General features: G+C 31.1%; 1 protein-coding gene across 1 annotated transcript; it reads right to left on the bottom strand.

The window, feature by feature from the left end:
- Window positions 1-17,112: 17,112 nt before the first annotated feature.
- Window positions 17,113-54,486, bottom strand: LOC142334289 (neuropeptide Y receptor type 2-like). Its single transcript, XM_075382210.1, has 5 exons — window positions 54,091-54,486; window positions 40,669-41,835; window positions 35,433-35,589; window positions 30,609-30,789; window positions 17,113-18,522 (listed from the first exon to the last, which is right to left on the bottom strand). Exons 2-5 carry the CDS (start codon window positions 41,205-41,207, stop codon window positions 18,056-18,058), a joined length of 1,344 nt encoding a protein of 447 aa, XP_075238325.1. The 5' UTR covers window positions 41,208-41,835; window positions 54,091-54,486; the 3' UTR covers window positions 17,113-18,055.
- Window positions 54,487-72,089: the final 17,603 nt, after the last annotated feature.

Here is a 72,089-nt window from a genome sequence, read left to right on the forward strand (position 1 = left end):
GGCTAACAGCGTCATTTCTACTCTTTACAGTTCATCTTACTATCCTTTTCTCCTAGTTCATCTTACCAACTCCAAACAATTTTTGCAAGAGCGGCCGCAAATAATTCTTTCATATGTTGCTACATTCTTTCCAAGAAGTAAGTTACACTATCGGAAATGTATACGACAGTAACGGAGAACCTTTTTGAGAAGTGGGTCAAATTTTGTTCATTATTTTTTTTATATTAGCCCATAGGTTACCAAGTTATTGGCCTCACTTGGAAAGTTATGGAGGGGAAGGGAACTGTAAAAAGGGTATCAATAATTTGGAAACACCGAAAATTTGTTAACAGAAAAACTTGACAGTTGACCTGTTTTTTTGTTTTCACTTTTAAAATCCTTTAAAAAGGTTTAAGTTTTCTTTTTATTTTAAAACTTTTACTTTTAGAAGTAGAGAGAAAAAATAAAGGTCGACGTCAAAAAATTGATATCAGTGGGTGATACCATGAATTACCGACTAGGTGACGACATCATGCCTAGTGGCGCCTCTACTCTGAGTATATGAATGATCAAGGAATAAAGAAAAACACGTATTTAATTATGAAATATTCCTTATTAATAAACCTAGTTACATATATGTGTACGTAAATAAAGTTGATTAAAACTATATTTAATGTAAAATCTGTTGTTGCTTATTTTCAGATAGTTTCTTAATATTAGGTTCATATTCCGTATTCATTTGTTTAATGCATTTCGCAAGCAATTCATTTCCAAGTTTATTTCTGTTGGTAGGTTTTGAAATATTCATTGAAGAAAACAATTTTTTACGCGAATATGTGGGCCCAAACATCGTTAAAAGAGCATTAGCAAGTTTCTTCATTGATATAAACTTGTTTGGTAAAGAATCTCATACGATTACAATATTTTCAATTTTTAGCGTGGGATCATTAGTATCTGTACAGCTTTCAAAAATATCTCCTTCTACTTTGGAGATCAAGTTTTCAAATTTATTTTTCCTCACTATGCTGCTTTGAAATTCAGCTAATTACATTTTTAAATCGTGGATACCTAGCCACATAAATTTGGTTAACTCCAACGTTTTGAATTCCGTTTTATATGGATATTGAAGAAAGTGAAATGTATTTTCCAAACTTTTAAATCGATTAAATCTCTCCTGAAAAGCTTGTTTTATTTCCTGTATAATGATTAAATATTTTTTAATTGCATTCTCTTGAATGTCAAGCATATTTTCAAAAATTATTGTGTTTTGAAAATATTTTTCTAATCGAGGAAAATATTTCATGATTTTCATTTCCTAATCTTTAGTGAAGATATTTAGTTACGTCATAAATATTTTAATATCTTCAACAACCATTTACAATTTGTCCATTTCCCCGAAGTTTTTTATTCAGCTCATTGAAATGCTGAGTGATGTCACATAAGAGCATTAAATCATTTAGCCGATCTATATTTGAAAATTCATCATTAACTATTGTTTTTTCATTCAAAAAGAGCGTAAATTCTTCTAATTGACAAACCGATTAAGAACTCGACCGCAACTGAGCCCTCGAACATTTTTGTATGTCAAAATCCCAAAATATTGGCACTCAATTTCCTCTAGTAATTGTGAAAATTCTTGTTTATTAAGACCTCTTGCTTTTACAAATCTGATGACTTTTATTACAACTGGCATTAGAAATTTTAAAACGTGATGAGGCAAATCAATGAAAAAAAGAAGCATTTGGAAAAATATAGTTAAAAGGACAGACTTATAGGCCACATATCAAGGTATCCTGGAATAGTCGCTTTGATATTGGGGGGACAGTTAGATGGGTAAAATTGTGCAGGCAGGCAACGTTTAGAATATGTAAAACAAATTGTTAGGGATGTAGGATGTAGGGGTACACCGAAATAAAACGAGTAGCACTAGATAGGGAATATTGGAGAGCTGCATTAAACCAGTCAAATGACTGAAGACAAAAAAAAATCTGCATTCCAAGTTATATTTGTGGTAACCATGTAAACTTTTACAGAATATGATCAAGTCAGCGATTCAAAATTTCATGAAATACTGTTATAAAATATCACGAAAAGTGATACCGCAAATGTGATCTCTGCTTAAGCCTTACAGCTCATTAGCAAATGAAAGTACATGAATATATTTACACCTGAATTCTTCGTCAAAATTCGATAAGTAGTAAAAGAATCGTTCAAATGATTAATGTGTTTTAAGTAAGTGTCAGTAACCTGCCGGGTTAGTCTAGTGGTTAAACTCTTCATCATAAAATCAGCCGATTTTCAAAGTCGATACTTCTAAGGTTCGACTTAGAAAAAAAGCAGTTGTTTTTACATGGATTTGAATGCTAGACTGTGAATACCAGTGTTCTTTGATGGTTGGGTTTCGATTAAACGCACGTCTCAGGAGTGGTCGACCTGAGTCTGTTGTAGACTGCACGTTTACCGGTACATTTACATTGCACTATATACCTGCAAGCTATGTCAGGCCTGGCAAGCCGATAGCAATAGTTTCATTTGCCTACACACACACGCGCGCACCCAGACCTAGCAGTAGCTGGAAAATTGGATGGAAAAAAAAAAATAAAAGTCAGTGCAAACTAAACCTCCGACATCATTGCGAAATTAAGTTTTATAAAGATAGATATATTTCTTTACTTCTGTCAGTAACTACATAATACAACCCAATCATAATAGATTGGAATGAATATCGTACCGTGTGAAAATGCTGACCTTACTGAAATTCAAACCCAGAACTTTCCGGATGAAAAGAAGATCGCAAGCTTTCCATAACAGAGATCATATGAGCAGAACAAAATACTTTATTTAATATTTTTCTCTTATATTATTTGTTATCTTACCATATACAGCTGAAAATGATAAAATAAGAAAAAATATAATTATATTTGGCTGGATTACATCTTTTCAGTCTAAAGCCTATTAATTCGTTTCATATAAACCTTAAAGAAATCAAGGTAGGTCTTATTTTATTCTACACACACTTTTGTGTTAACTTATTTAATTTCATTTTGCTAAATAAAATTCTCTTTAAAATATGAAGAAAAACTAAAGTTCCCTCTTTTCTACAATTTAACCTAACTCGAATTTACGCCCGTGAAAAATGCGTAAAAAATTGTAAAACATATCCTGTTATACGATCTTTTGTCGGTGTTTGGAATTTTTTAATCAACAATTTTCAGTTATCGGTAATTTTTTCAACAGATTTACTTCAGTCAAGAATGGTTAATTTTTAAAATTAGAATAATTAGCCCATTTGTTTTAATATGGTGAAAAGAAAATAAGAATAGTTGAACATAATCTTTTTAACCAAAGTGACATTTGTAAACAAAAATGTGATAAAATATTTCTTGCCAGTGTGAGCGGTGTACGACAAAGTTCATGAAAATGATTAGCAGGAGCCTTGTTTTACGAATATCAGTGACAGTTGCGTTTATAGATTATTTTATAAGCAGTTCAGTATTTTCTTCCTGGCAAAAGTTACTCGTACTCTAATTTAAAACAATTTGTTTTTAAATATTATATCATTCATATCGTATTATTATTTATTACTTTAATTACGTACTTATCTTCTTTTTTAGTTTATCAAAAAAGCAAAAAAAAGTCAATATTTTTTATTGTAAAAAAACCACTCCGGACTGAACAGTTATTTCTTGAATAAATTGGTCATAACTGAAAACCCGTTGATCGAAAAACTTCTATATCGTTAACGACAATCATAAAAGTTTAGATATCACGCAGTCAATGGGAAAAACATTTTTTTGAACGTTTACGTTTCTTCAATTTTCTATAGTGTTTTAAAGAAAATTGTAATAATGAAATGAAATGTCAAACCGTTCGCTAAAATGCACTGGCTGCGACATCGTAAAAGCTTGTTTATGAAATTCATTAAAATTGTACCTAATAAAGTAAGTATATTAACATTAGTAAAAGTATGTTTAAAAACCTCAAGTTAGTTCTGAAACATGCGTAAACTAACTGTATACACACTTTCATGAACGTATATGCACAAAAATATCTGCACAAAAGTGCAGATATTTTTAATGCACAAAAGTATCTGTAAATCACAAATTAAATTAACCTGAATATAAATTGTAATTGTCTTACGTTTAACAGACGAATTCAATGTTTTATATTTTATTACTTATTTTTTATTCAGTACACGTATCTGCCGGCTTCCGTGGTGCCAATGGTAGAGCGTCTCGGCCTTTCATCCGGAGGTACCCGGCTTCGAATCCCGGTCAGGCACGACATTTTCATACACAGCAAAGATTGTCATTCATCTCATCCTCTGAAGCAATAACCTTACGGTGGTCCCGGAGGTTAAAAAGAAAAAATAAATAAAAAAGTAAAAAAAGGTGGTATTCTCCTCAATGGAGTTTATATTTTATAAAAATGAACACTTTAAACACATCAGTTAACTGAGAGCCAATCGATATTTTCAACCGACTAGCATAACTCGATGCGCAGGTGTCTAAAAAAATAGTAAAATTATAACCATAAAATTATTAAAATAAATTATGAATTTGTACGACAACAATCGTAATACAAACCTTATATTAGAATAAAGTGTACCTGGTCCGTGGCTAATAACATGTTAGAAAAAATTTGATTTTTGCTTTATCATTTTAATTTCCCACTTTAATAATTAAACTTGGTTCTTAAAATAAAGTTACTCGCACTCTAGCGCAATCTCTGAAATATAGAATAGTGAAGACTGAATTATACACTCATTATAGGATACGTAACTGAGTGACTGTAAAATGAAGATATAGTTAATAACATTAACCCTGTGTGTTTAGTGCTCAAGATCAAATAACTAGAAATATGAGTTCCATATTATTTTCCTCCTATTTCATACTCCCATAATAGACAGTTTAATTTCCTTTTGTTAACTAAATGTGTTTTCTCTTGTGATTGCCTCCGTGGCGCGAGTGGTAGCGTATCGGCCTTTCATCCGGAGGTCCCAGGTTCGAATCCCGGTCAGGCATGGAATTTTAATACACGCCACATGTCAGGCATGGAATTTTAATACACGCCACATGTCAGGCATGGAATTTTAATACACGCCACATATCATTCATCTCATCCTCTGAAGCAATACCTAACGGTGGTCCCAGGGGTTAAACAAAAAAAAAAAAATTAAATGTATTTGAAAATCAGAATGTAACAATGTTTTAAAATCCGTGTAAAAAATTAAAATATTGTCCATAATATATATTTATTATCCCCAGTTTTTTTGATCTTTTTTATTTTGTTGGGTTTTTAAGTTCAAAAGAATTTCTAAACTATGTTATAGCAATTATACGTTAACGGAAAACTTCAACCACAGTGTTTCGGATCTTCACTAGGGGCTTAAGAGCCCTACGATTACAAGAGCTATCTAAATACCGAATTTATATATCTATATATATAAAAATCAATGTTTGTTTGTCTGTCTGTTCCAACTTAACTCGAGATCTACCGGACAGATTTGTCTAAACTTTTGCACACCTACACTTTGAAGCCCTGCGGTGAACATAGGCTAATTTTTTTTGACCTCCGACATAACAAAATTTAAAACACTTTATTTCTTCTTTCTTAAAGTTTATTTAATTTTCAAAATGACTTTGATTTTCAAGAAAAATTTAATTTCACATGCATATATAATTTTTACGATTCATTTATTTACAATTTTTTACAGCTGTTTAAAAACATAAATAATAGCTGCTTTTGTTTATCATGTGTGTGTTACTAATTTAAAGTTTGTAAAGTATTTAACTGCAATCTTTCAAATTCTGTGATATTTTTTCAAAACATCATACCATGCCTAAAAGACATTCTTCAATTGGGAGAAATACAAAAAAAGCACTATGATGAAAACTGTTCGTGCGGCAGTGACTGAAGACGAAAGCCAGTCAAGATTGGAAAGCGATCGAATACACACAGCCCAATCCCGTTCGATTGAAACAACTGAGCAACGGGAAATGCGATATGCCACTGTTACTGTATATGTGACTGACTGCACCTGCCGCTGGTTGCTTGACTAATAAATATAAAATAAAAAGATTGACCACCACGGGAAACGCAAGTAATCATATAGCGCGAGCGAAGCTGCGCCTGGGAGCTAGTATATATATCGCTCTCAAAATCACTTATTTGTATATTTAAAGTTGTTTAGAAAATATTTTTCAGACGATTCATCTTACTGGTGTAATTAATTATTTAAAGAATATCTAAATTATAAGAGATGTTTTTTATATTAAAAATATTTTTTTTATTCATAGTGTACTAGTGTGTTTGAGTTGTTGTTTTACTATTATCAGATTGCACAGTCTTTGACCCTGCTTGAAGCAGTACGATTTATATGATTGATTATTTATTTTAATAATTTTATGATTAATTTTTTTTTTTTTTTTAAATTTATAGTGCTTCATGAATAAGAGAAATCGGGCTATTTCTCAGGCGAGCGATTCATCCATTCTGTTACAGTGTCTTGATGATCGTTTGTTTTATATACATATCGTACGATATTTTTACATGCATTAAATTGGAAGAGACTACCCACGAAAGCCGGTTTACAAAAAAATTATTTAATCTAAAGATAGATATGCGTTTAGATTGTTAAATAATCGGATAGATAATACGGAAAATAATTTCCTTACTGTACGTTATTATACAATAACGAAAAACTTCAACTACAGTGTTTCGGATCTTCACTAGGGGCTTAAGAATCCTATGATTACAAGAGCTATCTAAATACCTAAAACTTAGCTAAAATTACGGAAAATAATTCCCGTACTATCTATGATAACAAACGACTAAAACAGTACTTACGAACATACTATAGAACAAGAAATTTTAGAATAAGAGTAAAAAAAGTACAAAAAACTATAATCGTTCTAAGCAATCCCAGTAGAAAGCGTAAATTTATATAAAGAAATAATTTAAAACTACAACTTCTACAAGTCGCCTATTTAGCGTAAACCGCTCTTGGCTGAGATATATGGATGGTATTTTTACTATTTTTGATACTGATATTAAAAACGTTGTTAAAAACTTACTGCAAATCAAAAAAACATTAGATTTATCTATGAAACTATAAGTAAACAGAGTTTATCATTTTTGAAAATAAAAAATTAATTTTTAAAGAGAATAATATCACTTTTGATATAAACAGAGAAAAATAGGCACACTGATAGGTACACCGAAGATTCTATTTATTCTATGCAAATTAGGATTCCAGCTTTAATGCGAAGGGTTTACAGTACAAATGAGCCCGCATGATTTGAAATCAGAGTTACTATCGTAAAGAAAAAAAGTTTGTTAAAGATAGAGTTGAATAGATTGGTTTTACTAGGAAGACCCTTTACAATTAGCAAAAATGTATCGAAAAATTTAACAAACGCAGAAAAACGTTACTTCAAACATGCTTTAGGAGAAACTTTGAATAAAAACCGCATATTAACAAGAAAAGGATAGTAAAGTAAAAGATATCTTAAAAATCATTACTATCGTATACACAATGCTAATGGCGCATGGAGCACAGAGAGGAGGTGGAATTGATGGCTGAGCAATTCGGCCGGGCCATAGAGACTGGCTGCGTTAGGGTCCTACTGCTGCCACGGCCAATGGACGGACCCTCAGGTAGTGGCCAGTCCGCTGATCGGAGAGTGCCTGGACCCGTCATAACCGCTGCTTCCGGGAAGCCGTCTGTTAAACGCAGACAGAAACCTGGGAAAAGTGGTGGTCCTCTGACCTTAGCGTGCTGCGCGCCAAAGTTACGTCCGCTAGGAAAAGATACCAACGTCGCCCCCTAACGGGGATTATCGCTGATGACGTGCTCGCTGACGGTCTGCGGATCTACTGGCGCGCCCGTAATCCTATGTTCATGTTCTATGTTCATATGTTCATGCCATCAAGGAAGCCAAACTCAAGTTTTGGCTAGACACCATTCCCGAGTTGCAGCGCAAACCCCTGCAGCTTGCGAAGTCATGATATCGGCCAAAGCATTTCATGTGCTGTCCAATGTTCGATGCGGGTTTGGTGGTCGTGACCACACTTTAAAATTTGTGGCGACTTAACAGGCGTTCCTGGATACTGTATTTCCAGATGCTCCGGAGGGTAAAGCAAAAATCGGAGTTATGGCGGGTGAGACCATTCGATGGCTTACGGGCTGTGGAACCCGTAGATATAGAACGAGTGGTTTCTCGAGTGGCACTGAGAAAAGCACCGGGGGTTGACCGACTTGACCCGGATATTTTCTATCATCTGCTGCCTGTCATAAGAGAGCCGCTTGGCAGGCTGTTCTCGGGGTGCCTAAGCTGGGGTTGCTTTCCAACTTGTTGAAAGGTGGCTTTAGTGAAGGTGCTCTTAAAATCAAAAAAAGGATCCGAGTGAGGTCAGCAGTTATCGACCCATCAGCCTCTTGCCGGTAATCGGCAAATTGCTTGAAAGACTGGTTGTGGAACGGCTCTGGGAAAAAATATCGATATGAACTCACTTCTAAATTCTAAAGGCCAGTATGGCTTCAGGAAAGGAATTGCACCGAGAATTGCATCTTAAACGCTCTTGCCGCGGTGGAAGGCGTCGACTGTAAATATGTTATGGCAATTTTTATTGTCATAGAGGCAACATTTCCTTCCTTGTGTTGGAGTTATATCCTCTATGAGTTGGAACGCCGCAAAGTTCCCGTAGCCCCGCAGGTCGTAGTACGTGACTACTTATCTGATCGCACGGCTCTGTTTAAGGATGCGCACCTAGTTGTGGAAAAATCCATCATCAGGGGAAGCACGCAGGGCTCCGTTCTCGGTCCCTTGCTGTGGAACCTAATATCAGCAGATTTTTGGGACTGGCATTCCCGGAAGGACTGACGGTCCAGGCTTTCGCCGATGACTGTCTCCTGTCAGTTCGTGGTAACTCACGACCGCAGCTAGAAGACCGGGCGCAAACGGCCTTGTCAACCGCAGAGGACTGGATGGATTCAAAATTTAAAAATTTCTGTGCCCAAGACAAAGTTTATGCTTCTCAAGGGTGTAAACAAATTATCATACAGTCTTAACCCCAGTATTAAGTATAAAGGCTGTGTGATCAGCCGAGTTAGAGTTCATAAGTACCTAGGTGTTTTGTTTGATGAGAAGTTGCTGTTTAGCAACCACATTAGGCAAGTAGCGGCGGACGCCGTCTCTGTGATACAAAAGCTTAGAAGGATTGCTCGTAAGGATTACGGGCTGTCAGGCCGTCATTTGTACATGGTGTACCAAGATGTCTTCGAAAGTATGGCCACTTATGCTGCGTCCGTTTAGGTGCATAGGTTGGACAGAAATAGAGCACTTGTTCAGAATTTATGGAGTGCCCAACGCAGAGCATTAATAGTATGCATTCGTGTTTTTAAAACAACCTTTTACGAGGATACCACTGTATTGGGAAAGGCTTTCCCAATCGATTTAGTGGTGAACGTTTGGGCGGCCATGTGGAAATTGCGAAGAGGAAGGGAGGCCGAGGTATGTGGGATTGGCTTGCTTGGCATTTCTCCCGCCACCACCCCACCCCATTCGGTCGCCCTAAAGCATACGACCAAATTTCTGTGCCCCAAACGGCTACTGAGCCTCAACGCAATTTAGCGACCAGTATCCTAAATAGCTCCTAGAGCGTACCTAACAGCGTGAGTGGACTAAGCGCGGTGCCATAACCAGCGGCTTACGTGTCCCAATCGCTCACTTGTCATATATTTGCTAAAATGGGTAGGCGCACCCTGTCAACTAGTAAAAATATATATGACATCCATAAATTAAAATTCATTTCGTTTAGATAGCAATTCGCTGCCCCGCCTAGGTCGCTGAATGCCAGTAAGTACCTGTCCACCATATTAAAGCGCTTAGAGCCTTTATTGGCTGGTGGTCGCCATATATATCTCTAGGTTAGCTTCCCACAGCAGTGCAGTAGAAGTCTTTTCTCCTTAGATAAACTATTGATGTCGGTTGAACAAAGCAACCGCATCAAGGAACTTCCACACCGTCCGACAATGCTGCTCTCACCACATTGACTCGGCGCTTGTGAGAGGCCAATTTTCCTCTTGACCTCTAAGTTCCAGGGTGGCCCGATCTCTGCCCCCCCCCCCTCACAAGAGCAGGGCAGTCAAACATCAGGTTTGAAGACTGGACCTTCATTTGACTGGACCTCCCCACAGATGCACAGCTCATCAACTGCCATCCGGAACCGAAACAGATATTGGTTGAAATTAACATGGTTGGTAAGCACTTGGGCATCCGTTGCCCTTAAAAACGAACTCGAGGAATACCATCCCCCCAGATTCCGTATAAAGTTTGAAGAAGTGCTCTATTCATATCCAACCTATGCGCCCAAACGGGCGCCGCGTAAGAGGTCATGCTTTCGAAGACACCTCGGTATACCATGTACATTTGACGGCCAGACAACCCATAGTCTTTCCTAGCAATTTTCCTAAGTTTGTGCATCACTGAGACGGCGTCCGCCGCTACTTGCCTAATATGGTTGCTAAACAGCAACTTCTTGTCAAACAAAACACCTAGGTACTTATGAATTCTCACTCAGCTGATTACACAGCCTTTATACTTAATGCGGGGGTTTCGACTGTACGATAATTTGTCTGCACACTTGAGAAGCATAAAGTTTGTTTATGCACTGGGCTCAGTAGGCTATTAAGGAGGGTGATTGAACCTCGTACTTCTAAGTGACGGCTTTGCGCCCATGTAGTGGCCTCGGTATGTGCAAGTTTTGATATGGTGCAAGACCATGGAGGTTAAGCATCACCGCTACTTACTTGAAGCGGTGCAACGACAAATTGCTCTGCAGGTGGCGGCGGCTTACAACTCTGTCTCGACCGATGCTGTGTTGGTAGTTGCTGGTGTGGTTCCTCTGCAGCAACTGGTGGGTCACACTCCCGAGCATGTGCTAATTCACTGTGTAAAGTGGACTGATAATCGCAGGGCGTGTGAGTTAGTGGTGGATGCACTGAGTGTGGAAAAGTCATCAGTAAGATGTTGGAGAGCGAGTTCCAGCAGTATAACGCAACTTTTCGTACTGCTAATGAAACGCTGGATATGTTACAGGAATGTTTTGACCATCGTCTGATATCAAAAAGGTTGTGGCCTGCAAGATCCCCAGATGTTACACCAGCAGACATTTTCCTTTGGGGGTATTTAAAAAGTGTAGTTTTTAAAAACAATTCTCATACACTTGACGAATTGAAGGCTAACATTGGAAGTGAGATTTCAAACGTTACTGAGCAAATATTACGAAAAGTGGCTGCAAATTTTATGAAACGTGTACGAACCTGCATCGGGATCACAGAATATCAGTTTGAACATCTATTGTAAACACATTAAAGGTAATTAGAATGTTGATCTATAAGTATTTTATTAACATTAATATTTTTGTAATAAATTCACGTCATCAAACAAAGGGGTTGCGTGCTTTTTGAAACACTCGCTATAAGAAAGATTAACATATTACTTGTGAGGAGGATGTATTTATCAGAGGTAACTGAATTCTTCACGCATACTAAATCTTATGTTTAAAGCTTTCTTTTCAATAAGATATTAAATTAACCGTTCATTAAAAACCCCTAAATTAAACCAAATATAATTATTTTTATAGAAGTCATGAAGTTGAAGTAGGAAATGCTTAAGAAAACATACAACCATAATAATCATTCAACATTACAGGGTGAATGAAATTTCCTATATCCCATCATGTAATCAAATATTTTCCGAACATAAAAAAGTATCCGACTTACAGAAATAGTGAATAAGATATTTTCCTCATTAATTAACTATTTCTGTCAAAAATCCAACTCAGCGAGAAATATTAAGATTAATATTAAGATTAAGATTTATATAATATTAAGATTTACGTAAAAAATAATGGTCTTGTTTTTCAGAAACTTATTTCCAATAAAAATATCTGATCTGTTTCTTAAAATACTTTTCAAGCTAATGTTATTATACAATTATAAGTAAATAGTACAATATAATCCCATATAATACTTAATCTGCAAATAAAATTAGACCGAAGAAACAGAGAAAATCCTTTGTTTGTTCGTATAAAAACATTGATTAAGTGATAACCCTATAGTCAACATTAAATCTCAGTTTTAGTTAGTCATTGAAACTTTTGTTACTGCACAACGATTCAACTTACTCTCTAGTATATGGATTTACAACAAAGAGGGGATTGTTTAGAGATTTGTTGTAAAATTTTACCAATAAAATCTCATTCGTAGAATCTAATGAAATTATTTTCCACCCTACTTGAATAAAAAAGAATAGTTTTTGATCGGGGAAAGGGTTAGTATCATGGTTTTTAAATACACTTTTAAAATAATTTTCGTAAAATATAATATTTTCTTTTAACCGCTTAAAAATAACTACAAATTCAATTTTTTAAGCTTAAAAACAAATTAAGAATCATTGATTTGTTTTTTTAACACGTAAACCAAATTTAGGAGAAATTTGTTTAGAATTATATCAAAATTGTTACACAAGGTGGATCGAAGAATTCCTCATTTTAAACACCTTGTAAAACCTTAACGGAAAAATGTTGTGTTACACATTTTTTCGTTCACTAACGGTTCTTGATCGTCCTAAATCTTTTTTAAGGCAGCTTGTCACCGGACGTGAGAAATCAAAACAATTTTTCGTAATCCTTACTTCCACACGATTATAATATTACTTATTTATTTTGTTTTCTATTCATTTACGTTCTATTACCAGAGCCTTAAAAACAGACATTTGTCTACTCGTACAGAATTATTGGTCATAGATAATTTTATAGGCGTCATCCGAGAGGTATAAAAGCTTTTTCCAGTTAGTAAACATTATTGATCTAGCTGGTGGAAATAGAATACAGTATTTTACGACCCCTAATTTAATTTAGGAGGTATAAACATTTAATGGAGTTGGATGTGAAACTCGTCATCAGAAATAAATAAGAAAATAGAAGGATGTCTTTTTCACGGAAATAATAAGAAAATTTATGGAAATCTATCGTACTTTTTTCTTGCATCGAAGGAAAACGTGGAGCAAGTCTGTAAACTTTCTTTTAGTCTTCTTTTTATTGACTATTTTGCGATGTCTTTTCTTACCGAAAAGCACGTTCAAATTTATATAAAATTTTATTAAAATAAAATCGCTAGTTTTTTCTTATACTAGTAATACGAATAAAAACCTCTATTATATTATAAGAGATCAGATATTTTGCACAAGATGCCAGAAATGATATCAAGTATCAGCCGTATATCAGAAACACTAAGCGGGATGGTATGTTTGTCAGCGTAAATTACACGAAAGATATGACAATTTTCATTGCATGTGTTCAGTTATACTTTATTTCAAGTGAAAAAAGAAATCAGTCTTATTAAAATATGTTCCGTCGCTGTTTAAGTAGATAGTAAAATTGAATAAATAACTTAATAAATTTAAATATACTAGTGGTAGTAAATTTTTTTGAATATAATCATCTAAATCCTTAGCGCATCCTGCTTAATTAGTATTTTGTTAGATACAGAGAATCTTTACTTTATCATTTAATTAAAACGAGTCGAAATATCGTTATTGGAATCAGACAGTCTTATTATTATTATGTTCGTCGTGTCCATTAACCCTCCATGGTAAATTATTACCGATTTCACTTTAATAAGGTTATTAACATTGCAATTCTTAAGCTTATCTCACAAGAAAACTTGGACTTACTATTAATATTATTTTATAAACTGTTTTCAGAAAAATATGGAAAATTGTTCGTTATCAACCCTTTTACTTCTTATAGGCATTTAATTTTATAACGGCAAGAAATAACTCAGTCGATTCGAATCCTGTAATATAGATGCTGATGACTGGTAATACTTTAATGATAAGGTATATACGGATGGCTCTAGAAACGTTAATTCTATTGGCTGTGGCTTTACTGTTAGCAACAGAACATACGTGTTTGGCCTTCCCATCACCAGTATTTTCGGTGCAGAACTGTATGTTATTAACAAAGCCTTACCTATAATTACCCCAAAATATCGACATTTTCTTGTTTGTTCAGATTCCATGATTGCCCTAGAGGCGATTAATGACGTTACTCAAGACGTCCTGTTGTCTGTGAGATTCATTTTATCATTTCGCAAATGACTAGACGTAATAAAACACTGAGCTTCTGCTGGATCCCCAGCCATATAGGAATTTCAGGCAATGAACGCGCAGATATTGCGGCAAAGGAGGCTTGTTTCCAGACTCCTTTCACCGATTGTGTCGTTTCTAACGATCTTGTCTGCTTTCTGAAGAGGGTAGTTCATGATGAATGGCAAAGTGAATTGAGTGCTACCATCAACAATAAACTTCGCCCAATTAAGAACACTGTTTCACCGAGGAGCTCCTCATACAGAAATAACCGTCGAGAGGAGGTTAACCGTCGAATAGGGTACGGTAGGCTCACTGATGGATATCTGGTGACTCAAACAGATGCATGTGCTCGCTGCGATTGCCGACTGAGAGTGAATCCACATCCTTGTGGATTGTATCTGCTATGCGGCATTACGTCGCAAGTTTAGGCTGGAGACTAATATTCTAACTATTCTAGTGAATGATGAAATGTTTTACGGTTTCTTCCGTTTAAACGGTAAACGGCGTCCGTTTAAACACAATAATTTAAATTACTGTAGCGTGTATCAGCTATTCATGCCGATAGCTATATAGCAGTTTGAAATTTTTAATATTTTAATTGAGACATAAAATGCAATATATGTTTGTTTATTACAACAAACGTGTCGTGTCCGGGCGATAATAACGCAGAAGCGTTTTTTGCCCAGAAAAACAAAAAATAAAAAATAAGGTAGCCCTTTTTTATCTATGATTGCTTACTGTAGATTGTGGTTTTAAAACGTCGTTAAGGCAAGATATGATCTTTATTAAAGAAGGGATTGTAAGAGCATTTAAAAAGGAATTTGTAGTCGAATTTAAAGCAGAAAAGAGCCCATTATTCTAATGTGTATGATATAATCCTCTTCTGTGATGTAAAATCGATTTAACTACTAATCCTAACGCATAAGGTACTATTTAGTCAACTACTAATATTTTTTTCATACGGTCGCTACAAGTATTACTAGGTAATAAAGATAATTTGAATTATTCTAAATTATTTCACTCTTAACGGATCAGATGTAGAATAAACCAGTTGAAGTTTCGATTGGAGTATACGAGTACATCGCTTAAAAACAAAAATATTTGTGTACCTTTTTTTTACAGTTAACCTACTCTACAAATCATCATGATTTCATAAGACAAAGAATTCCATCCGCAATTCTGTCGAATATTTATTTACTTTCAACTTCTCCACTGCGAAGTTTAACTAATAGATACTAAATTCAATTAATAATATAGTGTTTTTTTCCTGCAGTAAGGAACCTATGATCGGTGTATTCTTAAGGGTAAGGAAGAAAAAAGAAATAGTTAGTAGATGATCGATATTTTACCAAGTTTTGATCTGTATATTGGGTATTACTGAGGTTGTTTGATCTGTAATTTGGGAACCCGAACCTATCTGTTGATTTTAAGAAAGGCCTGAAAAAGAAAGGGTGAATAATAGAAAAAAAAAAATAATAATATTAAACTCGGTCAAATTCTACCGGCAAAACCTTTATCGACAAGAGTTCTCAACTAATTTGCATCGACAGTATATTTTGAAATTTTAACAAAAATTTTGGGATAAAATGCAATCCGGTCAGAAAAAATTAAGAAAACATGGTTTTTACTTAAAATTTCTACAACTGAACACAACGTAGGTCGTACGACATTGCTAAAAATACTGTTTTTATAATTTTTAATGTAACTTTATATTTGTATTCGTAATTTTTCCCTTTTTATGAATTTTATTCTTGATAATATAAAGAATGATTTTCATAATTTAAGATTTCCCTACTATTTTAATTACTCTCTCTCTTTTTTCCTGTTTGGCCTCCGGTAACTACCGTTAAGATAATTCTTCAGAGGATGAATGAGGATGATATGTATGAGTGTAAATCAAGTGTAGTCTTGTACATTCTCAGTTCGACCATTCCTGAGATGTGTGGTTAATTGAAAACCCAACCACCAAAGAACACCGGTATCCAAGATCTAGTATTCAAATCCGTGTAAAAATATCTGGCTTTACTAGGACTTGAACGCTGGTCCAAATCAGCTGATTTGGAAAGACGCGTTCACCACTAGACCAATCCGGTGGGTACTATTTTAATACTGGAATAGGACAACATTGTTACAATGTAAGATAATTATGTAATCACGGGAAAGTAGCACGTCTGTTTTCTTCTTCATACACCGTACACGAACTCGGTTAAAACTGTGCGAATAGTTGTTTATATTTAATGAATAAATAATGTTTTAATAATAAAATAATGAGAAACTTGCTTGAGTAAAAAGTTACCCGTCAATTCATGAAATAAGAACTGAGATATCAGTTGTACACTTAATCGAAAGACTTGTATTCGAACTTTATCAGGAGTAAAGATTAATGAAATATTTCAACAACTATTTCTGTAAATTACTGTACGAAAATTATTTTTACAACGTATACCAGTAAAATAACCGCATCATAAAATCAGGAACGCTAGCCCAAAAGGATATTTTCATACATTGAGAAGTTTAATAAACAATATTGTTTATTTTTTGCATCATAAACTGTCGTAATTACAGTAACGTTTGCACTTATACATTGCCTTATATTTTGTAGTCATACTATTTTTCAATGGATTGAAGGATAATATGTATGTGTCTGAAACAAAGTTTTATGCGGTTTTGTTGTGATTTAAGACCCTCAGAGAATTACTGAAGCGAAAACTTAATCTATTTTAATTACTGTTCTTAGTGTTTTCCCTAGCGATCAGACTGAGAAAGGATAAAACGTACTTTACACATCAAAATCGTATTTCCCCAAAGTAGTCAGTCAGATGCATTTAGCTCTTTTATCGGAACATTTCCTACAACCTAATAAAATTTACTTTTAAAAAAACAATCGTAGATTACTTAGTCGCGCTGTTAATCTCTATTTTTAGAAATATATATTTTTAGAGTATAGGTAAAAGAGAAAAGTAAGCATTGATAATTTAATTCTTTTAAATTTATTTGCATCATATAGACATTTTAATTAATCGCTTAAGGTTAATAGGTTTTAAATATTACATCACAATTCAAATATATTACAGTTCCAAACTTTAAAATATACCACAATACCTTATAGATACTTAAAGCTTATACTTAGACTAAACACACTGCTTTTAGATACAACTCTTATTATACATCCTAATTTAATCATTTTTTTAATCCCTAGTTGTTCCCAAAATAAGTGCGTGTTGAAAAGGAAGGGTACATATTTTTCCTCGGCTGAGTTAGTTCCTGTATGAAGTCGCACACAGTACGTCCATACGATTAGTTAATTGACTCATACACAATCATTAACTCACATATATGAACGTAAAAAATTAATCGTTTGATTTATCACTACTACAATAGACTCCCTATAAGGAGATGGTCTAGTAAATTTCTCTCCATCACCCTGTCGATCAAGTTAAAAATCTCAAACGAAAAGATCGATAATTTGTGAATAACTTGAAGTTATTTGTTTCTCAGAGAATACTTTTCTTTCTTTCTAAAAGATATTATCTAGAATATAAAATTAAAAAGTACCATTGTTAAGTTTTGTAAGTTTTTTCATTACAAAATATACCCTACAATGATTAATTAATACTACAAGCTATTATTATACTGTACATGTATTCAATTAATTTTTCTCACCAGAATCCTGATGAAAAATAAAAATTTAAATGTAACTGTATTCGTTATAAAAATGGAGCCAAAGAATAAAATTTACTTTAAATAAAAATGCCACTTTAAACAAACAAAAATTTAATGTAAATTTTTTTATGTAAAACAGCATTTTCATTTAATTACATTTTTGTCCATTTATCATATTATTTTTTATAATCATTTCCTATATATTACAGTAACTTTTACTCTGAGTTTCAACAGTTTAGCCGCTATCGTAAATATTAAAGATTAACTCTGGCTAGTGCCGATTGCGGATTAATGGTTGGATTAGTGTGGCTAGAAGAAGTAGTTCTGTTAGAAGTTAGGGTAGTAAAAAATGTGAGGCTTATACGTCTATCCCCTTGCTTCATGCAAACGGAATTTCGATTCGTATGTCGAAAATCCTTATCGTGATTAGGTTGTTGAGGATCTTCCGTATTGCGTCTCGACCGAAAAATTCCGCTTATTTCTCGACGAAAATTCGTATTAAGCCAGCCGTATAACAATGGATTTGTACAAGCAGAAGACATCGCCATAATATGACATACGGCAAACACAAGATAAAGAGTACTAGGTTTTGAAATGAAACTGCAGTCTAACTCCATCGCTAGATTGAAAGCGGTCATCGGTAGCCAACTAACGGCAAACACAATTGCAATGCACGACAATATTATCATGGTTCTTCTGTTACGTCTCCATTCTCTCTTTGCTGAAAAAAATAAATCTAATTGTGAATTTTATTAACAAATGCATACATAAATATTTTATATTTATATTTCAAAGAACTCATGTGAAGGTTAAACTTAAAATTAATGGTATGAAAAAAATGACAGATCTGGACAGGAATTGAAACCGACAATCTTTTGAATCAAAAGTCAGTAACTATTTCAAACTATAAATTTCATTTTGTTGTGAAAATTATTCTGATCTGATATAAATTAATACATATATGTAATATTATACATGATAATTATAGATAAGATATAAGAGAAATAATACTACTTATATAAGTTTTTCGAATCGTATTGAACTCATCGGTTTTAATTTTAATTTTTCACAATATTTTATATTTCCGCTAGGATTATCATAATTGATTCGAGTGTTATTTTCTCAGACTGTTTTGTAGCTCAGGGCAAAAATTAATTTTGAAAATGGAGGAACTCCGAAACGCGTCAACTACGAATGTTAGAGTGACAATGCGAGGAAGGGCACAAAATAACACTCGAATCAATCATTGTCTTTACTTACGTAATTTATTAAAACCACCTAGACATTATAACAATAAAACTTTTCCAGACAACATATTCGTTACTCATGACTCTTACAGTCTAGTATTTAGAAAAATACACGCAAGTATGTTAAAATAATTCGATAAAAATCTGATCGAAAATAAAACTAATTTTGATGGTTTGCAATTTTGATGATCAGGTGTAGCTAACGGTGTTATCTATATAGGTGACTTTTATCGTTTTAGTGTTTTTGTGTTTAAACAATTAATATTAATAAATATATATAACGCAATAATTATAGATACAAAATAATATTAATATATACATTACAGTGCTCTGCAAATAATTGCATCGCATATTACATACATTCAACAACCCCTGAATTTGGCAATTTTGAAATCTCAGGATTCACTAGCAGAGTAACGTTACAAAAAAACATCTTTTACCATTTAATTCTTTATTTAAAAAAGTACATCATATCATGATAAGACGTTCATTTATTAACTTTTAACATTAGTTTAGCGTATATATTAATTAATTAATTAAATTTGTAATATTCTAATATTACAGATAATAATTAATTTCAATTATCACTAAATAATAATAAAAAATAATTAATAACTTTTCACTAATAATTTATAATTAACAATCGTGTTAAAAAATAATAAAAATGTCATTCTAATACATTCACATCAAAAACAATATCAGCTGTTAGCAAAATTAAATAATGTAAATGTTTTTGTTAATATTAGAAAAAGAAAAAAGCAAGATTTACACAATCTATTATTGATTAGACTCGGTTAATATCGGTAATATACCTAAGAAGTTCAAAAATCGTTAAACATTTGTGTATACGAGTATATATATGTGTGTGTGGGTGTGTGGGTGAGTGCGCGCGGTTATGTTATTTATATTTTAGAATTTTTGGCACTTCTTTGGAATCCGTTTCATAATAACTTCAGAAATTGAAATATCCCTTCTTTGTTGGATTTAACAATTTTAACAGAAGTTAAAGTCATGAAAGTTCATTGAGAAATGAAGTTTCTCTCTTTAACCCTATCTGAAATTATAAATCTCTCCTTTTATTGTCTTATGTTTTTTCATGTTTATTAATGCCGTGTTGGCATGAGCCTGTACAAGACTACACCTCATTTACATGTTATACATATCATCCACATCTCACTAGGCCGTGAGGGGGTTTCTTATTATTCCTAGTCGTACAGATTGCAACGTACACGTTAGGAAAATAAAAAAATTAATGCCGTGTCAAAAAGAGATCCTATATTACATAAAATAAGAAATTCGTTTTGATTTCAAAATATAACAAACCGATTTGAATATTGTATGTAATTAAGTTAACTAAGTAAATTAAGTTTAAGTTGCTGTAAGCGGTTGAAGATTAATTGGCGTGAAACATTCCAAGAACAAGATATCGTGACGGTTATGAGGGAAAGCGAGAAATGAAAATATTCCCTGTTATGTCGGATCCTTCGCCGAGTTGAATGCGGTTTTTTACGATACCGTGCCAAACTCCCCGGAATGCAGATGAGGCAAATAATACTTGTGGTTTTTCATCCTGATCCCTAGGTGCAGGCTATGTACGAATAACATAAACGGTATCATTACTGTTTGAGAAATTAATCCGGATTTGTGACATTTATACCTTAAATTGTTTTCATGAGTTATAGACGTAAAAAACAATAAAGATAGAATTAATAATACAAAAATACATTTATAATTCAAAAATTATTAAGATTCTAATTTTTATTAGAAATTATTATTGACAGAACCAGAAAAATAGTTAAATCTTTCAATTAATTTGCTCCTTTTTATAGGAGTTAATACGTTAATGATAACGTTTCAAGTTAATAGCAAATCTATAAAAGATATTGAATGACTATAAATATTCCCTTCCACTTGAGGAACTGTTAATAAGTAGATAATAAAGGCAAAGGAAAGTGGAAAAGCCGATCGACCCAAAATTACACGAATCTGGAAGTATGGGATCAAAATAAACTGCCTCTCTATTAGAAAAAAATGAAAAAATCTATTAAAAAATGTCATTTTTTCACCTTGAAGATACAAATGTACTTAAAATTCTCATTCTATCCTACAGAAAGGATAATAGAAAAACAGAGGATAAAACTTAATGTAAAACAAAGAAAATAAGGTCATAAATTATAACAACAAACTTGTAGCACAAACGACCGGGAATCATAAATCACAGATACAAAAGAAAAGGTCAGAACAAAAAACAAAACTTGATAGCATAAATACATAAAATATTGATAATGCGCAATTGAACCGACAGTTTTGAATAAATAACAAAAAAACTCAGTGATATTAAAAATAACTACTGTCCTTACTTGAAATCGTTTTGAGAGATAAAAATTTACCTTTACAAAATAAATTATGTAAAATAACAGGAAAAATAAAAATTTATTTTTCATTCCGAATATAATAATTTCGGAAATAACAAACTGAATTAAACAACAGAGACCGTAACCAAGATTACAACCTATGACGGAATTCGTTGTCAGTAGTTAATGGCGTGATATTATGAAATACAAATTACAATTCGTTAATAATAAAATGTAAAAAAAAAATAAATAACATGACCAATGTTAAATTGCAATGTTACCCATCAAAATAAAATCTCTCGTAATTAAAGTTTACATGTCGCCCTGATCTAGTATTCATTACTGCACACCGACATCTAGCTGAATAATTACATCTAGTTGTAGTTATTCGGTCTCTTCTCAGTAATATAACCGGAATTTCTGTACGGTTCCCTTCCTTAAATATGCATTTGAAAATTACTCTTGAACTCATATAAACTTCCTCCCGGTCCGATGGTAATTAACACCCTACAAGGTATAGCACAAAGAGCGCAAAGGCAAACAAGACAGTGTTTACCCACTGTCGATTAAAATTATGAATTTTGTGGGTATAGATTTGAGAGGTACTCATAAATAAATACGCTGTTTATTTCCGTAACGGTCGGCGATGAAAATTTTAAAATAAAACTTTTAAAATGAAAAACCGAACCGAATATATAATTAATGTGGGGAATGTTTGCTACAGAAAAGTTAAATTTATTTCATAAGATTCTTTGTTTTCTTTAAATATTTTTTTTTTTTAATAATTTATTAAAATTACTCAATGTAAATGTCACCAGATCCTTTTGTTGATGGCCGAAAATTATAAAATAAATTTGGTGAACGAAATTATGAAAAATAATTTCTCTAAACTGACAGCGTTTCAATTTAACCTCAAAAAATAAAAAACTGTAGTAAAACCTATAAAATAATAGCTGAAAAATAAATCCCATTATGTTTTCACCAATTCATATAGCGTTTCGGTACGGTAGGCTGAAAGATGTTAGTAATCGGACTAATGTCTCGACGAGATTTAAAAAAATATATCGGCACATTACTCGCATTTTGACGCAGGGACTGAAAGCCTATGTACTAGCATTTTGCATACATTGGCCTCTGTTGCAGCAAATTAAAAGCATTGTCATTTTATATATGTCTTTGGCGGTATGGTAATAAATAAGAAACAGGATTCATAAATTTGCTGCAGTGTATGTAATCGTTGAGTTTTATTCTAAATTATATATTGATATTGTGATCTAGGCCTACTTCCTGTTGTATAGCAACTAATAATAGCATTGATAAAAGTAATTTTTGTTTCCTATCATGCGATGCTTGATTTTAATTTGTTTTATGATGCTGAAAACGAATATGAAATCAGAATTATTTTATCACCTACCATTTTTTTAAAAGTTTAAAATTTTAATTTAAAGGATTTTTTTTCATTTTTCAACGTACAGTTAGCTTTAAGATCCTATATTGTAATTTGTTAGCTCATTTTTTATTGTTTACTTTGTTAACATAATTTTGTAAGCTATAAATAAGCAATACTAGACAAAGAATTAAATCATATCGTAGTATTATGACATCATTGCTAATACTAAAGAGTGGCCTTCAAGACAAGATTAATCACGTCTGTGCAGGTCAAAACATGCAGCTGAAAACACAGCTGTGTTGTTGTATTAAGCACTGGATTTAGGAATGAATTAATTTTGATCAGTTTTACTGTTGTCTTAAGTTTGTTAACAGTGCAGTGTCATAACGCCTCGAAATTGTGTAAATGATGTGGATGCCTTTTGTTATGTATGTGGTGAGTTTACCATAAATCAAATAGAAAAAAACATTACACCTTTAATTGAAAAAGCATATCGTTTGTACTTACAGTGTAGAATTGGTGATCAGGATAAGACGTGGGCTCCTCATTTAGTATGCACTAATTGTTCTGTATATTTAAGAGGGTGGCTGAAAGGTACAAGGAAGGCTTTGCTATTTGGTGTACCTATGGTTTGGCGTGAACCAAAGGATCATGTAGCCGATTCTTACTTTATTACAAGTGTATCTGGAATTTCTAAAAAATCTAAACATATTGTAAAATATCCTTCATTGCAATCTGCAATCAGGCCTGTACCTCACAGTAAAATTATTCCAGTTCCTGAGTCACTTGATGTTTCGAAAGCAGCGATGAAGAATCAGTCAGTACTGAAGAAGACAATAATGATTTTGATTTTGAATTATCTACCAAGAAGCCACATCTTGTATCACAAGATGTATTAAATGACTAGGTTAGGGATTTAAATTTATCAAAAAATTAAGCTGAACTGTTAGGATCAAGACTGCAATGTTGGAATTTATTTCAAAAAATACAAAAACTTCGGCCTTTCGAGGCTGACAAAAAGAACTTTCTCAGTACTTTATTGATGAAAATTATTTGGTTTATTCCACAAATATTGATGAGCTTATGTTACACTTAGGACAAGTTCATAAATCTGAGGACTGGCACCTTTTCATAGATTCCTCAAAGTGTAGTTTAAAAGCGGTTCTACTACACAACTGTAACAAATATCCTTCGATACCAATTGCTTATGGTATTAAATTTAAAGAGACATACAGTGTGATGAAAGACGTTCTTGAAAATGTAAATTATAAAAACATAGTTGGAACATATGTGGTGATTTGAAAGTTATAGCTATTTTGTTAGGCATGCAGTTCGGCTACACTAAGTACAAGTTTTTTCTTTGCGAATGGGACAGCCGAGCTAGAGATAAACATTATGTTACCAAAGAGTGGAAGAAACGAGACAATTTAACTCCAAATGGGAAAAATACTAATCATGAAACCTTAGTTAAGCCCAAAAATATATTTTTACCCCCCTTTCCATATCACGCTAGAGCTAATGAAAAGTTTTGTAAAAGCAATGAAGAAGGATAGACCCGGATTTTTGTATATCAGGCAGAAATTTCCGAATGTAAGTGAAGGAAAAATTAAAGAAAGAATATTTATTTGGTCCTCACATAAGAGAGTTGATCAAAGATGATGTATTTAACTCGATTTTAAATAATGTAAAAAGTGCAGCTTGGGCTTTATTTAAAGACGTTTGCAAAACTTTTCTCGGCAAAAAAAAATCCGACAATTACAACGATATTGTTAATCAACTTCATACTTCAGACAGAGTTATGGGATGTTATATGTCTTTGAAAATTCATTTCCTCCAGTCACATCTGGATTTTTCCCGGACAACCACGGAGACGTAAGTGGCGAACACGGTGAACGTTTCCAGCAAGACATTTCGGTGATGGAAAGTCGCTATAAAGGGAAATGGAATACTAACATGCTAGCCGATTATTGTTGGACATTAATTCGGTATGTGCCTGAGGCTATTTATAAAAGAAAAGCATCAGCGAAATCATTCTAACACAGGTATGACCATGCATCATCCAATCATCCATAACTAATGTGCTATTTATGAACTGTTGTAAACACAACACACAATTCTAAGAATTTCATTTACTTACTGACACAACGCTTGAAATTATGTTCTAGAAGTGATTATTATAGAAATATTTATTGTGGTGTATATTTTACTTAATGAGTGATTAGCTGTTAGTGATTTATTTTTACTATTTGTTGTGTTGTTTTCATTTAAGGCTTTGTCATAATTCAGTCATTTAAATTTTTAATATTTCAACACAGTTATTTTCTTTTAAAATTCCCAAGTTACGAAGAAAAGGTCAGTAGTTCATAGTCAGACGAAGGAAATTGTATTCAATATTTACAACTTCTTTTTACAAAACAATGCCGGAACTGGAATATTAAGCAAAACTGAAGTGCCTGAATACGGTTGTTCAAGCGACAAAATTATCAAAACGAATGTTCTAAAAAGTTATAGCAGAAGGGAAATTAAAATGAAACTGAGAAGCCATCCGTGTTCGTTTCGCCGAAAAAACCTGTAAATCGCCCCAGTTCTGTGTGCAATTTAGATTCGTTTGAAACGGATGCTTTGAGGCGTTTAATAAATAGATTTTTTGTAACCGAAAAATGCATTCCTACTGTGAACAGAATTATACAAAAAGCCCGCGAAAGTGAGATTAATTTCAAAGGGAATGAAAGATCTTTAAGGAGAATATTACGTAAAATGGTTTTTAAATGGAAAAAAGCAGAAGACAACCCAAAAATATTGATAGAACAGCATGACATTAAAATGCAAAGAATGAAATTTCCCTGTTTCGTGAAGAAGGAAGATCGATTGTATACACAGATGAAACCGACATTCATAGTAGTCATGCGACACCAAAATCGTGGGTAGACACAACAAACCTTCATGAGGGACTGAAAACACCAGTATCCAAGGGCTCACAATTAAATTGTTCATTTCGGCTGTAATAAAGATTCATTAACAATGCTTTACTTATGTATGAGTCAAATAAGGAAGGAGATTACCACAAATCGATGGATTCCGAAAAGTACACGAAATGGTTACGGGAGAAATGTATTCCCAGCTTCCCACTTCGGTCGGTCATTGTACTAGATAATCCATCGTATCACAACCTTTTGCTACAAAAGTAGCAAAATTATAACCCTTTAAAAAGCGATATTATAAATATATTATAATATGATATTATAAAATTACACAAAGAAAATCAAAAGAAATTTCTAATAGATGACATCTTCAAAAATTATGGTCACACAGTTCTACGATTGCCACCTTATCACCCTGACTTAAATGCCATTGAATGCAAGTGAAAGGAAAAGTAGCTAAAAGAAATACAATTTTTAGCATGTCGGACGTTCTTAAGTTAGCTGAAGAGAAATTTCATAAAGTGTCTGAAGCTGAGTGGAGCAATGTCTGCGAGCATGTTGTCAACGTTTAGAAAAGACGCATTGAAGATGAACATTTATATATATGATGTGCAAACCGATAATTTTGTGATAAATGTGAATTCAGAATCGGACACGAGCTCTTCTAAAGAGCTCGTGTCCGATTCTGGTAGATTCTACCGATTCTCACGGTAGATTCTAAATCTACCGACGACAGCGACTTCGGAATTTGAGAGCTACAGCAATAAAGTGACTAGAAAAAATAATTATTTAAAGTACTTTAAAATAATAATATTAATCGGGATACTAAATTAGTTTTAATTAAATAGCGTCGTATGTATTTTTGTTTATAAATATCATCTATATTAAACTAACAATGTTTTTAGTCGGCCTAGTACCGTCCCAAATGTTTGCTGAATGCTAGTAGTTTTTTGTGCCAACTTATGTACCGATAGTTATACTAATAAACCTTCTATGCCCAATACCCTATAACCTGATAGTGCCTATAACTGATTATTTAGCTCGATTTAATGTTTTGATGCAGAAAATTCTTATTTTGGATTTTGAAATGTAAACTACCAAACTCACCGTTTATTATCATCAGAACTCTATGAATAATATAATTTCGCCTTATAAAAAATATATTTATCAAAAGATAAATTTTTACAGCAAATTAAAATGAGCAAAAATATTCAAAATCTTCAACATATAAAGAATCACAAAAAAATAATGGAAACCTTTCCCGTAATTTAACCGCGGGTAATGAAGCGAATTTATTAATCAAACGCGGGAGAAGAATACGGGTGTCCTGTTCACCTGAAAACTGTAACTCTAATAAGATATGACCTCAGTATTCTCTGCACTTCTGTTGCATTATCTCTCCGTCTCTGATAGGTTAGTCAAAATTATTTTGGTTATATTAGCATTTTGAAGTGTGGTAGAAATCTCCCGTTTTCTAAGTCTTACAAATTTTATATTTAACTTACCGCTTTGTATTTTAATGATTCATCTTTAATGGACTTCTTAGATTATTTCTATCTAATACTATGTATGTTTCCAATTGTTAGAGAGAAAGGGAAGTTTGAAGGGAGAAGAAAGTTTGATTAAATGAGTTTTGTCGAACTGAAAATAAGGAAAAAAAGAATATATATTAAATAAACAGAGTGATGAAAGTACTCGGATATCGAATTCACTGATGTAAACCCCCGCTGTTCGAACTGCGGCAGTGCACAGTGTGTAAGCAATGGACGTGTATCTCCTGTTAATAAACTAATAGAAAAAATATTGCAAAAATAAAGAAAATACGTAATATAATGTACAATCAGTTGTTAAATAAAATTCCAGCAGCAGCTATTGTACAAAAATAGAATTACAATGAAAATCAAATCCCTACCTCTCACCTTTTCTATCTCTTTCTCCCCCTTCTCCTTTCACTATTCTACAGGTGTATCTTCTTTAAAGTTGTTATTCGAAGTTTTCAAAATATTTAACGAATAACAAATTTACGAAAAATTAAAAATTCTGTGAGTAGTTTAATATGAAAGACATTTCAGTAAAATTAAAACAGGTAATATCTTCTTGTCTTCTTATCGTCTTGTTAACAAAGAATAGCACTGTGAGGGTTTGGATCGAAGACGAATTTATCTACTCCTTACTTTTTTAAATAAGTGACTAGATTTGTTCGTTGAAGATGAGGAATATAGCTAATATACAAGTAGCTCAGAAGTCGGTCGAGATTTATGATAAATGGAGGCTGCTAGTTAACAAAGTATGAATATACTTAGTTAGGTTTATTGAGTAGAGTTCTGATTTGTAAGCGAAGAGTTTAAAAACACGCATTTCAAAGGAAATCGTTATTTGGGAATTGTTTTATCAAGATGGGAGAGGTAAAAGAGATATCAAAAACAACGTAAATAAAAATAGAATCCTTAACAGAAAGTCGCAGGCTTTTCTGTAGAACTTGAACATTTCAAAATCAGCCTAGCATAACATTTTTAAGTCACTGGTGGAAAGCTGGTTAAGGTAGTGCAGAGGTTTTTTCAGTGATCAGGGGTTTGGTCAAAGGTGAAACAATGCCGAAGAAGTGGGATTCTGGGAACGTTGCCGTAAAAGTACTGTTAGATAGAATAAGAAATGAAAAAATATTAATTGTATGAAAGTCAAAAATACTACGATTTAAAAATCAAAATGAAGTGGTTACAGTACCGTGTAAAGCCCGCCTATAAGGTAATTTGTATGGTATATTTATTCTTGAGTTTAAAATTGGCTGTTTTGTTACTATTATTATAAACTTAGTTTTTCCTTTTTCAAAAATACTTAATTACTTCTTAAAGCTTTTTTTTTGTTCATCAATTATAATTTAATTTAATTTCATTACCACATTCATTATAACTATTATGTTAATATAAAATAATGTAATACAACGATTATTAATGATTTAATATATGTAAATTAATACAGTTAATTTCCATATTTTTTTCCTTTATTGCTTATAGATTTCAGGCTGCAGCAGACTGTAATAGCTGCAGGAAAAGTACAAGAACAGTGGTAATAATGGGCATAATACCATGTCAATACAATTCCCACAAAATAACTATACAATATAATGAAATCAGTTATATTTTTTTTTCTTATTGACATAGGTAACAAATTTCATCCTATCTTGAAGCAGGAAATCACGTATTACTGAAAAATAAATTTACACTTGTCAGCAAATAATTCACATAAAGATATTTCTGTTTAGTATAAAAAGAACCTACTACAAATCTCAATGCTCTTTTTCAAAGTTATCTACGTTACCGAAGAGGCTTTAGTTTTGAATTTAACGGTATGTAATTTAGAGGTACGTAATATAGTAAAATAATAGTGGTATTAGAACTGTAACACTTTTGTTACTTTAGAATTGTAACTGGGTAAAACCAGAATGTAAAAAGCTGAATGTCTTTATAGCGATTTGAAAAGATAGTAATTATTAGATTTTTAAGGAAAAAATAAAATGACAGTAATCTATATATTTAATTCACAACTATTTTATTACTTTTTTATGAAAGATCGTGAATCAACTAAGTTATTATCCGATGGAAATTGGTAGTGTATGAAAAGATACTAGCCTGACCGGGATTCGAACTCGGTTCCTCTGCACGAAATGCGAGACGCTACCTACTCAGAAATTTTAAATTGTGTCAAGCCCATCTAAAAACTGATTTTTCAGCTAATGAAAGATGTAAGGAAGTAGTTAATGAACAAAAACTGCGTTTGACTTCTTGGATTTAATTGAAAATGAGTTCAAAAAGACCATTCGAGAAGTGACAGGGAAATGAACCTCGTTGTTTCATTCCCTGATCAAAACAAAAAAAAAGAATATTAGGTTATGTAATTATTTCTTAAAGCTTTATTTTCGTTCATCAATTATAAATTAATTTAATTTCTACATGGTATGACACTACATAATGTTGCGCACGCACAACATAACAAAGGTTAATTTAAACTGTTCTACTGTGTTCATCCAGTTCTCCCCTTGTTTCTTTTGCTCCATGTTATCTTCAGTCCCATTCAGGGTAGTAAGGATTCACTGTTGGGGTGGAGGAGGTGAATTTAAAAAACTGTTGTTATTATACTGAATATTATTAATGAAAGTTAGAAAAAGTGTCATTATCACATTCATTATACCCATTATGTTAATATAAAATAATGTAATTCAAGGATTCTAATGTCTTATTAATGATTAATTATATATATTAATACAGTTAATTTCCAACTTTGTTTCCTGCAACAACCCTTTTACTATAATATTTCAGTTGTATTTAATTATTATTTTGTCAGCTATGTTCCTCAAAAATTAGACAGGAAATGAGGACAGATAACGGTTTTAAAACCGATCGTCCAAATAGAAGGATCAAGGTGCGAGTATTAGTCGTTCTAAAACCGCTGATCCGCAAACTCGAAATGAAACAGGGAGCGTATTTAGATTGATGGTTTTAAAATTAAAGAATTGCTGCAAAAAAAAACTGTAGGTGGAAGGCCTATCAGTTATGGATCAATCAGTTATGGATTGTACCTTTTAGGGAAATACATGGAAGTCTCTTCCTAGACCTCATAAATTTTTTTTTCTATTCCAAAATTTATAAAATACATATAAATACGTATTTATTATTTATTATTTAAATCTTTATATATATTAATCTTTATAAATATTTTATTGAAATATGAAATATATATAAATATGAATTTATAACCTCAACTCTTGTAGTACGTATAGCCTTTGAATAATTTTCTATATATGTATGTGCTTTTTGAAAAAATACACACACAGCGCGCGCGTAATTATAAATTACAGTACACACGTGATTAAAAATAATGAAAACTATATTACTTACCCCTTTTACAGGTATTATCTCTAGGAGTGCTGAGCCTGACAGATAGGTAAGCAGAAATCTTAGTGTGAATAACACTTAGTACAAGAAATGGAACTAGGAATTGTACTACCATTAGACATATTGTATATACGTACTGCCACGTCCGAGACGGCCATTTCTCCAAACACGCCTCGTACAGAACCTGTATTATTACATAATTTTTTGTCATATATTTTTGTAAACAATATTAAGAGAATTCACAATCGAATTCAGGAAATAATTAATCATAATGATATTCTTTATCAGTTATTTATATAATTTACAATAGACAATATTCATAGACTTTCGCTTTAATATGCTTTAACAATACATACCACACTAGAAAATTTTCTTACATCGTACTATTATTTACTAATATCCACAATCTGGACATCGTAGATTAATCTGTGGAAAATTTTTAAATTTTTACAGCATAGATTATACGCTGTTATGTAGCAAAATTCATTAACTTTTATTTCCTTCTGGAAAATTTTTCTCCAGTATAATTTATGAAATTCAAAAGAATTAAGCGAGCAAGTCGTGCGGGAACGTTTTATATTGTACGGAAAAATATGAAGGGAAAATATTGAAATAAGCCGATTATGAGGGCTTAAGCCGAGTTACTACTGCTGCATTTTAATTTATTTTAAGCGCTTTATTCTAAAACGATGACGACTTAGCAAAATTTGCACTTTCTTAATTTGTATTGTATGGAAATTAAATAACATTATTTAAAAATATTTTTTGTTTAGACACTTACCGTATTGATAACGACTGTCAAAGAATTTCAAGTAGGACTAAAACGGTAGCGTTAACTCCCACAGCCCGAGCAAACAACTCATGACGACTCATTATAACAGAGGATAAAATAACACGATCACAGAATTCATCTTTTTTCATCGTTCAAATTAAACATAATGTAAAATATTAGAGGTGCATATTCGGACAGTTTACGAAATACTGCTGTGTACAGTCACTTTCAATTGGAACTAGTAAAGTAATTGCGGATAGGGATGGACGATGATGAGACATGAGGTAGTGAAAACGAATTGGAAATTAATTACGATGGAAGTGAACAGAATCAAGTTCAGAAATCGAGGGTTGTTGGATTATTACAGAAAATAGTTCTACGGTAACTGCAGACGAAACTAATTGGACTGCATTAAGGTAGTATTGATCGTTTAATTATTCAATAAATTAATATAAAAATATTATTTTACTTTTTATTCCGCAGCTGTATCCAACTTGTTGCGATTCCGTAGGCCATATGTCCAAATTATTACTATCATTTTTGAATACCATGCTGTGAACTATGATACCGTTTTAGTAAAAACATTTACTTAATTAAATTATTGTAATTAATTGCAGGTTAAATTTATTTCATTTATGAATACGGTAATGTAAATTAATATTTTTAATCGTGTTATTACCTAATTAGAAAGAAATTACACGTTCCAAAAAATTCAGTAACCTATTTTAAATGGACAACATTTGTTATTTAGAACGGATTAATAAGCACGTCACTTTAATCAGTAGGACTAAGTCTAGACTGTACTGTTGTGTTATATCTCATTCTCTGTCTATAGCCAAAAAGTGATGTGGTCCTCCACGAATATGAACTTCGCCTTCCTGACTTGTAAACGAGGGTGTATTGTAAATAATCGGTGCAGCAAAATAAAATCTTCTCATCAGAATTTTTATATTGAGCGATTTTTATATATACGAGTATTCGTACATAATTTTTCAAACAAGTCATTTCGATTTTTAGTTGTCTGACTATCACTGTTATGCAAGTTCATACGCATTATATCAGTCGAGTTAAATAAGTAACAAATCAGAAAAATTCAAAATTTCTATTTAGTTATCTAAGAACAATAAAAAAAAAAACACAATTTGTGAAGAGATTTTTTTTCTTTCTTGTTAAAATATTTAATATAATTTTAGAAAACGACATTATAGCAAGACTTACAAATTTTCAGTATTACAAAGCTTCTTTAAAAATCAGTTACACTCATCTACAGAGAGATTTATTAGTCCTTAATTCATTTTTCTCTAACGCTATCGAAACTAATTTAGAAATAAAACCTATGATTTTTAATTTAACTAACTGCGAAATCTTATTAGAAAAAAGAGTAGGTTTTAGATTCTTCACTTAAAAATTGCATTCTTTAGAAACTTACCTGGAAAAATTCCTCAAAAGAAAAACAAATGAATACGTCATCGGTATCTTCTTTCATTCGTGGTGCCAGTTATTCCTTCTTAATAGTTTGACGTAGTGGCTTGTTCAAAGTTTACGATTCCTTTCCAGAGGTTATTTTCTAATAAATGAGTCTTTTCTTTATGATCGGCAATTCAGTATAAAAGAAATATGCAGAATAGAAAGTTTCAGTCGATTCTAATTGTTTTTGTTATAGCAGAATTGTCTCGGTTCAGTTTTATAAAAAACACATTTTGCGGCCTATTTTGATTACTCAGGTAAATATTACCGTACGTATGCACGTAAGCCTTCAGTTATAGCATACACTGTCGATGACGAAAAGCAGTACGGTTACAAATTAGTTGCTAGAAAAAGGGCGTTATGTATATAACGACTGTATATAATGAATATAACGATTAGGGTTTTCATAATCATGGATTTCATTCTTAAAATCATATTTTAAGCCTGACATGATTGATTACAGGTTTATAAGCAGGATCGATCCAACATCGTATAAATCTATTCGTTTAAAAATCATTGTACTGAATTTTTTCAATGAATGTTCAGATTTTCAAGTAAACGTTTTTATTTACAACCACCAAATTCATTGATTATTAGCAGAAAACAAACAGTTGTTGATATAATAAGATTAAGATAGTACAATCTGTAAATTAATTTTATTGAATTTAATACTGCCAAGTCATTAAATGAATAACTGAAATATCTCTCTATAAGACTTTGATATATTATATCAAACAGATTATCAAAAAAAAAAAAAAAGAGAGAGAAGCAGATATGATATCATTCTGTCATTAATTGCTTTAAATTCAAGTGATTCTATGTTTGGATAAGAAAAATGTAAATCGATGAAACTTTAAAGAAATCCTTCGACTTAAGGTAACTCTGTTATTCTTATAAACTCAAAAACTGATCTTAATGCTACAAATAGTATTCACTGAAATGCTGACCGACACGATCAGAAACAGTTATAGAGTTAGCAAATAATTATGCTTTAAATGTAATAATTTAACGCGAAGGATATCACTACATGGAGGGGGGATGAAAGGCGATAAAGATTCAGATAGTTCGACAAAAAAATATCTATATCGTAGAAAACATTAAGATTTGTTCCAATAGATGGAAACATGAACTCATTCAAACGTTCGGTTCAGCGTAAGTTTTTTTTCGTAACTAAGGAATACCTGACGGTATGTGAAAAGAAAGTAAATGAAAACTGACAATATATCAACAAGCTTTGATGGAAATCAATGTTCGCTAATTTCGTTCGGTTACAGAGACGGTTGATTAACTCAATACCTTTTGAAACGACAAATGTGTTCAACTCAAATTTATGAACAATGTGTGCCTAGCTGGGCTATAATTAAACGAAGCCTTTTACTGATGCAAAACGTTACAATTCCGTTTTCGCCACTGTTGTTTTCTATTACTTTATGTTTTTTAGTGAGCGATTCGTAATAAATATTTACCATTTTTTTAACTTTATTATGAACACGTATTTCAAAAGAAAGTCTCATTTTTAATAACTTTATTAAACACACAATATCATTTTAACGGGTTATAATTATGAGTAAATATACTATGTTAAAGTTACACACTTCACCTTTTATTTAATTTTCTTAATCCTTTTAATCGGATTTTACATATTTCATTTCAATTTTTACACCAAAGCATAATTTTTCAAAACTAAATAAGCTATTCTAATTAATAATTTTATCATTCATTCATTAATTTATTAACAAAAATGGATGTGTATCTCCGCTTTTTGAAGTATACTTCGTATGTCGTGTACCACTCGGAAGTATGTTCAAGAAATCCGCATTTTTTAAATTTAACCGAAAAAATTTGTTTCTCATTAAAATTAAACTGTTTTTAGAAGAAAGTACTTAAAGTTACTTGATTTTATTGTCTCTAGTAATAAAGAAAAAAATTACGAAAATGCTTTTTCGCTAGCACTTTCAATGAGTAGCCATCTAAAACCCAATCCAAATTAAAAAAAAATCCAATAAAGCAAAAACCAAAACATTTCATTACGACGGCTTCTGGGTCATGTATCGTGTCTCGTTACCTTCATTCCTTACTACACATTTTTCTTGCTGTATGGTACTGCTGAAACAAATATTTAGTAAAACTGAACGAATCTCTTATATACGAACGGTACGTCACAGTTATGGAGTTTTATAATGTCAGTTGATTTTAATTAGGTAGTTAATTTTCATAATAACTGGCCTTACGAAACAGAAAAATAACAACTGTTTGTGGGTTTTTAAAAGTAGTTCCTTTACCGAGGATTATAAAAGTTCAAGCAGATTTACCTTAATTTTAGGAATATGCAGAAGAAGTTATGATAAATGAAATGTTTTAATGAATGAAATAACATAACAACTTCAGGTGTTGCGAATAATAAAGATTTTCTTTATAATTCGATAAGAAAATTTTGTATTAATTTATACAGTCCATTCCGTTTTAAGTTTAGCAAAGTATAACGAATATTTCACAATAAGAAACTATCAGAAATATATACCACATAAGTACAGAATATTAAAATAAAAAAATATATGTAAGTATTTAATCAGATCTAAATTACGTACCAAATCTCCCAACTTAACTGTTTCTACCTCCTGATAGAATAACAGCGGAAGCATAGAAAGAAAGGAAACACCCCAAATTAAGCTTATCACTGACGCAACGCTGAAGGCAGCTCTATGAAATACTTGTGATCTACTTGGTCGTACAATAGTGAAATATCTGGAAAATACATATATACAGAATTGTTAAATAAGAACACAATATTTTTTAAATAACAAAAAAAAACCTAAATATTGCATTCATCGAAGGAACTTAACGTAGTATATGAAAGAAAACTAAAAAAATTAAATACGCTGATAATATTTAATCCTTACTTCACTTTTCGTATTTTTAATTTTTATTCTCAGTTTTTATGTCGAAATATCTGAAGACTGTCTTAATCAATAATTAGTTTTTGAAGTGATATTCAATCAATTTTCTGAATTTAAAAAAAATAAATTGTAATTTTTATTTCTTCAGTCTTTTAAATATTTAAACTTTTAGTAGTTTACCTTTTGTTCACCTTTGGGCACAACTTCTTTGGCATAATGGAATTAAATGATACCTTAGACAATATACGTACCGGAACTCCATATTTACGGTCATAATTAAATGGAAAGTCTAGATAAATAGAAAGTCTTAGATAATTGTTTATTAAAATTTATTATATTTTACGTTGAGACTAAGAATTTATAATTACTCAAAACAGTTTTTTTTTTAATTTGCACTAAGTTTAAAAAGTGCTCCCCAACAAAGATTGAGAAGTAATATCGATATCGGCCGTGTGTGAATTATAAAATTAATAATTTTAACAAATACATAATGGTGAATATGGGCTATTTCTTACTAAAAATATGAGAAATGTAGATAACATATGCTGAAAACCGACAATTTAACTCCAGAGGAAGAAAAGTTTCCTAAGATGCTACATAGCATAATCATTTACCGATGATAAAATTAAGAGGTGTTAAAAAAATCAAACAATATTGTTCTAATAGAATAGAAGATTCATCCCGGTAAATGAAAAACGTCTTTTTGAGGTCTTTATTTATTCAGATTACCGCTTAAACCAACAAATTTAACATAACTGGAATCAAGCTCAAGGAGATAAAAATAAAGTAGCACATGAAGTAAAAATTGCACTGACTTCTTAGAAAAAAAATTAAAAAAGAAAAAAAAACAGAATATTAAATTTTCTTAATTTTTTAAAATATAAGGAACCAACCTAAAACACAAATTTAGCAGGGTGGGTATAGCATTGCCCCTTGCGAGGTAGAAAGCAATCGTCAAGTTACCCAGCGCGGGACCAAAAATATTAGAAATTATTTTAGTTGTATAAATTTTAAGTAAACAGAAAATTACTTTTGACAATTATAAAAATAATGAGACCTGAAAGAGAGCCATAGTTTAATTTATAAGTTTGAACAATGTCACCGATTTACATTTCACAGAAAAATTATTTTTATATCGACACGTAAAGAACTTCAGCGGAAATTAAAAAGATTATTAAAATTTCTAAGTACGCAACATTTTTTACAATATTTAAGAGGGTGGACTTCTTACGTTACGGAGATGGTAAATGGATTTGCTTAGCATTTCCATTTTAATTTAATCAATGCTCAGGACGTAAAGTTAGGACGAAATACCGTACAGTAATCCTACAATTAAATTGTGATTCAAACGATGTCTGTCAGTTTCACCTGGCTTCAGTCTCATTCATTAAACCACTTTAAATTCTTACTCGGTACATTTATATTTTACATAAAGAGAAAATATTATTACCCTCTCAATTTTAAAAAAGCGAGTAGAACGCCAGTCATCAATTTCTTATTCTTCAACTTAGTATTCAGAAATTTAATTTCTGTTCTTGTTGTAAATCAAGTTCCATTTCTTTAAATAAAGAAATTTTATTTAACTAAGTAAATCATTTATTTACCTCCTTAGCTCGGTTATTCGAACAACCGACTTATTACACATAGCGAAGGTCCCCGATTCAATTTCCAGCTTTTTCATCACTTGTAATTGCATCTTTTTACCTACACTTGGAGAAAATTTCAATCGAGGACTGTCTGTTAAAAAGCACTTGACTGATATGATAAACACACACTATTCAACGTATAAAATTAATTTACATATGAATTGAGGCATTATGACTCTAAATTATTTTTCTATTCCTTTCTGAAACGAGTGATGATTTGTTTCAGGACAGTTTAGGTGCGTATCATTCAAAAGTTATATATTCAGTTAATTTAAAAAGAAAAACGATCGACAGTTAGTTTTCATTACATATAATAGTAATTATAATATTCGTGATATTTTTTAGTCTTTTTTTAACTGATGAAAAAAATAGTATTCATAAGCTAAAAAATATTAATTAATGTATTTATACATACATTGAACGGTATGAAAAATTATGATAACATTTAAAATTCGCTAAAATTGCAAACGACCAATTTTAAAATTAATGAATTTTGTTCTGTCAGTTCGGGGCCAATTGTCCACCTATTTCAAGGAAGGAATGCGGGCATAAAACTAATGGCACCCGAGTTTAAGGTTAAAAATTATGAAACCCTTCAAGTACGTCATCGAGTAAAATATTTGATGGATGTTAAGTATTTTGTTGAACACATTTTTTTTTTTTTGTAAATTTAGCGTGTTATATTTCACATTATTCAGTTTGAGATTTGGTTTATGTGCTCTGAATATATTTTACTTATTGATCTCTTGTATTTGCGTCCTGTTTCTCTGAGTCGGTTAGCAAAAGTCCTGTTTTATAAAGGTTAATTTTTTTTTCATCGATAGTGCCTCCAAGAGTTCCTTGTACCTTGGGTGAATGTGCGTCCGGTCAGTCTGACATATTATAAGTACAATTTAATTCGTATATTCATGAGTTGTTTAGTTTGTCAGCTTTAATTTTTTTAGCTTATTGTGGGATTTTAATAATTTCTCTTTACTGTTTTTAAAGCGATAAAAAAATATATTTCTTGATGATTTTGGCAATTATTTGATTTACGTCGTTAGCGCTTCCAATTTTGTCAAAGCAAAATCTTCTGTCTTCTGAAATCTGAATTTTGTGATCTAAAAAATCGTAATCTGCATAAAAAGTTCAAAAATTAGGCTTAGTTAATTTATAAAAATAATTTCAGTAAAGATAACAGAGATAAAGATTCCAGGTAGTCTTGAAAATAGATAACTAACGCTAATATTCAATTTGAGTATTAATTCAAACCGAGTCAAAAGTTCATTTGTTACCTGATTAGATTTGCTCGAAAATTAACATTAAAATGTCCACGTATGATATTAAATTTAATTCAGGTTAAAAAACTTTCAAAAAACAAGAAAGAGGTATAAATTAATATGAAAATCAATTTTAGGCCTTAGCACTGAACAGAATTGATTTTAAAATTTATTTCTTTAGAGAATACACAGTAACTTTCGCTTTATTAAGAAGGGAATTTATAATAAAACTTGAGAATCCATGTTTTTTTGTGCAGTACTATTAAAAGGTTCAGTAAGCTTGAGATTTTCTAGATCTAAACTGGCCTGAGTACGAGTCACCTAGTATTCTGAAAAATCAGGTGATTCGTTAAAAAATTTCTATCTTTCAGTTTTATTTCTTGTATATTGAATATTTATTCGATAAATCTTACTTTTTTTTATTTTTAGGGACAGAATTATTAATGCGTTTAATATGCTTAAAGTTAATCAAAATATTAGTAGTGGTTTCAAAGACAGGAATAGGATACCTGTCATTTATAAAAGTCCTTACTCAGAATTTTCAGTGACAAGGCTTCACTTAAAAATACTTTGCCACTTAAATTTAAAAACAATCGTAAGCGTGAGGGTCAGTCAGACGTGAAGGATGTCAGTACAAGGTATCCCTATGTAGTCCAACGTCCCGATATTCTCCGCAATACCGAAGAAATATGTCGGCAGCCTGTCGATGGCATTTATACTACAGATGATGACTAGGAAGGATAGAATCCTAAACTAGATGCGACTTACGAAATACAAAACCAGAGGACCTTCTGTCCTACGTAGACTGAAGCCACACACTAATGCAGTGAAAATAAATGGCGCAGAGCGAGTCTGTTGCATGGCTGTTGCCAAGATAAAAATTCGATCAAATAAAGACTTCGCCTCCTTGATTCAACACAATGAAGTCATCGTCACCTTCAAGAACAATTTATATTAATAGAACTATTTTATAATCCGCTCAAAATAAAGGAAATTAATAAGTAAGATTAAGTAAGATTATAATTATTAAGATTAGATCAAAAGACTACTTACGACTAAAATTAAAAGCAGTAAACTATTAAAAACACTAAAATAACCACAAAACGAGAATATTTAAAATTTAAAAAAAATTTCAGATATTTATAATAAACGAAAAATAAATACAGTTAAGGTGAAAAACTTGAATGAACATTAAATTAAAACTTTTATTGATTTACCGATTCGTTTACAGTTTGCACAAACCCAGATGTATACGAACGAGTTAATTGGCAACCGTCATAAAACAAACATATCTGCACCACACCGAATCCAAAGGTCGACATAGGACTTTACTAAAAAGTATACTCTTAAGGGGTTTCCCCAAACTTAAAGACGGGGTTTCTGAAACTTAACAACACTCTAACAAGAAATTCTACTGAAGAACGTACTGAAAATTAACTCCGAAAGGTCTTTGTAACAATTGTATTAATTTGAGAAGTAATCCTTTGTAATTTTTATAATTCGACAAAGATCGGATATTATTTCTACTACTTTACTAATAAAATCATTCTTTGGAAATAAATATCTTTTTTCATAAAAATAAATTATTATTTTATATCATAAAAATAAATATCATTTTTCCACTTTGTTACATTATGACTTAAGTGATTTGCTTATTAACTCCTCAATATTTGACTTAGGTCGATCCAAAATATTATCACCGGTCAATTTCACCTTCGCTTTCATTGTATCTTAACAATGAAGGATAAAAGCGAAATCGATTCTACCTGAAAAATGTGGCGTGGCAATCAAAGAAAATACTCACCTTTGTAGACATTATGTAATTTCACTATATTTTTAATTATTGGTAATTATTACACGTAATAAACCCAGATTGTTATCTGGGTGCCTGCAGTAGTTAGGCCCAAATGCCTAGCCGACGACTGCAATATTTAGTCGGTAATAAAAAATTAAACTCGATCTGAAAATTATAATTTCTACTTATTTCATTACTTTAAAATAATAATATTAGTCATATCTTACCTATCTAGAGCGATAGCGGTGATAGTCCCAGCGGAAACAGAAATATTTGCTCCCTGAAGTACTGGAACAAGCTTACAGAGAACTAATCCCAGAGTCCATCGGCGTCGAAGTAATGAAACTAGGGTGAAAGGCATACAGATGAGGCAGAGAGCCATGTCTGCGATAGCCAAATTAACTATATACAAATTCCGAGGTGTCGGGCCGGTGTTCGATAATCTTTTTCTTGCACATTGACGTCCCACAACGAAACAAACAAGGGCGTTAGAGACAACACCCGATGTCATTAATACAGAATAAACGAGTATAAGTGCCACTTCGGTTCCGGGCATAAGTAGTCGTTCCGACGACTGATGTTCACGAAGTATTTGATACGCTTCTTGCAAACTAAAATTAAAAAACTCTGTTCCTTCGTTTACTTTACTGCTTTGGAAAGAATGACTTCCAGTCGAGTTTTCTAGAATTGTAGAGACCATAGATAACAAACCGTTCGAAGCCGGAGGGAGAAGATTAAAATCTCGCTCCATATTATCATTTACCATCTTCGGATTAGATTACAGAAGAGATACATTTATGACGGAAAATCATAATCTTCTATTCATACATCTTTATCGCTTTCTCACACCCGATTAAGATTTGTTCACATTCTCTTTAAACAATTCCTCATCGTTTAACTGCAAAGAACGTTTATCAGAGTTTCTTGTATTAAGTTATAGTCCATAAAATGCTATAAAATTTCAGTAAATTGAAAAAACAGAATGACATAACGAACAAAAAAGAAATCGATAAAATTCTTTAAGAATTTTACTTTAAAAGTCTTTTATCATTTAAAATCTTCACTAATTTATAAAAAAGAAAGCTACATTTGTATCACGTAATAGCTTAAAGCTTCATATAAAACAAGCATCGTCGATGTTCAATAATTTTAATTTCATCTGATTATCTCTTTTTAAATATAAATACATTTTACATCTTAGAAAGTAAATAAAAATATATTTCCATCCGTTTAAAGAAAACTTTTTTTCCTCTACTTCATTTTCCATTTTTGTTACGCAATAATATTCACTTTATTTTACCAAAGGTAAGAAGTAATTTTCTGATAAAAAAAGGAAATTTAAGGTGATATTTTCATTTCCTTTGCAGAAAAAAATCAATAAAATCTTCTGAAACCTGAAAGAAAAAACATCACAGTTATAAAAATATACAAGCTAAACATATTTTTTTATTTTACTGCTTTTTTTAAAAACACGATATTATATTTATTTATTTATTTTTTATTATTTTTACTATTATGTGCAAAAAGAGATTTATTCAATAAATAATTTACTCTAAGGAAAATACGTATACGTAAAAATAAGAATTTAAAAAATACTATATCGTAATTTTTAAAGTTATTAGTTGTCCGGGTGATGCAAACGCGTGTTCTTATTTGTTTGTGTTTTTTTAAGCATAAGAACGTGACCTACAATAAATTTTAGATTTGATATTATCCACAAATATTTATTACACTAATACCTACTATTTGTAAATTCAATAGTTGATTGGACGTATCGCTAACCTGCTTCATCTACTTGCTTCACCGGCATCCTCTAACTCCCCTTTCGTTTCAGTAACATTTTAATCGTGCCGTACATTATTAATCAATGATTTTGAAGCTCAGTAAATCCCTTCATAATAAAGCAAAAAAATCGAGGATATTATAGTCTTTACAGATATTACAGTCTTTTTTTTCTTTAAGCTGGAAATTTCATTTCATTACTGAAATTTTTTCTTAAATACAAAAACAGACGTTTTTTACTACTTTTTAAGCCGACCCGAATTTACACTGTTATGTATGAATTTATACTCGTAGGCTTTTAAAATAATAACAGCCTAGTAATTAATTTTTTCCTATCACTTTGCGCAGTGCGGGTGATTTTGAAACAACGGTTAACCAGTAATCAGTTACTTTTTAACATATTAAAAAAATTCTAGTTCTGAAGAGTAAGAAAGTGTGTTTGATATCAGAAATACATCCATTACGTTGCTTATGAAGCGAAAATTGCAAATGAAATTGAGATTAAATATTCGTGCTAATATAGTCTCCGCGTGAAAATGATTACTATCGCCTCGTCTCATAAGCAGGAATCCAAAATAAAAATTGTGTAGTTATATATTTATGATCCTTACAATATTTCTTCTCTTCGTCAGTGAATGTAAAAATTGTTTTAAAATAAATTTGTTAATTTCCTCGTCCCGCTCGCAATCACAAAAATTTTCATTACTCTACGTTTTTTTGACTGAAATAAGTAATATTCGAAAAATTACACAACCGAATACCTTTTAATCCAGAAACGCTCGAATCGGTTGTAGACAATAAAAATATATTTTTAAAAAAAAGATAAATTATTTATTAGATTATCTGTTTTATATTAAATGATTACACTTACTTACACATGATAAAACGTATTATCATGTGTAAGTAAGATTATCGGGATAATTATCGGGATAGATTTTTAGAATTGTTTCTTTTCATATTACACACTTCCATAAAACCGAATTATAATATTACTTTTTCTTATATTTTTTGAAAATAAATTTCAGTGATGTAATGAAACTTTATAAATTAACCATGACTGGAGCAAAATTGTTGATTTTTTTTATTACGTTTTTATAAAGCCAATTATAAAAACGTAATAATTAGTTTAGAGACTTGCCGACAAGTCTCTAAACTTGTCGGCAAAAATAACACGACTGGTGAACTTACAGGATGCAATAAGAAAAATCAATTTACTGCTTTTCATTTTCGTATTTTCATAAATTAGTTCCAGCCAAAAATCTTAACAGCTTAATTTCTTGATTTTTACTTCCTTATACGAAGTAAATGAAGTATTGTGATCGCGAAAAATTTCGATTTTCAGATTTCAACGGAAATATCCATTTTGACCATCCCTGAATCCATTTTAACTAGTTTCGGCATGATGTCTGTACGTGCGTATGTATGTTTGTACGTATGTATCTCGCATAACTCAAAAACGATTAGCCATAGTATGTTGGAATTTTGGATATAGACCTATTTTGGTAACACCTAGTTCTGCAATGACTGAACTAAAAGTGTCTAAAAAAGCCCAAAATCCAAAAACATTCAATTTTTCGCTTGAAAGTACATAATCAATGGCTTGTAAATAATAATTTATTTTATTTTAACATTAAACAAGAAAAAAACGAATTGCATATCACAAATTATAACTCAGTTAATTAATTATAATAAAATTAGAATAATAGCAAATATATAAAGTTCATCCGTAAATTTGTTCTCTAATTAAATTAGAACTTTTAATTTATTAGGTTTTCGAATATCGTATTAATAAAAATAAACTAATAAAAAACAAAAAAATTACAAAAATATATTTGATTACATATAAAAAATTATTTTTTAAAAAGCTTTTATTTAACTTTATATATAGCTTCTATATTAACATTAATAAAAAAGGAAACAAATTAGAAAACCCCTCTAAAAAGTAAAAAATAAGAATTAAATCAAATTGAGAATTTTAAACAAAAAAATATAATATATTAACAAATATAAAAATGCACTGAAAAGTAAAAAATAAATTATATAAATATCAAATAAATAACCAATAAATAAATGTAATAATTATTAAATTTAAAAATTAAAAGAAATAAAATTTTTTGTTAAATAAAATCGTGGCGCAGTTTTTATAATTTATTTAAAACAACACAACATTTATTTTTACAACAATTAATCTTCATTTTCATTTTCAATAACGACGCGAGGAGGCGGAAAGGTCTGCTGGAACCTCTGCAGTTGAGACTGACTATCTGCAAGTAACAATCTGGGGAAATGCACCCACTCGCTCTTTCTTTGTACGTTTTCTCACATAGTTGAACTTCATCTTCGAATTCTGCTTGTAATCTAAGCCAAATTGAACGCACTCTTTCCGCTAAAAGTTTCATTCAATTTAATTATGAATTTTTATTTAATGAATTCATAATTACGATTACAATTATAATAATGATAATAATTAATAATTTTTTAGATTACCCTAAAATGTAATAACTTTGTGCAAGATTTCTAAATTTAATTTTTATTTTTAATATTATTAACCCTTAAAGGTCATCTCGGTGCAAATTTGAACCATCAGTTATTTTATTACAGATAAAGTATATTCATATACTAAACAACCTCATTAAACAAAAAATATATTTTAAAATACAGCAAATGTCTATAAATACTTATTCGAAAAGATTGTTATAAAAACTGCCCCACGCATTTATTTAACTAAATATTTTCATTACTTTTAATTTTAAAATTTAATAATTATTACATTTATTTATTTTTTATTTATTAGATATTTATATAATTTATTTTTTTACTTTTCAGTGGATTTTTATATTAGTTAATATATTATATTTTTTTGTTTAAAATTCTCAATTTAATTTAATTCTTATTTTTTTTACTTTTTAGAGGGTTTTTCTAATATGTTTCCTTTTTTTATTAATGTTAATATAGAAGCTATATATAAAGTTAAATAAAAGCTTTTTTAAAAAATAATTTTTTATATGTTATCAAATATATTTTTGTAATTTTTTTATATTTTTTATTTTTTTATTTTTAGTCTTAATGAACAATAAACTTGAACAAACTTTTTGCATCCAAAAAAATATTCTTAATATTTATATCTGAATATTATTGTTTGTTCAAGTTTTTTTGTTTATTAAAACTAAAAAGTAAAAATATTTATTTTTACACATCGAAGTTACATACGTGTACCAAATTTCAATCATTTTCATACGATAGTTCATGAGAAATGAAAATTTTCAACTAAATGCATGAATTGGTCTAGGAGAGCGCGAGGGGGGGGGGGGGGTGGAGGTGGATCATATCTAAATTCTAATACCATAGTATTGTATTGTCATCGAAGTTACATGCGTGTACCAAATTTCATTGATTTTCATACGATAGATCAAAAGATATAGCAGTTGCAAGATTTTATTATAATTAAAGCAAGTTAAATAAAAGCTTATAATTAAAAAAAAAGAATAAAATATATAGAATTTTATATGTTAAGTACACAAAAATTTCTGAGAATTTTTTTAGAAATAAAATGATTGTAGTGTCGCATACGTACGAGTAGTCAAACTAGTTACCATAACATTTGAAACATATTAAAATTTCAACAATAATGTTTAATAGTAATATAAAATAACTTTTAACATTTTTTTTCGAAATTTTTCACTAAACTTGTATCAATTTATTTAATATAATATTATTTGTATTTAGATTGCGCGATTCGTAACACTTCTAACTAACCGTTACATAGACGGGTAAATTTATTTCTAACAAAATACATACGACTGTTAGACAAAACTTGATCTAAATTAATCATTTGCTTTTCTTATCAACATTAACTTCTAACTTTAATGGATAAGCAAAATGGAAAAAAACAATTTCTCATCATATCAAAGGTATTTTTCAGTATCGATTTGCTAAAACAGGGAATTCATAAAACATCGATTAAACTACACGCTGTCATAATGCACTACCTGAACCTTATTTGAAGGTAATTTTACTATTTCATTTGTCAGTACGCTAACAAACATTTGTTACGTACGCTAATCAGTGTGGGCCTTGTATCTTCGTGATGTGTAGGCAAACGCATGTACTACGTCTTCACAGACCCGGTAAGAAATTTTCCGAGGATAAATCTTGTTTATTAAAACATTCAACTTTTCTGTACTAAACCTTACGTATAAACAAACGAAATTAGTAATTTGATAGACGTTTATTAGACGGCTAACGAAATAAGACCCAAAACGTTTAGCCACCTGCCGTAGATTATTATATATTCTACGAAGTTTCAATTAACACCCTCCCAAATAAAACTAGAAACGATAAAAAACTCTTTAGAAAATAAAATAAAAAAATAAAAATTAAATTACATTCGTAGAGTATCTAACGCATAGGTTTTCTTATATTTCTAAGAAAATATAAGAAAAAGAATTCTTACCAAACAGACGTATGTGTGTGTGTGTGTGAGAGAGATAGCGAAAGAGTCATATGAGAGACAGATAGCAGAGCTACATATAATACAACGGCACTCGCAGAGCAAACATCAATCCGACCTCACTTAAAGAAGGTTGCGTGTAGCTAGCTATTTAATCTGTATGGAAAATAGGACTAGCTATTTACAAGCTAACTTTTCTGAAAATAGGTACGACAGGCCCTAATTTTGGTAACGTTCACATGGACTGAATGACCAAGTTCGAATAATTATGCTAGTGGAGTCTTGGAATGTAGATTCCACTTATTATTCGTTTTTATTAATATATCTGTATTACCAACCTATTAGTTTAAAAGAAAAACACTCTCACAGGATGAAATATTTAGTTAATTATTGTTTTCTGCGATAGATTTTACTTCAACATTTTTATTAAAACGGCTATTTCAATAATTATTTTAAAATAAAAAAACAATTTGCGACCATTTTTGACTACGACCGTAGTCTAAATCGTCAGACAACATGCACTTTTGGGAAACAGAGTAAAGAAAAAATCGTGAAATAAAACACTTCTGTGGTATTTTTCATAAATTATCACTTCAAGCTAATTTTCCATCGCTTATTATTTTTTTTATCTTTACTTAAGTTAATTATGAATTTCTATAACTTAGTTGTTTAAATCGACTGGACGGTAACGATCGTTAAATATCATTTGTTATGTTTTCACAGGTGCTTGTTGTATTTAGGTAAAAAACAACTAATTCTTTTAAAAATACAACTAATACCTTTAACCTTTGTATATATATATATATATATATATATATTGTTTTTTTTTTTTTAAGGGATGAGTGTTGTTAATGTGAAAATTTTTTAATTTTTTATAAACTTAAATGTGATAAGTTTTGTTAACACTCATTAACTATGTAAGAGTATGTAATTCTCATTACTACAAGACGGTTTTGATTTCTTCATTAAGAAAAGATACTAATTAATAATTAATCAAAGCTCGGGTGTCTATTGCGCCAAGCGGTGAACTTATTTTATCGAATTTTTAGAAAAACAAAGGAAACACGGTCATTTCCTTTGTTTCTTCGCGTTTTAATATTTATTGCGAAATATATACACCGTAATCGAAATTTATAGAATAATGTTGATTGTATTTTCATTTTTATCTCGAAACTCACAGAATTAAAAAAAAAAAAATACATACAGCTGCAGTTTTTAAAAGCTGCATAACACGTTATCAATAGAGTTAAATACGTGAAGATGTTTATACTGTTTACAGCTTGAAACAAAAAATCCGTTAATCAGTGTGTGATGAATACAAGGAATATTTTGTGTGCCATTCGACGATCTTGTAATCTAACGTGTTTACATGTACATTATGATATAGGTAAAAATTAAGAGCGCTTTTATTTTTTTTTTTTAAAAGAGCACATTTTCTATTTATATTTTGTTATTTTTATTATATGTTTAATCTGAGATAACATTTTTGTTATTAATAATTAAATAGATATAGATGAATAAATCACTTTTAATCCGTAATAAATAATAATAATAACAAAAGTAGGTACGTTTTAATTTAGAAAAAAAAATTAAATATATAGATTTATTTTTTTTTTAAATCAGAGAAAAGATTGTTTTAGTAATATAAATCAGCATTTACGAACGAAAATTAATATTTTATTTGTTATTATTATTTTTTATGTATAATAGATATTTTCCCTTCATCATTTATTTTTCTGGAGACTTGCAGCCAGAATTTTTTTTTTTTTTTTTTCTATTCTGTTGGCCTAATGTACGGGAATTTTATAATACAGATTTGGCGAGATCAATAAAACGATCTGCATGAAAATATTCAAGGATTTCTATTCGACTGCAGCTCGTGTTTCTCACAAAATATACTATGTATTTTATTTAGGATAAAATTAATAATTTTCAAGTCGTTTGCGTAGATCGTTTTTATCCGTCCTAGTCGCTAACGTCGGCAAATAAAGCTAACGCGAATTTCTCATCTGGTATCCGATTAATTAAAGTATGAAGTCGAACTCAGTTTTACGACTGTAAGCACTGTAGAATATTCTTTTGAATTTCATCGAACGAGTGATTTAATCCGTTCTATTTTCTAAATTGAAAAAGTGAGCTAACTAAAACTGGTATGTCGGAGCGAAGCTGTTTAAGTCGATAGGCAGTTGATCTTATGACTATGTACATGTCATGAAGCATTGTAATACGAGAAGAATAGCCTCGTAATCCGTTAAGAATAGACTATCTTATTTTTTGTAATGTTACCATTTTTATAACTTAATATCAAGACTGCTATTTAACAAAATTGCATTTACTGTATATTCCAATGTATAAGTGAAAAATTGTATGGTTAACTAATTCTTACAGATAGTTTTATCGTCTTTGTCATAAGTCGTGCTTCTTGTAACTCATATCATATTTATTATTTATACATTATGTTTATAATAACTATAATTATTATTATTATTATTATTATTATTATTTTCCTACAAGTAAATAAACCGTTTAATATGTTTTTCATGATTGAATAAAAATAATTGGAATAGTAAAATAAAAACGATTCATTAGATTTAGAGACGCAAATATATATTTTCTGTACGTTACATCAGAACACTGTAAATTTAAAAAAATCTGATGAGGACTGCACATGACTTCCTTGTACGCCTATTAAATTACATATACAAATTTTTTACAAAATGAAAACTACGTAACATTTTATTTTATTAATAATTTCTGATATTTTTTTTTTTTTTTTATTGTTTTTATTGAATTATTATTTAGCGTAATTTTTTTTTAGAATCAAAGTTAATAATTATTAATAAATCAATATTTTAAAATTAAAAAAAAAGGAGATGAAGTCTGATTCGAACCGATATGCCTTCCCCTTCTAAGATCCAAATATTTCATTAATTAAAATTTCATTTGGCTATAACTCTGAAACCAATAAAAATAAGTACCAATGAAATAATTAAGATATGATATATCTTGAAAAGCTCTCAATGAGGGCATATTACTGCAGTTAAGAAAAAACCAAAAATAAAAAAAAAATTGGATTTTTTACTTTTTTTGTTAAAGTAAAATAATATAACATTTTATGTCGACTATTATTTTATATTACGTTATATAAACAAATTTACATGACGAAGAAGTTTTACTTTTATTAAAATTATAACATACATTTTTAAGTTCCTGATGATAGAATTCTATTCTGAAAGCTTTCGAACGTATACATAAAAGAATTGTTGGTAAGTGGTTTGTTAATTACTAATTAAAGTAAACAGTTTTATTATGTTTCCTCACTCGAGGTGGACTTAAAAGAAAATTTCTTGAGAATCATATCTTAAGCCTATAACGCTTGGAATAATATTTATATGAAACTTTATTTAAATAATTCTTGTTCGTTGCTCAATCATAAACGCATGTTGAAAAAATGCGTTTAAGAAAACCGACCGAGAATGAAAAGTAAAATTTTGAAGGTTTCATAGTAATACGCGGATGACTGTATGAACGTTCACCCACCTGATTGTCGGTCAGAATTAATTTTGTGAATTTCTTATATACCAAGGAAACCTAAAATAGGTTGGTGTTTCACAATATTTTGCTACTGAAATGTAACTATCTGAGTCTGACCGGCAAAAAATTAATGAAAATTTTAAAACCTTCACAGCAGGTAACCGTCCTGAAAATTTTAATTTACCCACGTTTTCTTTTTCTTATATTTCTATCTTCTACATGTAAACCTATGCGTTAGATACTCTACGAATGTAATTTAATTTTTTTTTTTTACTTTATTCTCTAAAGAGTTTTTTATCGTATTTAGTTTTATTTGGGAGGGGATTAATTGAAACTTCGTAGAATATATAATAACCTCACTTCATTATCACTTCAAGACGTCGTTAGACGTCTTGAAGTGATAATTTATGAAAAATACCACAGAAGTGTTTTATTTCACGATTTTTTCTTATCTCTGTTTCCCAAAAGCGCATGTTGTCTGACGATTTAGAGTACGGTCGTAGTCAAAAATGGTCGCAAATTATTTTTTTTATTTTAAAATAATTATTGAAATAGCCGTTTTAATAAAAATATTGAAGTAAAATCTATCGCAGAAAACAATAATTTACTAAATATTTCATCCTCTGAGAGTGTTTTTCTTTTAAACTAATAGGTTGGTAATACAGATATATTAATAAAAACGAATAATAAGTGGAATCTACATTCCAAGACTCCACTAGCATAATCATTCGAACTTTGTCATTCAGTCCATGTGAACGTTACCAAAATTAGGGCCTGTCGTACCTATTTTCAGAAAAGTTAGCTTGTAAATAGCTAGTCCTATTTCTCCATACAGATTAAATAGCTAGCTACACGCAACCTTCTTTAAGTGAGGTCGGATTGATGTTTGCTCTGCGAGTGCGGTTGTATTATATGTAGCGCTGCTATCTGTCTCTCATATGACTCTTTCGCTATCTCTCTCACACACACACACATACGTCTGTTTCGTAAGAATTCTTTTTCTTATATTTCTATCTTCTACATGTAAACCAATGCGTTAGATAATCTACGAATGTAATTTAATTTTTTTTTTACTTTATTCTCTAAAGAGTTTTTTATCGTTTTTAGTTTTATTTGGGAGGGTGTTAATTGAAACTTCGTAGAATATATAATAACCTACGGCAGGTGGCTAAACGTTTTGGATCTTATTTCGTTAGCCGTCTAATAGACGTCTATCAAATTACTAATTTCGTTTGTTTATACGTAAGGTTAGTACAGATAAGTTGAATGTTTTAATAAACAAGATTTATCCTCGGAAAATTATTTACTGGGTCTGTGAAGACGTAGTAGATGCGTTTGTCTACACATCACGAAGATACAAGGCCCACACTGATTAGCGTACGTAACAAAAGTTTGTTAGCGTACTGACAAATGAAATAGTAAAATTACCTTCAAATAAGGTTGAGGTAGTGCATTATGACAGCGTGTAGTTTAATCGATGTTTTATGAATTCCCTGTTTTAGCAAATCGATACTGAAAAAATACCTTTTTTATGATGAGAAATTCTTTATTTTTTCCATTTTGCTTCCCAGTTAGAAGTTAATGTTGATAATAAAAGCAAAAGATTAATTTAGATCAAGTTTTTTCTAACACCCATATCTATTTTGTTATGAATAAATTTACCTGGTCTATGTGACGGGGTGAGGAAGTGTTACGAATCGCGCGATCTAAATACAAATAATATTATATTAAATAAATTGAAAAAAGGTGTAGTGAAAAATTTCGAAAAAATTTTAAAAGTTATTTTATATTATTATTAAGCATTGCTGAGATTTTAATGTTTCAAATGTTATCAAGCCGGAAGGTAACTTGTTTGACTCGTACGTATGCGACACTACAATCATTTTATTTCTAAAAAAATATTCAGAAATTTTTGAGTACTTAATGAATAAAATTCTATATATTTTCTTTTTTTTTATTTATTAGTTTATTTTTATTAATAGGATACTCGAAAACCTTATAAATTAAAAGTACTAATTTAATTAGAGAACAAATTTATGAATGAACTTTATATATTTGCTATTATCCTAATTTTATTATAATTAATTAATTAACTGAGTTATCATTTACGATATTGCAATTCATTTTTTTTTTCTTGTTTAATATTAAAATAAAATAAATTATTATTGACAAGCCATTGATTATGTACTTTCAAGGGAAAAAATCGTTTTCCTATTTATAATTAAATCAAGATTGTTAAACCAAGTAAGAGATGGTTTATTATGCTAATTGACACTAATTTGCAAAGTTCAATCAAAACTAGTTGCTTTTTTTACTGGATTTTTGTTTTTTGGTATAAATCCAACAAAATTATTTTTTAATTAGTATAGGTGCGATGCTTCCATTCTGTAACTGCTGCTGAGTAAACAATTATGTGTTTTTAAATATAATTTAATTTACTGTTAAATATTCTTCGTTTAAAAGTATTAAACTTGTTAATTTATCAATATTTTTCTATAGAAAAGTTGATTACATATCGTCCGTTGAAAGAATATGTAAAACAAAAACTTAAGTTAAATAAAACAAAGATACAATGAATTATTACCCCGTAAGAATACTTTCAATATATATTCAACAATAAATCGATCGGTCGCTGACGTTCAACATAGAACGACTAAGTACCCTTTTCGATATTGTATTGATAATACTCATCCGACATAAATACGGATATCGCGTAACCCGAATAAGTTAGTTTCCGGTTTTAGAATTCATTGAATTTTACAGATTCACTAACGAACAACGATTATTTATTCAATGGATTATTTCCGGGTATGCTTTTAATATTGCTTGTTTTTCATCATATTTCTATTACCTTTTAATCTTATTTTCTAGTTTCTATTATAATAATTCTCCAACGAAAAATATTTAACGTTATTTGAAATAACATAATCGAAAAACGAAACGAAATTGAACGAAATAATATGACGAACGAAATTTAATTACCGGTGAAAATGTCGGAATGTTATACTTCTAGAGCTATTGTTAAAATTTTACTTTTTAAAACGAACTTTTCGGTCGTATAAAAGCTTTGTAAAGAGAATGAAGATAGAATTTTTTTAGCGACAGCAAAATTTTAATTAATTAGGCTTTAATTGAAATTTCTAACTACATAGGCCCTACTCCAAATCAGCAACCCCCAATTTAATAATTTTCTTTAAAAATTAAGACAAACCATTAATTTATAATTAAGTAGTTTGTTAGTTATTTCAAGACCGGAAAATATAAAACCAATACGAGGAAATGTTTTTGACAGATTAGTTAGCTAAATAATATTTTCGTTCACATATTAATTATACGCACTCCAGTTAAACTAAACGATAATTAATAAACGTGTCGCTACTTATCTAAAATAATAAAATTAATTAATATACCAAAGAAAAGAAATCGTAATTTAATGTAGCAATATATTACGATTTCTTTTCAAGTTATAAAATCATGGCCAAAAAATAAAATTGTTTAATTGTAATAAAAAGTTATAGGTAGAATAATGTAAATAAAACTAATACCCGAAATTACATCTTAAACAGAAACCGAAGAAAGATTAGGAAACTTAAACGTTTTAAAATCTAAATTAAACGTGTCCTATAATGTACGGAAAAAGTCAGTATGATGAAGTAGGAAACATTGAAACAAAACTCTCTAATTTCTGAAGATAGAAAATAAAGTCAAGTAAATGATTAAATTGTGAGTCGCATTTGGTTAACTAATATAATTTAAAAATTGGTATTTTAGAAAAATAATTTTATTACTTTCATTTTTTTTTTTTTGTATTATACTTATTACATTACAAAAAATATATAATAATTATTTTAAACTGAAATTATTTAACGATGGTATAACTCACCTAGACTTCAAGAAGTATTTGTCCAATGCACCTATTTTATTGTTAAAATAACACTAGTAACGTAACCATTTTTTATACAATTTACTTCCTCTAAAAATAAAATTTAAACTACGTTTTATCATTATCCTTACAAAAGTTACTATTATTTATCAATTTTGTTAATCGTAATTTTTTTATGAAAAGCTTTGTTAAAAATGTAAATTTTTTCGTGATCGATCGTAAAAGTAAAATAATGTAGAAAAAACTCTTCGGTCACAATCGGAAGAAAGTTTTTTTAACTACGACTAAGGCAAGCACTAACGCGAAAGACGTTTTGTAGTTTAATTTTCTCTCGCTTTGTAAATCAAATCTTATTGTTCAAAGAGATGTATCGTTCAAAGCTCTTGAAAAAAAATGCGAATCGGTACCCTGCTAGTGACGTGCGGTGCGTGCTCCTTGACATTTAACAAGATGATATCTTATCTTTCGCTATTGTTAACCGACGACCAGTAACTTTCATATTTTGATACCGCCACTGAAATGGTACAACCAGTTACTCTAATACAGTAAAGAAATTAATTAGATGAAATCGATTTTTTGTTTTGTTGTAGGAAAACGAAAAGAAAAATAAGTATTAGGCTACTTAAGAAATATTTTAGAATCTTATATCTTTCTTATCTACGTACTAAAATGAAAAAAGCATATTTTTTAACTGATATGGACATTTAAATTTCTTTCTTTATCTGAAAACTATCCATTAATTTATCAAAACCCTTAATTTATCGATTACTTAATTAAGAACAAATTCAACTGAAAGAATTTATCTTATAATATTCCAGGTTCCTAAGGCCACCGTGGCGCGAGTGACATGGCATTTTCACTCGCTACAAAATTGCCATTTCATCTCATCCTCTGAAGCAATACCTAACGGTGGTCTCGGAGGCTTAATAAAAAAGAAAGATTCCTAATCCGACCAAAAAAAAAAAATATATATATATATTATGAGTGGTATTTTTTTTATAAGAGAACAGTGAAGTGGTCGATTTAATTATTGTAACGTACGTACTATTTTGAAAGAATCTACACAGGCGTTTTTATATACTAAACCCTGACGCAAAATTTAAACAAAAATAAATTCTACCGCAACTAGAATCGAAAGAAGTATAGACTAGTAATTATTTATTATTCCTTTCTTCACAGCAAAGGAACTGCGCACTCAACTAAACTAGATGGCATAAGAAACTCCAAACAGACCTCATTCTGACCTCATTTCTTAAGGCGTCATCCTACCGTCGTATTCAAGGGAATACATTGGTAATCTTAGGAAAGTGAAGACCTTTTCTATCCAATCCTTACATTTCTCTCATTCTAGTACGGTTTTTCTATGTTAATATTCTTAAATACAGGTAATTAAAACAAATTGTAATGCATTTTTTTATAGATTTATAATATGAAGCATTTTATCAGGTCTTATCAACCGGTTAGGAAGCAAAGGAAAAGTTAAACATCTATATTTTATCTTTTACGAAATTGAGGTTTTGTAATAACATTTTTTGCAGTTTTAAAAAGTAATAAATCAACATCATGTGCAAATAGTAGGCCTAATATTATTACAATATAATTTATTTGTGTCTGCTAAGATACGTAGCCCAAGGTTCTTGCAATAAACTATTTACGAGGTCTGCAAAAAAAGTAATGAGACTAGTTATTTTAGCATCCAAAGTGGCAACATTGTAAAGTGACTAGTAAACATATGGTTATTTGAACAACTGATTTATATTAGGTATTAATATTTTTAGTTTACTGTAACCACGTGAGACGTAAACTTTTCGTGAAACGAATTTTTGTTGTGCGTTACAAAAATGAGTGATACAATTATGAGCAACGTTGTACAATCAAATTCTGTGTTAAACTCTGTGAGAATGCTACTGAAACTTTTTCAAAATTGAAAAGGGCGTATGGAGATGACGCTCTGTCACGAGCTCAAGTTTTTAGGTGGTTTAAACCACTTTCAGATGGTCGGGAATGGGTTGCGGACGATCCACGCTCTGGAAGACCATTAACGTCAAAAACTGACAACAGTATTGAGGGAATCAGAGACTAGATACGGTATGACTGGCGATTAACTATCAGAATGATTGCAGAACGATTGAATTTGAACCGTACCACAGTTCATCAAATTTTGACAAACAAATTGGACATGAAAAAAATTTGTGCAGAATTGGTTCCAAAAAACCTCACTATTGAACAGAAAAATAGGGTGTATGGTGCCGCAAATTGAAGGGCAAATTGAAACTGATCCTGATTTTCTAAAAAATGTTATTACTGGTAATGAGTCTCGGATATTTGAGTACGACCCAGAAACAAAACGCCAGAGCAAGCATACTTCAAACTCACCACGTCCCAAAAAAAGCAAAAATGAGCAAATAAAAAATCAAAACCATGCTACGCGTAATTTGTTTCTTCGATAGTAATGTCATCGTACATAAGGAGTTTTTCCTACAGAACAGACTGTAAATCAATATGTTTACCGAGAAATTCTTGAAAGACTGCGGAAAACAGTTGTCCGCGTGAGTCCAGCCATCAAAGACAACTGGATGCTGCATTATGACAATGCATCTTGTCACACTGCACTCTCAATTAATGAGTTTTTGGCAAAGAAAAACATTCCTGTAGGTCCTCAACCACCTTATTCACCTGACTTTTTCAGAGTTCCTTTGACTTTTTCCTGTTTCCGACTTTAAAAAAACCTCAAAGGACATCATTTTGGAACAGTAGAGAACATTAAAAAAAATATAACCGACCATCTGAAGGATATTCCGGTTTCTGAGTTCCAACACTGCTATGGAGAGTGGGAAAACCGTTTGAAGCGTTCCGTGACTTCCCAAGGGAATTATTTCGAAGGTGATAAGAGTCTATGCATAATTGAATTGTAAATAAAAAGTTTTTCTGAACCAGTCTTATTACTTTATTTACACACCTTGTATTTTTCCTACACTTTCTCATGTGTATTTCATTAAAAAAAATTATAAAATAAGTATCTAACCTAATTTTTCTATAATGAAGCCATGAATAGTGTAAGCAATTTTAATCCCGATATTTAAACTGGACTTTTTTTGGTACTCAGATCCCTTACCAAAACATTTGCCTGACATTATGATATCAGAAACCAAAGCGCGATTTATTTTCTGTACTATAATAAATTTTGCTTCTCTGATGCTCTTAACGTAGACACAGTTTCCAAGGATCTTTGAAACCGGGAGATCTTCATTGCGAGCAATATGTTCAGTTACGGATCTCAGATGATTCGAGTCAACATTTACGTCGTGACTCGGTTTTTTGACAAGCAAGAAACTACTACAAAAAAAAACTTCAGTACTAGTTGCATATATTGTCAAATTTTTTACCGTAAAGTAGAATATCTACCTTTCATAGAACTACGAGTACAACTCACAATCGTCTGCAATAAATCATCTATTTAGGCTTCTTAAATTTAATTTTTTTTTTTATTACTCTTCTTAATATTCTTCTGATGGAAACTGTACAAAAATTAAATTACGGAGTTTCTTAAAGAGAACAGGCGCATTAGATAATTTTAATGTTCTCTATACAGTTAAGTGACCAGTATTTTAACGCTATCAATAAATTCAAGTAATTTTCAGAGCAACTCATCTAACATTTTTGGATTAATTATTCCACTCAAAAAGTAACTATAGTCTTCTAACTATAATACATTATTTCGTTAAGTTTTTATTACAATTATCAATATTAGAAATGCGTTATAAACAATCTTACTTAGTTTTTAATATTTACACCGGTATTTTTATATCAGGGGAGAGCTTAAAAATTTCGGAACACAAACTAAAAGACATCTCGTAGTTATTAACAATACTTCTTTAGTTTCTGTCGAAGTAAATGTAAAAAAATGACGTGATTTTCTCGATTTGCTTTATTGGTAAGCGTGTATGCCTCGTTGTCATAAAAATAAGTATTAATATAATCCAGAAGTAACCTTGTTTACCTTCTAGGAGAAACCCCGATATTTCGGGCTGTCACTACGTAATATTTTTTCTTTTGAATTTCTCTTTTTCAATGAAAATTATTCAGAATACCTTATTAAACATATGGATGTTAAAATATTTAACATTACAATATTATTTTATCAATTATATTCATTAGTATTATTTGATGCCGATTGTTCTTTTAATTTTAATTGTTTTTTTTTAATTAATTTATTCGACGCATATTAATTAGGTTACGGTGGAATTGTCGTTTGATGATTTTCCGCTAATTTTTACTATGAAATGTAGTTACCTACTTCTAACGACATTAATTAGCTTACCCGCGGATCCTGTTACATTATTAACGAGTTATTATATCAACTGTCATATAGCTTATTTATACCGTGTTAATGAATAAAGCTGTTGTTATTTTTATGAAAGGTTAAAGGCGTTGTTTTTTCATTGTTTTATTCGAGATAAAAAATAATCATTAACCGTAACAAATAATTATTTATAATGCAGAACGTTTACTATGTTCTGTAAACAAGACTTTTTGTCAGAAGTTGTTCAGGTCTTTTTTTTCAAAATTAAAGCGAACGGGCTTTTCGATTCAAGAAATATTTTTGGAAAGTTTCCGAATTAAATTAGGCTATAAGACTTTTCGGACAGACAGAAATTCCTTTTCTGCCGATCTTTTTATCCTAAGAACACGAGATCACCGTCATAATGTAACGGCTTAATCGGACATAAGCGAGTATTTCATACGGAATGTATTCAACAGAAATTCAAAAACAGAATTTATGAAAAGAAGTAAAGCGGTTGTACTTCGCTCTTACCGAACTCATCCTATAATTAGATCTTTATCAAGTCAAATTGATTTTGTTGTTTAAAAGGACCACAACTTTTATGTAACCAATATGAAGAAAAACAATTTTTTAATCGAAAAAGACCTCAAAATGAATAAATAGCTACTATTACTGTTTTTTTTTTTTTTTTTCATTTTGTATCAAATATATTATCTATTATAATTTCATTTTTTTCGAAAGTGACTATGGTTTTCCATACACAACTATTCTTCAAAAATTGTTGTAATTTTAAGGGAAAATTTTATATATAGATTTTACTTTCAAGCAAAAAAAGGAGAAACGTTTTTAAATCTTTATTACTTACAATAGAATTACTTAGACAATAAATTTACTGTAAATTTATATTGCTTTATCAAGGAAACAATGTGCATGACTATAAATAGAACGTTACTTTATATTACACCAGTATAAATAAAAGCTTTACCCTTTAAATTTACTGTATAAATGTTATTGCTTCACAAGTAAAGACGTAATACTGTTATGTTATATGAAGCCTAATTTTGAATATTGATAAAATATTAAATGCATAACAAACAACACGTCAATTTATATCAAACAGCGCAATAAATATTCTAGCTAAATGTTATTAACAATTACTTATTCTTTTTATTATATAAAAAAAAACTTTGTCAAATTTTCATAGAATAAAATATTCTAGAACCTTAAAGAATCTTCTATTTAGATTTTCTCACGCTATTTTTAAACAGATAATAAAAATGTAATATTTCAATGATAAATGTTACTTATTTTAACATTTATTCAAATTACGTACGTATTTGTTCGTAATCATAACTTCATAACGATAATTATATTTAAGGCTATTTATTTTAAAATAAGCTCCTCTGCAAATATCTTCTTTTTTTTTAATGTTCTGCGTAAAATCGTAGTCTTTCTACAGAAATAAAATATTCTCTTACTTTATACGATGGTATTAAAAAATTATTTCATGTTTTTCTGTATATATAATGCTTAACGATAAAATTTCCGTCTGGTAATCTTATTTCCCTGCACACAATAATACATACTACCTTTTTTTTTTGATACTGAATAAAAAAATACCATAATTTATATATATTATATATAAAATATATTTATATTTCTATATGTTTGCATGTTATATATATATATATATATATATATATATAACAGATATATAAAAAAAAAATTTCTATACAGAGTGTTTCTAAACTGGTAGGCTGGTTATACTCGTACTATTCCAAATTCTACTTGTAAAACTAAACATAAAATATCCTTAGAAAAAATGGCAATCTCTCCTTTGTTCTCCACCTGTCCGCCATTGTTATTTTTATATAAAAATTTATATCTCAAGTTCGGATAGAGGAATTATATTTGGTAAGCGTCTTGCTAACAAAGTTTTAAAATTAGTAAAAAATCAGGACCTAAATACCTTCGCAAATTACAAAATGTTCATGTTTCAATCATAAACATGGCTATGGGGTCATGTTTATGTTGTAATCCGTTATATCTCCATAAATATAAGTTTTATCAAAATGTTCTTACTCGCCAAAATATTAATTCTTTTATTTTGAACAAAATGACATTTTATTTTTTTAAATCGATTAACAAATAACCGAGTTTTGGCAGAAAATTGATGTAATTTTGTGTCTGTTTTCATGTCCTTCACTTTATATTCAATTCAATTAAATATTAGTTGTTTTTATTTATCGTTAATTCTAGTATTGTAAATTAGTCACAAATTAAGGAATAATTTTTTTTACAATAATAAACATAATAATTAAAAAAATAAAACAACTAACTGTAAATAATCTTATGTTAATTGTTGTAGAATATTAGGTGTACTTTTTTTTAAATAAACAGTTAACAATTGTTAAAAGTTATAAGAGATATTCAAAGTGTCCACCATTAGAAATTACACAAGTCTCCAGCCTCTTTTTCTGAGAGATTTCTTAACCGTTCAAAAATCCCGGGAGAATTCCTAATTTCTTGAAATCCATTTTTGATCCTTTGCTGAAGATCCTCAATGCTGAGTATTGAAGTTGAATAAACAATATGTTTCAAATGGCCCCAGAGGTAGAAGTCAATAGGGTTTAAGTCAGGTGATTGGTCACTACCCTCCGCAGCCTAACCATTTTTCATGGAAAGTTTCATGCAGAAAATCTGATGCCAACTGACTGAGATATGCTGGAGCTCCAACGTGGTGAAACCACATATTTCCTCTTAATTGTAGAGGTAGGTCTTCCATACAATTAGGAAGATTTTCAGGTAAATGAGCAAAATAATTTTCTGCATTTAAATTATTTGGTAGAATGACAGGACCCATATGATAGTGATTAAAAATGCCTGCCCATATGTTCAGGGAAAATCTTTGTTGATGGCTACTTTGGAAGGTACGATGAGGATTCTTGTCGCTCCAGATACGCTGGTTGTGACAGTTTTGACCACTAATTCTGTTGAAAGAAGCTTCATTCTTACATTGTTAACATTGTTAGCAGTAATAGTCGCTAAAATTTCAAAACAGAAAAATTAATATCAGTGTTTTTTTTATTATTATTTAATATTAAATTTTATTGTGAGAAAATTATTACTTAATTTGATACTAATTTACAATACTAGAATTAACAATAAATAAAAACAATCAATATTTAATCGAATTGAACGTAAAGTGGAGGACATGAAAACAGACACAAAATTACAGCATCAGTTTTCTGCCATAACTCGGCTATTTGTTAACCGATTTTAAAAAATAATTGCCTATATGTTCAAAATAAAAGACTTAATATTTTAGCATAACATACATTTTGATAAAACTTATATTTATGGAGATATAACGGATTGAAGAATAAACATGGCCGCTATTTTGTAATTTGCAAAGGTATTTAAGTCCTGATTTTTTTCTAATTTTAAAACTTTATTACCAAGACGCTTACAAAATATTAATGTCATTCCTGTATCTAAACTTAAAATATAAATTTTTATATCAAAATAACAAAATGGCGGACATGAGAAGAACAAAGGAGAAATTGCCATTTTTCCTAAGGATATTTTATGTTTAGTTTTACAAGTAGAATTTGGAATAGTACGAGTATAACCAGCCTACCAGTTTAGTTTTACAAGTAGAATCCGAAATAGTATAGCCAGCCCAACATTTTAGAAACACTCTATATATATATATATATATACATACAAACTAATCGAAAAATATAGTGGATTAGTTGGTGGATGAATCTATATATATATATACTACTTCTGAATCATACGTTAAAAAAAGATAAATAATTTTTCAATCGTTTTTATTTTCAAATTCTTTCATTACAACACTGAAAAATAATCTATTTTTTACACTCTCTTAAAAAATTACATATGGAATATATAGTGACAGAAGTTGTTAGAATTTGATTAAAGTTTAGAATTAGTTATGCTTCGACCAACGAAAGTACGTCACCATTTTGAACCGATAAATAGGTTGAATGGACACTATTGAAGCCTAGGTTAGTCAAGAGAAGAGATAGGCAAGGTGACCTACGGCTTCGCAGTGAGGTCCCACCAAAGGAAGACAGGCGGACATGCTACCAAATTCCGCTCCCACTTCCATACCCTTCCGGCAGCACGACTGCCTTAACCCGTCACCCCCACATACCACGGTGATGAAAGAGCAATCTTTCTCACCCCTTCAATAGTTCAATCCGCTGTGCGCTTGGGCTTTTTCTTTTTCAGGTGAAACTCCAAGTACTCCAAGGACAGCTAGAAGAAAGCGTGTTTGGCCACACACCACCAGACCCCCCCAAACCTTCCGCGGACCATTATATTTTGTAGGGCTAGACAAGCATTTGCATCAAGCCCAAATTTATATATAATAGGGGGGCGTCTTATTCAAAATTGTCACCACCCCGGCGCACGGGCGCTCGAAAACAACCTGCGTTATGTATATCTCTCCTGCCTGCCCTTACGGCGGGCAGACATCTAACCCTTAATAGAGGTATATCGCGCTCAGACTAGTAAATCCCAATCTATTTTCTACTGACTGAGATAGCTCTGGGGCGCAACGCCCCAGAGCAATCCATCCAACCACATTTCCTTAATTCAAACCAAGTTAAATTGAAGTGAATTAAGTAAATGACAAAGTGTAAGCCCAAAAATCGCCTCCGACGTACTCTCCTAAAGAGAGGGCGCCCACCTAAATAAAGGATTTCAGCCCACTGTAGGCTGAAATGGAGTGCGTCATGGAAGATAAGCTTATTAGCACATCGTTCCATCGGGCCCCTACCGAAAAACCCTCCATTGGATCGGAACGCAATCCAAACTTCACAAAACGAATAAACGCCAACCATTATTAATAACCGCCAGTCCATTAGAATCACCCAGCAGCAAAGGACGTAAGTCCGCATACTGCGAAAAGTAGGAGGGTATTGCACCCTCCGACATCCTTGCGTTCCGTTCCATTGAAGCCTACATTACATCGGCTATAATCAGAGATTCGTTTGTTTTGTAGGTTTTTTTATTAAAATTATAGATTATTACTTAAAGGTATTTGACAGAAGGAAAATAACAGTAGATATAAATTAATTAGCAGCGTTATTCTAAAACGATCTGACTAAACCTTTTTCTTTGTTAACTTTACAAAAGGATCCGAGCATTTCCCGTTACTAGAACCAAACATTGTTACGGTTCAGTCATGTTTCTAAGAACTTATCTAAGTGGTTTTAATACTATTTTCCCAAAACTCTAAATGTTAATTAAACGTCTCAAAACACGACAACGCAAGGTATATAAGTGTAGCTCTTCGAGGAAAACTAGATTAATCAAATTAAGTGACCTATTCCTGCAACACTAAAATAACGGCTGTCAGAAATATCAGAACTTATCTTTCTTTTATAACTAATGCTCAGTAACTGCTCTTATTTATCAATACTTTATCACTTCCTGAAACGCATTATTCAGATAAGAATGTGTACACTCATTCTATCTCTCTCTCCCTGTTTCTTTTATCTTCATCACACACCCACACACACTCTCTCTCTCTCTTTATCTCCATCATACTCTCTCTCTCTTTCTCCCTCATTTATTCACTCAGTCAGTATTGAAATTAGTTAAAACCTGTAACAAATACTGCAATGAAAATTCAGCATATATAAACCGAGCTTTACATATTAAACCGAGCTTTAGACTGAATCAATAACCTATTAGTATCCAAAAGTATACTAATGCATGTTTTGTGTTTTAGGTCATAAACGACTTCAAACCAATTAAATACAAACTGAAACATAATCTGTCTCATTATACCACTGTATGCATGACAAAAAAACACACGTATTTTTGAAACTGCTATAAAATAGCTGTTTCATTTAGAGTCGGTATTTTCCGTGAAAGTGCCATTTTAACAATTCAATGAGGTAGCGATGAATATTTATCGTGCATTTCGTCAAAGAATATTTACTTTCAGGAGAAAAATTATTTTCAGTTTAGTTTTCCTGCTGTTATTATTCCATGCGCACAGAAATAAATTAATTGGTCTAATTACCCAAGAAAGTGGGTACTCTTTTTAGTAATTTTATTTGACTAATACGATCATTTTTTGGCCACTTCTACGAAATCTTTTAGTTTTCGTGTAAAAGGTAACTTGTCAGTTTATTTAATAAGAAAATTTGGTAAAAATACCGATGAGTTGGTATTTTATACTAAGTTTTAATGTAAAAATAATCGTACTTTCGGTAGCTAACCTGCCTAGTGTTTTCTTGATTGTTAATAAAATGAATAGGCGACTCAACAGATGAAGCATACTTTACTATGCTTGCTAACTATTACTTGGTATACTTAGTGTATATCTGCATTATCACTCCGCAGATGCTGACATCTGAACTTACAAAAAGCGGTTTCAGACATACTTTGTTAGAGAATTCACAAAAAAAAAAACACAGTAAATGATTGTTTAGTCTTTAATAATTGAATTAATTTAAGAATATAACCAATGAATACATTAATAATATTTATGTACTTATAGATGTTATTAACCCCAATTTTTACAGACTTTCGAAGAAAAAATATGGTATTACTTTCGGTCGCAAGGTGCGATTGGGGGTGGAGGTGAAAATGAATTTTCTTTACGTTTTAATGTATGAGGGTACGAAAATACCATTCATTTAAAATGTAATTTCCTTATATATATATATATAAACGCCTATGTATAAAATTTGTGGTCTCCACAACTACTAGATCAATTTCATTGAAATTAGAAATGCTGTACTAGTGTATCTGAAACTGTAAACATAAAAATTTAATGAAGATTGATTGAGTTGTTGGCAACAAACAACATAATCTCAATTTAAGATTATGTTGACTAAGTAGTGGTGTATTTTTCAAACATGCGCATGCAATGGGTTTCAGTGGTGAGTGAGTTGAAACTTGATGCTTGGTTGTAGAGTCTGCTCATTAATCGAACGTATACAGTGTGTTGGACTCAGAAAATCAGGGCATTTCTGGCTGCGAAATATTTAGGGGGGTGGAAACAAAAGGTCTGTTTCCTTGCGCAGAACTGCACAAGAGTATTTTTTAAAAAGAAATAAAAAATCTTATGTTGCATCAAGAAAAAAAGACGGGAGAAAAATTCAAGAGATGATAATTCGATGGTTGAGAAAAGAAAAACTTTTACAAGAAAATAAGGGAAGTATTAAGAACATTTGTGATGTTCTAAATTAAATCCATGAAAGGTTACAAAACTATTTCCTGCCAGTACTTTCTTAATTAATATTTTTATTTTGAAGTTTAACTGAAGATAAGGGATTTAAGCAAATTAAAAAGTCTTTTTTTTTAATTTTGAAATTATACATTTAAATTAGACTAATTTACATCCAATCACTCAATCATAATACACTTGATTTAAAATTTTAGTGTCCAATCATATATGATTAAAACTGACTGGTTGATGAAACAGCCATTTGACAAGGTTTAGTTAAGAAAACAAGATCTTTTTCAAGAAGTGACTCTCCCCTAAGCTACAGTTCTAGAGATCTGATTTTGGTACAATTTTAATTCCTTAGTTTTCCTTGGTTCTCAAGATTTCTCGGTCAAAATACTAAAACCCGTACTAAGATTTTGTTTGTAAACCCCGTCATTGCAGAATATATCTCATGAACTGAAACTGCTTCAAGCACAATTTGGACGACAAAATGGTAAAATTTCAGCCTTTCTGATGTTTTTGTATGGACATACGAGAAACAAGCATGTGTTAAGAATACAAATAACGACAGAAATTTTATTACAAAATCAGCAATAGACACTGAAGTCATAAATTAGACAGATTGTACAAATTTCTACCAGTTCAATGGAAATAATTCGTGTACAGCGTAAACATTTTAAAAAACATTCATTTGCGGGAATTTTTTATGTTTTCGTAAGTTTTATTTTTTGTAACTATTAAATATGGAAGATTAAATTACTGAATAACACTTAACATGTAGAATACAGAGGACAAAAAAAGATCTTGTTTTAAAACTTACCCATGCTACAGATTCCTCAATAATAAACCTAGATTCCTTTGATAATAAAAATAAAAGAACTTTTTTGTGAAACATATTCAAATTAGAGTGAGGACCATTTCACATTGGTTTTGATATGCGTGGAGCACTTATAAATATAATTAAAAAAATATGTTTTGAATTAAATGATAAAACAGTACTTGGGGTAGTGGTGAAATAAAATAGTCACGGTGAAACAAAAACTGCCCCTGCCTGGGATAGGCCCATCCAGGGTAGGTTTTAAGGGAGTAGTTGGGTGTTCCCACCATCATCCATGGTAGTACTCCCCACCATATTTGTGTGGTGAATAGATTTCCTACACCTTCTCCCAATCTTCCTTCTTACTCCTTTGAAATAGGTTTCCAATGATCAACGGTTTCAATGGTGGTTGGGGAGAAATTCCCAACTGCAGGGAAGGCAAAATAGCATAGGAGGAGGGACTCCCAATTTTAATCCCAGAGCAATTTCAGAGGCTTTAAGATGGCAGCCTCAACACTGGACTACCCTAAAAGGCATTGGTAGCACCTTTAGGGAAATTAAGAATTACTCGCAAGTTTCAAAAGAAAAATAAACTGGATAGGATTATGGATAAACACAAAAAAGAATAAGGGTTTTGGATTGAAGGATAGACTTGTTTTGGGGATGTGGAATGTTTGAATAACAAAGAAGTGGAATTGGTTCATCAATTGAGGGAGCACAAGGTGAACATTGCAGTAGTGACAGAAATGAAGAAGAAGCTCAAGGGCACAAAGGATCTGGAGGGTTATACATTGATGTATAGTGGTGTTGAGCAAGGGAAAAGAGCTTGCTGTGGTGTTGCAATGCTTGTGGATATGAAATGGAAGAAACATATTTGAAGTTATACCTTTATTAATGAAAGGATAATTACTGTATGCTCGAAAATAGATCGAGGTTACCTGACAGTAATTGGTGTATATACGCCTGAAGAGGGGAAGAAGGAGGAAACGGAAAAATTTTATGAACACCTCCAGATTCAGTTGAATAAATATCATTCAGACGTTTTGATAATAGTGGGAGACCTGAATGCTAGAGTAAGTAACCAACCAGTTCCAAATGTCTTAGCATGTTTTGGTGAGCCTTGCTTGAATGAAAATAGGAAACAGCTAAGAGATTTTACAACATACAATGAGCTGAAGATCACTAATCAATTTTTTATAAAAAAATATATACATAAATACATGTGGTGCACAAGGGGCTGCTATAGGTCCTTAATTGATTATGTCATTGCCAATAAGAAAAGTTCCACAGGTATGTGACACTAGGGTAAATAGAGGAAGTGATATTAATAGTGATCATTACTAGGTTGTTTCTGAGACAGAGCTATTGGCAAGGTGGAGGAGAGGATTAGCAGCGAGGAGACATATGCCAGATGAGATCTTTAAAGTGTATTTGCTCCAGGAAGAAAGTATTAATTTTATGTATCAGCAAAGGTTGACACAACTGCTTGTAGAAATCCCAACAATGGATGTTGTAGATGAAGAATGGAAAAATTTAAGGAATGTAGTGAGGGAGATAGCCTATGAAACAGTATTGAAAACCAAAAAATATAGACTTAGGAAGGGTGTTAAGTTGTGGGACGATGAGATACAGGAGGCAATAGTAGATAAAAGGAAGGCATATAAAATTATGATACAGAATCCTTCAGACAGCACATGAGTATAGAATTATACTCGTATTATAGTATAGAATTAAAAAGAATTATGCTAAAATCATAGTGAGAGGAGCTCATCAGAAATCATGGGACAGGTTTTTATCTATGGTGGAGAAGGATGTACATGGCAGATAAACAATTGGCTATAAACTCATGAAACATCTAAATAGCTCAGAGAAAGATATAGCGACACTGGATATTATAGGTAAGGAAGAATGGATAGAACATTACAAAGACTTATGGTATGAGGGATCTATAATAGAAAACTCAGAACCTACTGAAAAAATATGATATTGATTGGATACAAATGAAAGAATTGGAAAATGCTTTGAAAAAACAAAACAGAAAGCCAGTAGGAGTAGACTGTATTAACTATGAGCTCTTGATGTGTGGAGGCACATTATTTAAGCTGTCCCTCTTATACTTACTTAATATGAGTTAGATGAGTTCAAAAATCCCTTTGGAGTAGAAGATAGCTAAAGTGATATCGCTTTTTAAGAGAGGGGATAGAAGTTTGGTGAAGAATTACAGAGAGACAAGTTTGTTTTGCACCTGCTACGAGCTGTATAGTAGTATTGTCAATTGTAGACTGCAAAGTTTTGTAGTTTTGGAGGTAGTTTTAATGGAGGACCAAGTGGGTTTTTGGAGAGGCTGGTCGTACATGGATAGTGTTTTTTCTCTTTAACAGATCATTGCAAAAAGAGTAGAGTTTAATTTGGGGACTCATCTCGTTTTGTGGACTATGATAAAGCCTTTGTTAGTGTACTTAGAGGAAAATTATGGTAGATCATGATGAAAAGAGGAATTCCACAACATTTAATAAATGTAATTAAACGTATGTATGCAAAGACATCAATAGTAATCGTCTGTGGTGGGAGGATGACTGAGGAGGTTGTGATAAATAGAGGTGTACGGAAGGGTTATCCTCTTTCTCCCTCTCTGTTTTATATATATATATATATAGATGAAATATTTCAAAAATGGAAGAGTGCAATAAGCCAAAGGATACAAATAAACCCTGATGTATCCATCAATAACATCTTATTTGCGGATGATCATGTAATCCTTCAAAGTACGAAAGATAATTTGCAGAGGGCTTTGTTCTATCTGAACAGTTTAAGCTCTCAGTATAATACGAAGATATCCCTGACAAAGACAAAAGTCATGGCATTTCTGGGAAAGTTTCCTTTTAGATCAAAAATCATTCTACAAGATAAGATTCTTGAACAGGTGTCTCATTTTAATTACCTAGGCTGTGATATTACTTATGAGAACGATAGAGACTGCGATAAGAAGATCTCTAGATTTCAAGCCATTTGTGGAACAATAAGGAGAACACTGCACAGGAAGGTGCTGAATGAGACTCAAATCAAGTTTTATAAAGTGATGGCTGTTCCTACTCTGTTATAGATAGGGTTTTATCAAAGAGACAGCTCACTAAAATTCAGGCAGTGAAAATGAGATACCTGCGTAAGGTAAAGGGGTGCACTAGACAAAACCGTTTTTGGGAACGAGGATATCAGAAGAGAGTTAAATGTTCTACCCTTGTGTGACATAGTAGTAGAGAACAGAGAAAGGAGGAAGGACCATGTTAATAGGATGGTAGACGAAAGGTTCCCCAAAGAAATAATACACTATCGACCGAAGGGCAAAAGAAGTGTGGAAAGGCCAAGAAAGCACTGGTAACTCTTTGAAACCGGAACAGGTGAATCGCCTATACTGTGATGGAAGAACAAGAACAGTACTTGTACCCGACATAAACGATATTCTACTGATATTTTCTTGTTTACTTAATTTACTTAACAATATACCTAAGTATTTTTTATTAATTTATTTTATTACAGCTTTATTCATAGAAAAGTACAAAACTGATATGTGACAATATATAATATGTAAAAAAAAAGATCAATTTGCTACAGATGTAGTTAGAAATTATTTTAGATTACAATTTAGCACTGTAATACAAACATTATCTTATGGGTACAAATTTTTACTTGCATTACCTTAACTCTTTCTTTAATGTATAATAAAGACAGTAATTTTTTTAAATACTATTAAAAAATGCTTTTATAAAGATTTAATACAATGTAATTTTCAATGATTTATTTTATTATTAAAATGTAAACACTACTTTTTTTTTTTTTAATAATTATAAAGATGTTTATTTTATGCCGTAACATTTAATCTATTGTAATTTATCATTTTGCTTCCGCAGATTAGATTTATTTATTTTTTTTTTTTATTTCCAATTAATTATTATACTTTGTTGTTAACTTTTTAATAAGCTCGCTAATAGATAATCTGCTAAACAAAAACTTTTATCAATGTTTGTCATTCACTACCATATTTGTAATTAAATTTCCATTTGTTAATTGATATAATTTATTGTAATAAAGTAATATTAAATACGTTATTTAACAGTTTAATCTCTTTATTATTTTTTTTTTTTTTTTATTTTACCAAAGACTGTTAAAAACACTTGTTAATAAATGTTTGTTAAAAACAAGAGCCCTAAATAATTCTGATGAATTGCGTATTTCCATATAAAATAGCTTAAACTTGACAGTAAAAGTATTTGTACACATCGATACTTTTAAAGTAACATGCTGCTAATAGGGAGCTTAGAATGTACCAGTCATTATTTTTATTATAGTGATGGTTTCCGTGAACATGAACGAACTTAAAAATTTTCTGAACGCCGCATTAAAGTTAAATATTGTTCTTAAAAAAGATCATTTTAATGTATTCTCCAGTTCTAATTACAATAAAACAATCCAGTAAAATTATGTTTTGGATGCCAGATTACCTTATAATCGGATAATGAATAATAATCCAGACAACTGTTGTGGCGAACGCCGTGATTCTATTTTATAGAATTTTCACTATACATATTTTCGATAACACCAATACGAATTAATAACCCGCCGATGTAAAAATAAGGAATCTTTTAACGTTTTTGCAGACTTAAACATTAAGATATTTTTGCCGATATAGCAAGGAAGCGAGAAGAATGTCACCGGGCTAGAAGGCGTATAACAAAGGCGTACTTGCATTCGGTGAAAGTCGTATACGCTGAGCTGTATAAGAAAAAGAGGAGAGAGCTTGTTGAGCTCATCGTAAAGTGAAAGAGAAAATGTTGGTCCCGATTAATTGAGGAGGTGGAGACGGACCCGTGGGGGAGGCCATATGCGGTTCTAGTGAAGAAAGCAGTAAGACCTAGAGCTACAGTTATGAGGTGTCCGCAAGAAGTGCTGAACATAGTCGATGGGCTCTTCCCCTCGGGAGAACCTGTTCTTACCTCTGGGAGGTAAGAGGCGCGACTGGGACTGCACCGCTGTTTACCGATGCAGAACTGGTGGCCGCGAAAACACGAATATCGTCGGCCAGGGCGCCTGGACTGGATCTCCTGCCTAATTTGGTTATCAAGGTGGCGGCTCGGGCTGAGCCAGAGGCGTTTTTAGAGACGTACAACGCCTGTCTTAACGAGACAGTTTTTCCTGGCAGACGGAAGCGTCAGCGGTTGGTGCTGGTTCCTAAACCGGGGAGGGATTTGGCACTTCCCTCCTCGTACCGGCCCCTGGCGATGATTGATGCGCTAGCGAAGGTGCTGGAACGTATGCTTCAACAAAGGATAGTTGATGTACTGGAAGAGCAGGGCGGGCTCTCCGCGAATCAGTATGGATTTCGTCGGGGTAAGTCCGCCATCGATGCTGTGGCTGCTGTCTGCGACTTGGCGGGAAGAGCCTTGAGGAGAGGTGATGGTAGGATCTGCGTCCTAGTTACACTGGATTATGGCTTATAATGGAGGTTTTTAAAATAATAAATTTTTCGAAATCGAAAAAATTTGCATATAATTTCACTAAGGTAAAAAAGAGAGAAAAACCAGTATTGCTTTAAAAATTTCTGTCTCCATCAATTTTCATTATGGAAGGGTGAACAAATAAACGAAATTTTATAGGAAAATCAAATTAGCTTTTGATTTTATAAA

This window comes from Lycorma delicatula, chromosome 1 (genome assembly GCF_047948215.1).
Source record: "Lycorma delicatula isolate Av1 chromosome 1, ASM4794821v1, whole genome shotgun sequence".
Lineage (NCBI taxonomy): Eukaryota > Metazoa > Arthropoda > Insecta > Hemiptera > Fulgoridae > Lycorma > Lycorma delicatula.

What these genes read in the sequence shown, in the direction of transcription:
- LOC142334289 (XM_075382210.1), bottom strand. Translation starts at nt 41,207, where the DNA reads ATGGTAAATGATAATATGGAGCGAGATTTTAATCTTCTCCCTCCGGCT. An exon ending in ACCGCTATCGCTCTAGATAG is followed by an intron (nt 35,590 to 40,668) that starts GTAAGATATGAC and finishes TGTATTTTCCAG; the next exon opens with ATATTTCACTATTGTACGAC. An exon ending in AGATAATACCTGTAAAAGGG is followed by an intron (nt 18,523 to 30,608) that starts GTAAGTAATATA and finishes TATTTTTTTCAG; the next exon opens with CAAAGAGAGAATGGAGACGT.